The sequence below is a fragment of the Onychostruthus taczanowskii genome, unplaced genomic scaffold (assembly GCF_017590055.1).
Source record: "Onychostruthus taczanowskii isolate IOZ18803 unplaced genomic scaffold, ASM1759005v1 scaffold87, whole genome shotgun sequence".
NCBI classification, from domain to species: Eukaryota; Metazoa; Chordata; class Aves; order Passeriformes; family Passeridae; genus Onychostruthus; species Onychostruthus taczanowskii.
In genome coordinates, this window is record NW_024506662.1 from 3,115,313 (window position 1) to 3,182,704 (window position 67,392).

Genomic DNA, 67,392 nt, shown 5'->3' on the forward strand with positions numbered 1-67,392 from the left:
TAGAGGAAAGAGTGCTGGCATTACTGTGGCATATATTGAATATTATGGGGAGATGAAATGTAGCTTGATAGTTTGGAGTGTTTGAAAGGAAGCAGGGGAAGAAGGGCTGCTGGCTTTTCAGCTCTTCTGGTACTCTTTGTTGTGTTTGAGAAAATTAGTTGCTCTTTCTAAAGTACAGAAATTCAGCTAAGCCAACGTATAATGGAAATGTTTTGAGAAAATCAGTGGAGAGGAGAAGGTTCAGCTATGAAGTACACATGGTTTCTAATTGCCTATTTCTACTTTCTACTCCGTGAAAAATACCAAAGCCATTGAAGGAAATGATGTCTGTACTGTGACATAAATCTTTATGCAAAGAGTAATTAGCTGTCAGTAGCTTTTGCTGCCATTGAGTACCTGATTATAGCTGTGGCTTGACATCTTTGCTGAATGAGAGCTGGAGGGAGACAGGACACACCTTCACGGCTGCCTTTTAAGCTGTTCAGTGCAGAGAGTGCTGGGCTGCTTGGGGTTTCCCCATGGATTTCTGCAGGAGACACCAACCTTTTTGCCCTGCTGTGTTCAGAGACTCCTCTTTCCTTCCCATCCTTTCCAGCTGCATCACTTGATCTCTTTATATCCTTCTGTCTGTGGATTTTCCTCTGCTTACTTCCTCTCCCTCTTTCTTTGCTGTTTGTCCCTTTCTCAGGGACAGACAACACGGATATCCCTCTGCTGAGAAGGAAGAGAAACCAAAAAAGAGCAGCAAAGTTGGGTGTGATTCCCTTCTCCATTTCAGATAAGTAAGCGTGTTGAAGGAGATCCCAGGACTAAGCAAATATTTGTTTAGCCCCTCCTGAATGTTTATCCCCTTCTGAATAATAATTTCTTCCCTTAGTTGAGTGGCAGTCTCTTTGTTTTCTTTAGAGTTTGACAATGTCTGTACCAGACTTTGTGAGTGTTTGGAATCCCTCCTCTCTCCTTGCATCCTGTGTCAGGCAGCAGTGCAAGGGCAACATCTCCGGTATCCATTCCATTATAACTCTGTCCCTTGATAGCCTTTCTGCCTCTTGAGGTCAGTAACAGTAAGAAGCTCCCCAACCAAGCAGGCAACATTCAGCTTTAACAACTTTTGTGACCTTTGCTGTTGTTGTTGGACCCGTGAGAGCCACGTGGGAGAGCTGTGGCCAGGATTCAGGATGCTGCTCCAAAAGAGGCGACCATCAGAGCGTGTTGGAGCAGCCAGGGCAGTGCTAGGCAGGTCCTGACCCCATGGGCTGCCTGCAGAGGGGCATGGGTGGGCGTGGAACTCATGTGGCTGTGCTGATGAAGATATTCCTGCAAGGGAGTAGTAGTTAAGTGTGTTATTTTCCTCAGTCTGGTTGCTAATTTAATCCCAATATGTTAAACAACGTAATTAAACACACACACACACATGCTAAAAACTCTTGTTCTCTGTCAGAAGAGAGGGAACGCGTGTCAGACCCAGCCTTCAAGCTCTGTTAATTTTAATTTGAGCTTTGGAATTAGTAATCAGTTTTGCTGGAACACTGTTTCAAGAAATAGATCTTAGCATGCACGGAGCCTGGGCACAGTTTCAAATGAGTATTTGTTAAGAAGCCATTCCCTTGTCGTGTTATGGTACATTACATAAGATTTATTTCCATTGTATTAAAAAATGCAATCCCCAGGGGAATGCTCTCTCTTCTTGTTGGCCGAGGGTGGTTTTGGATTTTTTTTGTGGGGCTTTTAATTAAAACAATGAGATGCAAAACCACTTATTTGTTTAGGCTGTTGTTACCATGCCAGGAGGCTAAGTGACTTGAAGCACTGAGAAAGGTGATGAGACTAAGTGAAAAGGGTGTAGGGAGGGGAGTGGGGGCTGTATCACACCTTCATTGCAGCTGAGCTGTGTTTTTGACATGTGGGAAGAATTCACAATACAAACCTGAGGCTTTGCTCTTACTGGAGCCATCTGCTCTGTTTGTCCAGCACCAGGGACATCTCAGATCTACAGATAAGTTTGTTTGGCAGAAAAGAACCCTTTCATCTACAAAAAAAAATTGAACAACAGAAAGAAAATCAAACAAGCAAACAAAACCAACCAACCAAAAGAGCTATGGCATCCGGGTGCTGGAAAGTGAGACTAGGTGACTTCAGGCTAGAAATTAGCACAGCAAAGTTAATTAACTGCAGGTGAGGATTGCCCAGGGCATGTGGTGGATTTTCCAGGGCTAATTTATGGAAGCCAGGAGCTGGGAGCAGGAATCCCTGGACCAAGTGTGGTGGAATCCAAAAAACAAGACACCAGAGCAGGATCACAGGGATTCTGCCTTTAAAAGTCTGCTGATAAGGGGCTTATTTTTTCATAGGGAAAGAAGCAAAAGGGGAAATATAGCTCAGGATAGTTAATATTTTGGTTTTGTGAGGGCAAATGGGAATGAAGGATGAAAACTGGGGTGGACCCTGTGTCATGTCTTTATCCAGCAACATGTAATTCTGTGTTACGACAGGAGCTGAAGGAACCAGGAGGCAAGGCAGGCTGCACAACCTTCCTGCTACTTCTCCGAGCCCTGAAACCACAGCAGAACCTTTCAGCTGAAGGGACATCCCCAGGAGCTGGTGCCCAGGTGTGTGTCTCTGTACATCCATGTGGCTCTGGGGAGCACACCTCAAAACTTGTGCTCTGGTTGGACAGAACAAATTGCTTTCTTTAAGCTCCAGTGCCACTGGCCCCTCCAAATGTGCAGTTTTCCCTCTTTCTTGTGTCCTTCTCCCACTGCTGTACTAAAATCTTTCCCATCCCACAGTCCAGTGTCTCCATGGAAGATGAGCTACCTCCCTTTGGAACAAAAGTAGATCTTTGATGGCAGGACTCCTGCTGTGCTCTTTGATGCCTGTAAAGGGACAGAGCCCTCAACAGGAGATTTTGGCTCCTGCATCCATCCCTAGCTGTGCCAGCAGGTGTATTAGCAGGTCTGTTCAGTCCAGGGCTTCACTGTGTGTATGAAATGTTCAGTTTCCTAATTAAAGTGCCCCTTTCTGTTAGACACATTAACAGAGAAGGGTTCCACCCTGCTTCAGACTGGAATACCTGGAGAAGCCACGCAGTGACTGCCCAGTTTAAACAGCAGCTTGCAATCCTGTGCTCTGGGCACAGCTGTGATACCTGACCCGAAGAATTTTGGGAACCTGTGGGCATCGTCCCTGCTCACACTCCCACTCCCCTGCGTGTGCAGCTCCTGCTCCTTCCCCTGTGCTGGCTTACATTGCAGCTGTACCTCAGTGCTCACACAGCAGCTCGCTAACAGCTTTGCTCCCTGTCCTCGGGGAAGACTCCAAATTGAATTTGTAGCACTGACAGCACTGGTTTAAGATAAACCAGTCGGGATTTGACGACTGCTCTTTCCCCATGCATTTCCAGCTAATAAGGATTTTGTCACTGTGGCTGCCCTCAGTTTTGCAAGCTGCAGCTCCACAGCCCTCCTGGTGGGAGGGGGAGGTGTTATCCCACACACCCCTGATGCACACTTTGCATCGGGAAACCAATTTCAGCCCCTGTCCTCCCCCCACAGGAAAAGGGCACGATGCTCGCCCCCAGCTCCGCTCCCACGCCAGAGCGGGGCTGGCAAACCACTGGAGCCACAGGAAGCCTCCAGAACCTGAAGAAATTTAACAGCCAGGACTTCAGGGACCTGCGAGCCTCGTGCCTGAGCCGAGGGCTGCTCTTTGAGGATGCCACCTTCCCAGCCCACATCAGCTCCATCGGTCCCACCCTGCTCCCGGAGGAGAAGCTTCGGCAGATCCAGTGGAAGAGGCCCACGGTGAGTTCCAGCAGCTGGGGAGCTTTGTGGCTCAGTGTGAGTGACTCCTGCTCAATGGGACCACTGATGGCCAGTGGCTAAATGCTGGTGTGAAAAACACCAATCATTTGTTTAAAATTTTCTAAATTTTAATAGTAATAAAATGGTTATAAAAACAGTAACACAAATTAGAGCAACAAGAATTTGGACAATCAGAGTCAGGACAATAAAAAAGCAAAGAATTACAAACGTTAGGATGCTTTCCTCTTGAAAGCATGGGTCGCTAACAAAGAATTAACCTTTAACAGCAATAGCCTGTTGCATGTTCATTTATCTCATACATGATTCAAAAATTCTTTTCAAACAAAGGGTGTTTTCTGGTTATTGTCAACTTCCCCCACCTCATCTTGTAAATCAGTCATCTCAGTCCCCACCAAGTCTGGTCCTTCCCGATAAGGAGGCAATAATAATTCTTCTCTTGGAGATTTTGGTGTCTTGTTGCTGTTATCTCTGTGCGAAGAATTTCTTGAGCTAGTTAGAAAAAGTATCTTACATCTCATAGTTTCTACTTTAATATTATGTTATAGCCTAAAACTATATTTAGCACAATACTGAAAAGGATTAATACATTATAACTTTCTAACATAACACGTATAATATTCATTTTAATATTTGTGAAAAGCCAATCATAAAATATGCATTTTTCACACTGTGTTGAGTAGGAGAGTTGACCTCAAGAGGAACACTGGAAGCACAGTTGTAAGGAGGGATCCTTGCTGTGGGATGTGTGGAGGGATGACAACCTGTGAGAAACAATTGCTTACTTTTAAAAATTTTAAAGATTTATTAAATGTTAACAAAAATTACAACAAATGGGCTAAATGAGGAAAAATTGCAGAGCTGGGAGCCCCCGTGACTATCAGCCAGGTGCTCGTCTACAAAATGGATGCTTTGCCTTTTATATCTTGAGCATCTCTCAGATTTTTCAGTCAATTCTTCCTCTTCTGTCCATTGGTGGAGATTGCTTACTTATATCTTGGTTGGAGGTCAGGTGTTGTTACCCTGAGCCTCTCGGTAATAAACTGGCCCTCTCTAAATGCCCTGACTACTGAGGCTGTTAAAAGGGGGAAGGGACAGAGAACTATGGAGGGACACATCACAGTAACATCACTACGCATCTTAACATCTACATAATGTCTATCTCTTAACTGTGAGAGCCAGCTATTGTATTACTCATCTGTAACACAACCTCTGCAACATTAATGATTCCATTAGGCACGTTTTCGTAGGAAGTTTGCTTCCACCTGTGAACCTGACTGGAACTACTGCTCCCACTTTGATCTGCTTCTAGAGGACTTAGTGCAAACCTGAAAAGTTGTTAAATTCTGTTGAAGATCTCTGATTTCTGTAATCCAGGCGACTGACTCAGCAATACCTATTTTAAAGTAATTGGGACAAGGCAGGAGATGAAGTTTGTGTGCTGATTCCCAGTTACAATTTAATAGGCAGTTATCGTCTGGCATATGGAAGTTTAGAACGGGAGGTGGAATCACATGCTCAGCTCTTTTATCCTAGGACCTAATTTAGGAAATCTTCCCGTGGTCCAACTGCTCTGTAGAGCACTGCTGTGTGCCATTTGCTGCTGGTGCAGCTCCTGGATGAGCCACGTGCTGCCCTTTTTCTGGGTTTTGCTGAGCACATCTCTACTGCCTGGGGCCTTTGGCTTCCCTGGGCTGCCTCAGGGTACAGGGACAGTGACTGTGAGACTGTAAAGAGACATCACGAAACAAGAGGAAAATATTTATTTGGGTGACAGATGGGTTAGGGCAGTGAGGGTGTGCTGGAGCTCGGCAGTGTGGTGGCCTTGGCACAGCAGCAGCAGAGGACGCAGCCAGTGTGCATGTTGAAATTCATGGATCCCAGAAGGGAAGCAGAGTAGCCAGGACAGCCTGCAGAGCTGGTAAATGTGGATGCCCACATGGAAAGGCAGGAAACACAGCACATGGTAGGTGTGGAGGTGCTGGGTGCAGATATTTGGGTGTCTTCTGTGGAGGTGCCATGAAGAGATCATTGTCTTCTGCAGAAGCTGCTCCTACCATAGGCTGAAGGTCTGGGCTTCTCCTTAGGCAGTTTTCCTTCAAAAAGTCTGTCTCTGGTGCTGTGTTTTTTCACTCTGCCTATGGGTTCACAGCAGGTGGGAATAATCTCTCTTGAAAGTTGGTTGTATTAGGAAAGTAACTAAAAATGCAAAGGAGAGGAGTTAGTTGCCTCTGTTTCCAGTCTGAGAGAGAAAAAGTAGGATAACTAAGCATTAGGCTCACAAAAGACAAACACAGATATTAGAAAGGGCTCTCCAGGGGCATTTTAAAGATGAATAAACTGGAAAAAACTGTTATGATACAGTTCTCTTAAGCACTAACACCCTGGTGCTTTTGCAGCAGAGAAGTGTAGGACTATAAAAGCATACAAAGTGACTTAGAAAACCAAATACCACTGATTTTGAGGCACTGCACTGTGGGATGAACATCTATCCCACTCTAATATCCTGAGAGTTATTTCATGTGCAAAGGGACTGACGTACCTTGCCAAAAGCAAAATCTGCTGCTCCTAGTGCTTGAAGTTTGTCAGGTGAGGCAGATATTGGAGAATTCCCTTTATTTTGCTGAATCCATGAATACTAAGGTTGTGAATAAAAGTTTTTGTGCAATTGGTTTCAAAAATTTACATATGTCCTCTCCATCCCGCCACTTCCCTTCTGAAGATTTTTTTGCAGCAGCAGAAGCTAGCAGTTTTACAGAGTGTTTCTTTTCAGGAAGGAAAAGGATCAAAATGGCCAGAGCTCTCCTTCAAAAAATTAAACCATATGCTCATGGGCCAGGGTTCATGATGTGAGCATTGAAAAGCCTTTTGTTCATTTATAGAGGCTAAAGCAGCATCACCAGCTGCCCTTCTATGACAAGGGACAAAAGTTGAGACTGCCGACTCAACTGGGTCACCTGGAACAGAAACTCAGGATTCCAGTGCTGAAGAAGGCCCCATTTTTTTTTTTTTTTCCTCAGTTTGACCAAAATTTTCACCTGCAGATGTCTCCCAGCCATGCAGACTTCACCTTGCCAGACAAGATGCAAGATAAAGGGCTGAGGAGAGCAACCAGAAATTCTCAGACGTCACCACAACAGCCATGCTGTGTCCTGGTGACATCAGAGTGTGGCCTCACTTTCCTGACAGAATGAAGCGGGGGTAGAAGGTGCTGCTGAATTGCAGTGTTTGCTTTTCATTTACAGAGCTGCAGATGTTTTGAATGAGGGGTCAGGAGGCAAATAAAGCTGTGTTTGCTTTTCATAAGCCCTGAAAGGCCAGTGCTGTGTCCAGTTGCCTCTGGGAGTTGGTCCCAGGAGGAAGAGGGAGATATCAGGTGGGGCACCTTTCACCCTTGCAGAAATGTTTGTACAATCTTTGTTCCTAGACCATTGCAGTGCTAACTCTAAGGATATGTGATCCCAGGTGTTTAAGCTACCTAAACAACTCAGCCAAGAGATACCTATAATTTCCCCAAGAGAGACTGTTTCCAGCCTGAATACATCTCCCAGAGACTCAGTGCAGTCGTATCCTGCTGACAAATCATGGCCAATTTAACCCATATCTGTATTTTTCCCAGCCTCCTCCATTAGCTCCTTCTGACATTAAAATAAATTTGTCTGGAATTGTACCTGTGACTGGCATCTTGGTCCTAATAATCTCTTAGCCTCCATTTATTGTCGTGCAGTATCTGGTTATTTAAGTGGTAGATAGCAATTATAACTGCTGTCTTTGTTCCAGATCCAACTGAGCAGTTGAGCTACATGCTGCTTCTATTTTACCTTGTACATTGTCAAGAGAATTGCCAATTACACTCAGATTTGGAGTCTTCATATCTGGGGGTAATGTATAAAGTGGAGAGAAAACAGCTTGATTTCAGACAGTGACAGTCAGCAGCGACTGTCAGAAACAACTTTTTGACTTGTAAACTCATCTTGTTTAATAGGCAAGTGCCTGAAAAGGGAGGGAAGGAGCACCAAGACAACATTTGGAATGTCATTTTCCCAACTCTGCAATAGTTACAGTTTCCCATCACATGGGGACTGCTTCAGGTTGTGTTTGCATCCCCAGGTCCACAATCTATGCCCATTGAAATGTGAAATCTGTAGCAGAGGTTTTGCATGTGGTATTTCAAGCATTACTAGAGGTCAGGTTGAAGGTGCCAAATACAGCAGAACCTCAAAATTAACTATTCCTTTGGCTCACCAACAGTTTTGAGAATTGGAAAAGAAGATCTGTTTTGTACTGAATAAATTATTTTCTATTGCTAGACTTTTCTAAATATCAGTCAAAGGGAAAGTCTCTGTGAAGAATTATGTCAGATTTTTAAAACTGAGATGCTCCTTTTAAAATGTTCAGAACAATTCTTTTTCATTATTTGCTGCTTTTCCTTCACACAAGTTATTGATTGGAACTGAAGAAGCCATGAAATGATTAACTGTTGCAGAATATGCATTTTTATTCAATTATTGTTCAGGCTAAAGATTTCTCTCTGTCCTGATCATAGTGCATAATACTGTGCAGATGCAAAAAGAAATTGAAGGAGGATGGTCCAGATGATGTGAATTGAGGTGATGCTAAACGTGGAATGCTTTACTTCAGCTAACATTGGTCATATTTTCAGATATGATATGTGTGAGGAGAGAGAGATTACCACCTGTGCAGCAGTGCCTTGGCCCTGCACCAGGGCTCAGTGTGGTGCCCATTGTAAATGTGAAGGATAGTCCGTGATCTTCAGTGCTTATGCTTTAGAAGAAGGCTGAAATGGGCACAGGGTGAAGTTGCTGAAGGCTTTTCTGAAGGGTCTTCAAGGTCGCAGACTGCTGCTCGTGCCCTGCTCACCCTTGGTCTCTTGGGAACCCATTATGGAACGAGGAGATGCTGAGCAGGACCTGGCATAAGAAGATCTGTCCTCTGATTAGCATGGACAGTTATGTGTGGGAGCAGCTGGAAGAGAAGCTGCAAGGAGGCCAGTGGAAGTTTGGGGATCAGCATGGGAGGAATCCCTGAGTGCCTCTGATGTGACTTGCAGGGATGTGCCTGGTGAAAGGACTGTCTGAAAGAGCTGACAGGGGCTTTGTTCAGAGCATCAGGGCACGGACTCCTTGGGTGTTTGTCTCAGGTATCTGGGGTCAGGTTGATGCCTCATGTTTTAGCCTTTATATTTTTCAAATTCTGTTTTGCTTTAGTGTGTAGTTCTGAACTTCACATTAGGGGATGGTGAGTTCTCTTCACAGAGTAGGGAGACAAAACAATTCCTTCTCTAGCTGGGGACCAAGGACAACCAATCCAAATTTCAGGCCCAAGAGCACAAACAATGGCAGAATGAAGAGAGAAAAACAAGAAGGCTGGGACTTCATAAGCTAAAGCTGTAACTGGACAATTAACTCCAATATGCTAATGGACCAGAACTTATAAAAGTGAGAGACCTCGTGACTGGTTGTCCATTTTTGTGGCCATTTTGGGTTCATCTTGGGTGTAGCCCTGGCTGGGCTCTTGTGCTGCCCAAGGTAGATTCATCGAGGCCTTTTAATAAATCCCTACTTTATTCTTTAACTCCATCTATCTTCTGTTCTAGGTCAGCCTTCTCAAGGCATCAAGGTGATGAGAAAGGTAGTGTCCAAAAAATTCCTTGGATGGGAGGTGCAGAAAGAGACAGTGTGAAGTCAGGCAAGGGATACAGCTTGTTCTCATAGCAGAGCCCTGTGCTACTGCACTCAGCACCTAAAAAACATTGGAGAAAATTATACTCATTGAGCCAATGCTTGTTAGCTGGGAAAAGTGATCCATCATTTGAATCACTCTGTAAAAGGGCTGGCTCATGTTTTTAATTCCCTTCCTCTGTCCCTTCCCAAAGAAAACATAATCACCTTTCAGCAGCAGAGTATCTATTATAATCCTGCATAGCTTTTGGTGATTATTTGTTCCTTGGCCTGTTATTTATTTCCCAGAAATTTCCAAGAATTAGCATCAGCATTAAGGAATTTTGAATCCAGCAGCTGACTTTAAAAAAATGGACCCTTTAAAAAAATAATTTTGAAGTTAGCATCTTTCTAGACGGATAAGCTGAGCTGGATTTCTTACTGTATCAGCCTTGGCCTGTCTGTAGCTGGAGGGCAGATTTCATTCAGGCAAGAATTTACACAACAATTTGAAGTTAACCCAAAAACTAGTCTCTAATAGAAGAGGAGAAAAACAAAGAAAAACCTACCAAAAACAAAAAGAAGAGGAAAAAGAAATGCAGGTTGTCACACAAGCTGCTTTGATGAGGGAAGTCACGAGAAATGTGTGGCAGTGAGGGATAGTGGTGTCCTGCAGGTCTGTCACTTTGGGGCCAGCAGTCCCTGCCATGAGCTAAAGCTGCTCACCAGCTGTTTGTGGTGGAGTCACAGCTTCAGTCTTTCCCAGGGGCCTGGAGGCTCTTGGATCCTGTTCAGTGTTTCTCCGTGATGAAAATCAAAATCAATCCGCCTTGTTCTTCCTGAGAGTGCGTGTGCAATCAGGGTAATTGAACGGGAGCAGCATCCCCAGGCTGCCACCGTCTCAGCCCTTGCCTACTCAGCTGATTGCACCTGACCTCGACTTGGAGATCATTCCTGAGGGCTGGGGACGCTGCAGTGCATCACCAGCCGTTACATCTGTCCTTCTGGAAGATGGAAAATATTTATTTGCCTCGTATTTCCCGACTCCATTGATCTTTGGGGAGAGTTGATTGTGTGAGGGAATTTGTGCATCCTGGCTGGATTGCAAAGCAGTGCTGCTGTGATGGTCTGCTCACTGCCCTGCTTCCCTGCAGGATCATGTGGCTGTGTTGGCTGGAGGGTAGTTGGTAACACCGTGGCACTTCCAGCTTTTACTGTATGATCCCAGGGGGAGGTTCCAAGACCTCTAAGGAAACTGCCTCTCAAAGGCTCCAGGTACATAGGACTGCTTCTCTTGTTCACCTCCTTTGTCTTTGCCTCCTTTGTTTTAGCAGTGAGCCACACAAAGCAAACAGGTTTCAGGTAAAACCTAAGCTGGTTTCTGGTTTTGTCTGGTTGTTGACACCAGTCCATCCTCCAGCAGACTTAGCTTTCACATCTGTGGGCTCCACGCCTGTGTGGAGTCTGGTGAGCTCATTCTTCCAATGCAAAAGAGAACTGGAGCAGAGCATGGCTTTTATAAGCAACCAATGCATTTGTATTGAAATCAGGCAATTAAGAATTGAGCTATTCTGCTGTAAAGCAGGGAATTGAGTTCTGTCAGTGCAAGCAGACCCCTTGAGAGTAGTCTGATTTTTCCTATTAATTTTGGCTTGCTCGTTTATCCTCTCCCTCTCTGATCTGTTGGAGACGAGCCATTGCATGTCAGATCTTTGGTGTGGCCCAGCACAGTTTATATTGTGTGGGTTGGAAAAGACCTTTAAAATCAGGGAGTTCAACTATTAACCCAGCACTGCCAAGCCACCACGTCCCCCAGTACCACATCTCCATGCCATTTCAATACCTCCAGGGAGGTGACTGTACCACCTCTGTGAGCAGCCTGTTCCAATGCTTGGCCACCCTTTGAGTAAATGAATTTTTCCTGATATCCAACATAAACCTGCCCTGGCACAGCCTGAGGCCATCTCCTCTTGTTCTGTCACTTGTTACCTGGGAGAAGAGACTCTGTAGCTCCTGCATGGCTACCACCTCCTTTCAGGCAGACATGGATCACCCCCCTGAGCCTCCTTTTCTTCAGGCTAAAAAAACCCAGCTCCCTCATCTGCTTCTTGTGCTCCAGCCTCTCCGCTAACTTTGTCCTTTGTTCTGCCCTCCCTGGTATCCCAAATGTCTTATTTCTGTGGAGGTTTCCTGTGGTTATGGGATGTATGGCAGTGGTGTGACTGACCCCTCCTCAGCACGCTGCTGGGCAAGGCCTGCAGCCCAGGGAACTGTGGTGCCATGTTTATTTCTTAATCCACAGCAACACTATTAGAGGCACAGCGGTGCTGCTGAATTAACATTTGTCCAGCTGAGAACAGTTTGGCTTTCAATAAATAGCAGCCTTTTTATTTGTCATAATTTGTGTGTGTAGAACAGGGAGCACCATTACTCACGGTGGCAGGATGTGTAAGGATGGTGGAGCTGCAGCAGCAGCGGGGAGCAACCCAAGGGTAGCTGAAGGGAAGGATGTGGACCTGTGGCAGGAGCAGAAACAGGGCTGGGATTTTATTTTAGGGTTAAGGTGAACTGACCAGGAGGTGGCTCTGCAAACAGTCATCTCCAGCCTCTTACCCCTCAGTGACCTTGTGCCTGCATTCAGGATCATGCTGGGCCAGTGGAGAAATGTGGGGGAAAGTGGCCAGCACCCAACCAGAGCAGCCTTCAGCCAGACTGGCTTGCACTGCCTAGGAAATCCCACCTCAGGCTTCCAGCTTTTCACAGAAGTGTTTGACTGTGTCCTTTGCATGTCTGTATGTGGTCTACATCTACACCACTCACCTCCAGCTCCTTCTGGGGACTTGTTCTTCCCTAAAAATTTCAAGCAATTATAAAATGAGATTTAGAGCTAAATGCATGTACAGGACACTTTCCTTCCACCTCTCAGATTAATTCTCTATCTTGCCCTTTAGATGAACAGTACTTGTGTGCTAAGACCATGCTCTAGAGGATGAACTGGTTTGAACTTGAACTTCTCTTTCTTTTTGAATACATAATGAAGTCTTCAGTGCGAAAGCGAGTGATCAGAGCTTTGTCCTGGGGGGATGAGCTCAGGCAGAGTGCTTGACTTGCAGCCCATATGGTTGCCTTCACTGCTGGGCTCATAGATACTCTGAGAACAGACCACGTGCCTCCCTGAGCTCCCTCTTCTTCCCCTTCCAGCTAAAACTGAAAAGTCTTGGTGAAAATGCCACAAAGCCTCATCATTTCTCAGTGAAACAGGGCACTGCTTCTGGACAGACATATAGTTAAAGCTGTGGTTCCTCTCTTTGTCATGCAATTTGAGCAGTAGGAAATAGTGAGTCTTGCACATTTGGTGTAGTGGTAACTATGTGTTTAGCTGTGTTTTGCAATAATGGACAATATGGTGTTTTATGCCTGCTGTATTCTTGCCTTTGAAGGAAGAGGAGCTAATTGGAGACTTCCTTTCCTCACGGTTGAAAAGGTCCAGATTTCCAGAGCACTTCCATCACAATTATGTCCTCTCTGTGCTCTGTCAGAAGCCCCTCTGTGGGTCCAGACAGCTGCTGAGCAGCCCCTTCCCCTGGCTGGTGGAAACAACACGCTCTGTATTGTGTCTCAGCGATTGCCCCAGTGCCTGTGGGGAGTGCAGACTCCTGGAAGCAGAGCTCCATGTGCTGTGGGGAATACTTGGAGAGTTCCCTCTGCCAGCCACAGAGATGTCTGTGTGCATAGGCACAGGGCTAGGGCTGACTTCAGATTTTATCTTTTCTGGTTTTAGACTAAATTGCCAGTTTCTCTCAGCAAGGAACCTGCTTAATGACTCAGCTCATCCCTGTTTGCTCCCTGGGGAGTCGAACACCTTGGTGGGCAATAGAATATTTGGTGAGCCATCTAATGGGCTGCCTTTTGAGCCAGTCCCCACCACAGCACTGGCAGGATCCACAGAGCACTTCTGAGCTTTAGCACCCTGGCATGGAGCACAGCATCGGCCCTTTCCTCGGGGGTCCCATAAAGACACAGCTGCCTTCCCGTTCCTTTCAGGCTCATGATTCTGGATGGTGCTTACCCCTGTGGCAGCTATGCACTGTAGCCCAGCCACCCTGCTTCTGGCAAGTCAGACTTCAAAGCCCTCAGAAATTATGGGGAAAACAAAATTAGCCATTCCTCTATGCTGTTGGTTTTCTGGGATGACTACTAGCAAGTCAGCCACACACAAAAGCACGGGCAAGTTCAAGGCCTTGCCGTGCAGTTTACTCTTTCCTGCTTGTGGGAAGTTTTGAGTTCACCCAGGTGAGGGGTACAAACTGCTGTGGGAAATGGAGGTAGGGAGAAGATAAGGCTGGGATGGATGTAGAGCAGAAGGTAAAAGAGCTCAATGCTGCTTCTTCCTTATACAATGAGCAACCACTGCTGCTGGTGGCCACACGTCTTAGGCCTGCTCCCATGCCATGGGTAAATCTCTTGCTGCAAATCCCCAAAGTCCTGGGGTAGGTGGGATGGCTGTAGGAAAGCATCTCTCCAGGAATTTGCCTGCTGAGGCTGCTTCCCCCCACATCAGCAGTGCTATGGCAGCATGATCTGCCCACCAGCCTGGAACAGTGATGTTGCATTGCATCTTTTCCTGACAGGGAAACTTTTTAGAGGGATTTGATCACTGTGGAGCCATTTCAGAAAGCTGACAACATTTGCTAATGCTGAGCTCACACAAGCGTGCAAGTCATGAGTCACATTGTGAGCTGGTCTCGTTTTTGTGCAGCATGTCACATCAGCTGGGGAGAAGGAATGGCAGGGCCTGTTCAGGGAAGGGCTGCTGTATTATTATTTTTTTAACCAGGACTTTTTTTCCTTCCTTTTATCCCTTTGTTTTCTTACATGTGTGATGACTTGCCTATTTCAGGCTGATTGCTCTTTCAAAACAGAGCCTTACCACGATGGAGAGTGCCAAGGGTAATTCATGGGGGATGGTGAGGCTGTTCCTTCCTGAGCACTCAGATATCCCAGGCCAATAGCAGACACAGCTGGGAGAATGGTTCACATTTCTGTGTGCAAAGCCAAGCTCTGAAGTGCTTCCCCCTTCACTGCCCAAGCAAGACTCTCAAGGAAAATTCTCCCTGAATCAAAAATGTCAGCCAGGCCTATGGGATTTTGCAGACAGAGATTAAGCTCTCTTTCTATATCTTCCTCACCACAGTGAAGAAAAGCAGCCCAGGCTGACCTGTATCAGACCTGAATAGAAACACAAAAGGCTTAGAGTGTAAAATGCTCCCAGACCCACTGCTGAGCTGAAGTGTAGACCCTGTTCCACTTTGCTTGGAGACCTGTGTGTCTCTGCCCTCAGTGCCCCAGAAAAGTGCATGATTGCACTGCCAAGCTCAGAGTTCTCTCTGAAAGGTGTCAGTAGTATTAGAGAAACCCAAATGAAAACTCAGGGAGCACCCAGCCCCAAGTCCCCATCCCTAGGAATGTCTGAGCAGATTAAAGAAGAGATAACTGAGTATCTCCTCTGGTTTTGTTGGTGGCAGGCAGCAAAACATCAGGGCTCAAGAAAAGCAGTTTTCAGACCTGGAAAAGACAGGCAAGGTCTTCAAAGGGCAGGAACACACTGCTGGCAAAGGCTGGGTACTCACACTGTGCTTTGCATTTTCTTTCCTCCAGGAACTTCAGAGAAATCCTTATTTGATCATGGATGGAGTTAGCAGATTTGACATCATGCAAGGAGAAATAGGTAAGGTGATATTCTTGATTTGGAGGAGATCTGCACAAAGCAGTGACCTGTGACTGCTTTGCCATGTTCCAAGTGGTCGGTGGGAAGATGTGGACCATGGCAGCTGCAGTAAACAATCAGTGCAGGTCAGTCTAGACTGGCACAAGTCCACACACAACTCATATTTGCAGATACTTAACAGGATTCCCAAATGCAGCAGCTCAAATCTTTGTTACTTTTGTCTGGCATCTGCCTTCTGTCTGTGTAAGGCCAAGCTTAGAAACGGAGATCCAGCTGAGATCAGGCAGATGCTTCAGGAAGAAGGGTCAAACACAGTTGAGTAGATAAATAGGCACAACTCTGACTTTCTGTAGGGCTGAATTTTCTGTCCTTCCTAATGCCTTCACTTGACTGCCAGTGTTTTCTTCCTGTGGATATTTCTGTTCAACTCCTGCGATACTTACCCAGTATCAGAGTATGTATCTGCACCCTGTGGCAGTTCCATCTTGTGCTCCGTGACCGTGTTTGTCTTTGGGAGCAGCTCTGCTCCCATGTAGTAAGAAATGCCTTCCCATTTCTCACTCCACTGAGAAGTCTGAAGGTTTCCTAAAGAGTGTTCTGGACTGCAAGTCTCAACATGACTGCAAAAGATAGGAGCAGCCTGAAAGTAAAAAAGCGTGGCTGGTGACAGCAGGGTTCCCAGTGGACATTGTGGTGAATTCTGTGCAGTGCTTCAGCATTTTGGAGGGGGGAAAAGGAGACAGAAGAATGTTGTTGCTTTTAGCAAGGTGGTTCTTAGATGTTGCAGCCCATTCCCTTTCTGAAGAGTCAGCTGTGATCCAGAACAGCAAGTAACTGACTGGATGCTCTGGATTCTTCCCTCCCCTGAGGTGACTGCTGGATGCTGGCTGCCCTGGGCTCCCTGACACTGCGAAAACAATTTCTGGAAAATGTTTTACCCAAGGACCAAGGATTCCAGGAAGATTATGCTGGGATTTTTCATTTCCGGGTATGTATTCCCAGTGGTGTTGGTACCACTTGAGCTTGGCTGGTTGGATTGCAAAGGGGTCCAAGCTGCAGCCCTACATCTCAACTCCCTTGAATGCTTTGGTTCTTCAATGCTGACTCCCAGTTCAGAACTTTGCAGAAAATTCTGAATTTTTTAATGATTCCTTCTGCTCCAGGTGGTGCAATTGCACTTCAGGGAATTTGATGCCCTTTTCTTAAAGTTATGACTGTAAAGGCAGCAGTACCAGCTGTTCAGGTAGATTTGTGTACATATATATTTTAGATGACATTCTGGTGGCTGCTTTGATTTGGGCAGTCTGTTATGGCTGTCATCTCACCTGCACTATCTATTTGGGCTTGTGTTCTCTTTCCCCACTTCACCTTGCCCTTTTAGCTCCTTGAAACTGCTGGAAATTACAAATCCTTGGAGACAGATCAGAGGAACAGGCTTTTGATATTTTGAAAAGAGATTTGTTTCAGAGAGAGGAACAAGTCTTTTTAGTAAATCCCGCTTTCTACCAACTCCTAAAATTGTCTGAATCTCCCAGGAGGGTGACTCGTGTAGCAACTGGCAGGCTCTGCTTGCTTGTGTCTGAGTCAAACAAATATCTGGTGGGATTAGAAGAGCTTGCAGCACCATTAAACTCCAGAAGCTAAACTGGATGTGGAGAAAATCTGGATAAACCCAGCCATTCCTCATCCCCCTAGTTCACAAATCTCTTTTGTTTTATGCAGTTCAGCACAAAAACAAAGTGCTCTGGCAGAGGGACTTCTTTGACCTCCTAGGCTCTTGTGCAGCAGCACCAAGAGGATTATCTTGTGGACAGTCTAAATTTTGCCCTGTTCATTTGCTCCTTAGAATACCAGATGTTTCTATCTTGGCCCATTTCCAGCATACACTGCCACACTGTGTGAGATAAACCAGCTGAAGGGACACCAGTCTGCTTAAAACACATTAAAAGGATGCAAGCTAGATTGTCTTTCATGGGAGCTTTGAAAAGATTAGTTAGGCGCAATCCTTAAATCTTAAGCAGTATAAATACCTTACAGTATTTGAAAATGTTTTCCCTGTCATCTCATCTGCAAATCAATGCAACTGTTTCTGGCCTTCCTTGAGCAATAAACCCCTGAGAAAGCTCCTCTGAATGGAAATGCTTCTCTGCAATGCCTTTCAATTATTCCATCAAAGATATTTTACTGCCATCCACAGGCTAAGCAACCAGTCCTCAGTTCAGTGAGGAATCGCAAACAAGGCATATCATATGCTAATAGAAAAAAATTAGCTTGTAACTTTTTTCCCACCATTTTGGAGCTGGAGCATCTTGCCTCTCGGGAGCACAAGGGGCTGCTCCAGTGTTCCTGTACAGCATGAGCTGTTCAGCTGCAAGAGTCAAGGGTGTTAAGCACTTCATCAGCTGTAGTTAAGATGGGCAATGTTTTTATCTCGGGAATAATTACAGTGATGTTATTTCCCCAGGGATTAGGTTAGTCCCGTGTTTGTATAGGAATCCCTTTCTCTGCCACAGAAGCTGTGGTGCCTGTGAGGCAGAGTGTGTCACTCCTTGTGACAGTGAGGGGCAGCACCTCAACTTGGGAAAAAGCAGAAGTGTTCTCCAGGGGACTGCGGGGGGTTATTGAACAGGGCATCAACTCACAACTGGAGGGATCTGCCCTGGGTGTTAATGTCCCTGCTCTCAGGAAGAAACAGATGAAATCTTTAAAGACCATAAATGGTCAAGACCTCAGTTCCAGGAAACATCCAAAAAGTGATTTTTAACACCATACGAAAGGTTGGTGTTAGTTGGTAGGTGATTTTCTCCTTACTCAATTTCAGAACTGGATTTTTCTAAGATCCCTGTCCAGGAAGGAAAAAACGAGGCAAAACAACCACACAGCATTCCCCCTTTGACCAGCAGGACCCTAGATGTGTTGTTGTCATCTTGGGAATGTCCATTTCTTTTCCTTCTCTTAAGCCCAGGAAAATAAATTCCTGATTTAAAAGGCTTATTCTAAATACAGAAGCAAAGAACTTCCCTCTTTGCATCCTGCCTAAATAGCAATTCTTGGTCTTATTTACTACCACATTCACAGCTGCAGTACTTAAATCCCATAAAGGGATATAAAGAAATTTCATGAAGCCAGACTCAAGCCAAAAAGTGAGCCCCTCTGAAAGCAGGAGAATGGCTTCTCCTGTGCCACTCTTGTACTTGCAGATCACTCTAGGATTTCCCATGAGGTTTCTTTTTCCCACTCTGGCTTTTCCTGTCCTTGTGAGCTCAGGTGAGACCACCATCTGAAGGTCTGTGACAGTCAGGACAAAGCAGCTGTCCTTATCCAGCGGAAGAAAAACACAGTGCTGCATTCAGACAGCCTCCAAGCTTGAGCTCCCTACCAAACAAGGCCAAGGAGCTTGACTTTTGGAAAAACATCACACAGTGGGTTTGGACTGCATTAATTCCCACAGCAAGTCCTGTATGTTCTCCTTATTTACCTGTTGGTATTGCACATGAAGCACTGGGGGAGGCATGGCTGGATGTCACACCTCTTCTCCATTCAGACCTGCTCCGGGGTGTTGGCTGGTGGCAGAAGGGCTCCTTAGGTGACTGAAAGAACACCTCCTTTTGGACAGTCCTTTTGCCTGTCTCTCCTTCAGGCAGAGAACAGCCACTGGAAGGATTTTCCTTGAGCCAAATTCAAGCAGAAGCTGCAAATCTCTCCTGGAGCTCAAGTTAGAGGTTCCAACCCTGCTGCCTCCTGCAACCACTAGTGTAGGAAGGGAGAGGCCTGGGAGAGGCAGAAATGTGAGTAGGATCAGACCTGCTTTCAGCTGAGCAGTCTGTAAGCTGCTTTGCTGCTGGGCAGATCTGGTCTTGTGCTTTTCTAGCAGAACAGCTCATTTTGGGGTTTTTCATTGACCGAAGCTGTTGAAATAAAATCGTGCTAGACTAAATCTATTGCTGGCATACTTCCACTAGAGTCCTTAGCATTACTGCAAATAAGAGCTTGGCCTCTTATGATTTCGAATCATGCTAAGCTACATTAATCTGCTAATGACTCTGGAAATGGCTCCTTTAGTTCATCCCCGCAGATCTCTATTCCTGTCTTTTCCCTTGAAAAGTTTCATCAGCTGGATCAGCTGGAGAAACACCTGCTCTGTCCACATGCTGGAGAGACTGCCTGTGTCCTTCTCATCCATCAAGGAGATGGATAACACCTCAAAACAGTCTTTAGTCACTACACTGTCTCCATCCATGACAGCATGTCAGAGTCTTAATTGAAACACGGAGGAAAGGAAATTTAGAGGCTGGATCTTGACAAAGTCTCTCTGGCCAAGAGCTGCGCTGTGGGGAAAAAATCCAAGTGTGGCTGAGGAGTGAGCCTCATGGAATGCTGATTATTCTTCATCTTCTTGAAATCTTACTATTGCCCAAGAACATTAGCATACTCCCCGTGTTGGACCTCTCCTCCCACTGATTGCAGGACTGGTTATACTCCCCAAGGACTTTCCCTGCCACTGGGAAATCCAGCCAGCTGGTGGCTTGTTTAACAATGGGGACCATTAGCCTGGGGCAGTTCAGGGAGAACTTGCACATATCCATGCTTTAGATTAATTCCTGTGCTAGTTCAGGAGGATTTTTCTTTCCATTGACATTAGTACTTAAAAGAGTCTTGTTATTTTATTTTCTCTCTCTCTTTTTAAAATATATTTTTATTTTATTTATTTCCAGTTCTGGCAATATGGAGAATGGGTGGATGTAGTGATAGATGACCGGCTGCCATTCCTAAATGGAAGATACCTCTCTGTACACCCCCGAACTTCAAATGAATTCTGGCCATCCTTGCTGGAAAAAGCATATGCCAAGTAAATACACCTGGTCTGTTCTTCCACCCAGTGCTGAATGCTTTCTGTGGGTGGTTTCACCCTCTGCCTTGAGAAAAGCACACAGGAAGGAGTCCAGGCTGACAGATGCCTCTGTGGTTCTCTGCTTATGTTGGCTGCAGCACACATGGGGCCAGCATAAACTGGAGATGTTGGCCTTGGGTTAGACCTAACTCTGCCCAGCCCTAAAGGCAGCCTAAATCCACCCAGTTCAGCTCTGGGATGTTAATGCCTGAGAAGCAAAATGATCAGGGCAATGGTGACACAAAGGGGCCTGGAATGTCCTCCTGCTTTCAGGGAAACTTCTTTGTCTCTGTTTTCCTTTCTGTGCTGTCCTCTGTTTAAGACTGCAGAGTCCAAGCACGGATTACCTGTGTTTACAGTCACTAATCAGAGATCATGTGGGTGTTTGGAGCAGGCAATGAGAGGAAGCATGACTGAAGAACGTGCCCAGGCACAACACACACACTCCTAGGACTCTCTCATCAGCTCTCACTTCACAGGGAGCTCTGACTCTCAGCTGAGGTCCCCAGAGTATGCAGGGTAAATAATGCCTAATAAAGAGATAACTTTTTTTTTTTAATCCTCTGGAGAGAGAATGGATCAGATTGTGGTCCCTTAGCATTTGCCCATTTCTCACTATTAAAAATGCTGAAGAAAAAGTCCTGTGTTAGGGGTGGTATGAAGGGCTGGACCTTGGTACCTGAGGCTGGTGTAGCTTTTGCACTGCACTGTGAAGAGGAGATGAAGAAAAGAGATAATAATTTTGGCAGATTTGGTCAGGAATAACCAAATGTTAAAGCAGCATGAGAGCGACTCAGGAAGAGGATGCATTTTGCCCTGAGATATCTCAGAAAAGTTGACTCAGGATTCAGTATCAATTTGCTGCATAAGATTTTAATTACAATGCATACCAAACCTCTATTAAATTAAAGTTGCAAGCAATGCTGTTTATGAGATTCCCATTGGAGAAGTTATTCCCCAATGCCCAAGACAAATTCTTTTCATCAGTGTAGGACAAGGACAACTCTTCAAAATACAATTAGCTGCAGACTTCATTTGATTACATTCATTAAATACAGTGTGTATGGTGGGGTTTAACAGCATGCTCTACCTGCTCTAACTACAGCATGTTCCAGCTTATTTGCTGTCTCAATAAAAACCACACGATAAAAACAACAAGGACTGTGTTGGCAATATTAAATTATTATCCTATTATTGTGCTCTAGCAGAGTGAACTGGGAACAGTGCTGAGAACTCATTTCTGCCTTGCCCTGGAAGCATGGGTAAATACCTTCACCTCTCTTTTCCTTTTTCTCATTTGCAAAAAGAATACTGGCCATTTTTGTGAAGAGTCCTGTACAAGTAGGATGTAGAAACTAACAGTTCAGCTCCATTTGACCTGAAACATCCATTTGAACTAGTCATCCTTGGCTCCCTTCCTGCTCAGAAAAAAAGAAACTGGATGCCTCAAGATGAGATGCAGCTCATCTCCCAAAAATACCTGTGTTGGCATGAGATGCACTTATTATATTCCACTGTCTGTGAATGGCTCTGGACTGCTGCCTCAGATGGGGATGAAGGTGTAGAAAAAGCTCCCCCTTTGTCTCCTTCCTTCCACAGGGCACGTGTTGTGTCTGGCCAAGTATTTCAGTCACGTTTCCTTTCATTACCTGGCCACAATGTCTGCACACCCTGGGCTCCCCTGTGCTCACCACCTCGATGCACACGTTCATTTTTAAAGCAAGCACTGTGTATTGTTTATGAAAACAGTGTAAGGACTAATTAACTTCTCTCTCTTTTTTTCATTTTTTTTAATATATTTTAACATTTTTCCATAGGCTGCAGGGCTCCTACCAGAACTTGAATGGAGGCTACCTTTCAGATGCTTTAGTAGACTTCACAGGTGGAGTCCAGGTGCAGTTTTCATTGAAAGATCCACCTCCTGATCTGGAGGAGATCCTGAAAGCAGCTGACAAATCTCGGTGTCTCATGGGGTGCAGCACCTCAACCCAGGTGAGTCACAGGGCTGGTCACTTGCCTCTCTTGGCTCACTGGGTTTGCACAAAGGCTGCTCTTTGGAGGGGAAAAGGAAACCCATAATCACTCTGTAAAATAGTTACAGTTTATGGATGCCCCAAGGCATCTTGGCAGCAGAAAGTAGATAAGATTATTTGGTAAGGACTGTAAAGGCATTTGGGCAGATGTAGATGGATTGCTCAGTCCCAGAGAGGGCTGTAGCTTCTCTCCTGGCTAATTCCACTGCAGTAGAGTGGTGTCCTCTTCCAGCTGGCCTGATTTTGGCTTCCTAACTTTGTGATCAACTCTGGCAAGGCCAAAACACACCTCTCTTCTGTGAAAGGATTCAATTCTCTGACTGTGGCTTGCAGCCTTACTGGTATTAATGCCGGGCAGTTGCAAAAGGCTTTGTGATATTCAGCAAGCACCTTTGATGAAATGTCTCTGAGGCTTCCCCTACAGCATGTGACATGTGACAGTGAAGTGTGTGACACTGCTCCTGCAGTGCCTGCTTCCTCAGGATAGGAAGCTTGGCTGCTGCAAACAAGGCAAGGACTGTTCTCTCAGCTCAGGTGGCTGACCTGGCTGTGAGGGGCAGGGAAATTCTGAATTCCCCAGTGTGACTGCAAGTCACCCAGTCCAGGTCGTTCCGCAGCTGCAGCAGCTTTCACCGTGGAAGGACTTGCAAAGAAGTGTAGATCTGTACATCTACAGATCTACACTTTGCAATTTTGCTAAATTTCCTGGCTCACTTGTGGCTGCAGTGGGAACAGCCACATTCCTGTGGAGTGTCTCTGAGGAGTTGCTGTGGTCAGACCCGAGGCTTTGTTTAGTGCCGTGGCAATGACAGTCCTGGGAGCTGGTGGCTGTGTCTTTGTGGGGTGGCAGGAGCTAAAAGCTGTGCTTTCTCCCTTCTGCAGTCAAGGAGGAACATAGAGCTGAGGAATGGCATTGTACAGGGCCATGCCTACACCGTCACAGGAGCTGTGAAGGTAAGGTCAGGGACTTGTTCCTGCCTGCACATCTTGTACTGATGATCCACTACAGTGCTCTGTTCCAGTCAGAGAGATGTGAATTCGCTCCACACTCAGGGGGGATTGTTGAAAGTACATGGTTCAAATTCCAAGAGATGGAAAGACTCTGGCGCATCAAAAAGAGGGGGGATATCCCAATCCATGTTGTTTTCTAATGGAAAATGCAACTGAAGTTTACTTTTGTTTTGGGACACTTCAGCAGTGCATCCCAAATACAATACAACACCAGTGTGTCAAATACAACATTTCTGGAGATTTTTGTTCCATGCTGACTTTTTTAAAATGTTATTTTGTGTTTCAAATGCAAGTAGAAGCACTGGCTGAAATTGTGGGATTTGTCATATGATGCAAATCTACATTTGTTCAACTCAATCACAAGCTGCCAAAAATCACTGTGTGAAAAGTAAATCGCTGGTTCAAGAACAGCATTTCTCCATCTTTTAAAGCTGCTGTACTCATGCAGAACTGCTCCTGGCTGAATATTAATATTGGTGATCTGAGAGCCAATTTATCACATGGATCAAAAGAAATTAAGGATTTTTTACAGCCAGGAGTCAGAACATGGCTTAGCCCAGTAAGCTGTAGTGCACACAGGGAGAGTTAACAGTGAAGAAAGAAACCAGACAATAGCTATGCTGTCAAGCAAGACAGCTACAAAACCTTTGAATCTTGGAACCAAAAGTGCCTTGGAAAGGGGATGTTGCTTTCCCTAAGCTACTTTCTCCCTTATCCCCCTCTCTGTGTTGGTTTTCTCATGCCATGGCATGCTTGCTGCCATCGTCACAGCCAGCATGCTATTTTTTGGAGGCAAGGGGCTACAAAATGGAAAGAAGGGGGTTGCCAAGCTCCAGAGAAGGCCCCAGCTCTCTCTTTGCAGGGCAGGGGCAGAAGGGTGCCTGATTCTGCTGGAGGAGAAGCAGGCTGTTCCAGCCTCCTGCTGCTCCTGGTGTGTGAGAGAGGAGAAACAGTCTTTGCCCCACTTAATGAAGCGCCAAGACATCCAAGGGGTTGTCCTGAGGGGGAATGATTACAGGCTGGGCCTTTGCCTGGGAAGAGGCTGCCATGGTATTGTTTCCAACACTGCCTGTGTGCATCAGGAGAGCCAGAAAACAAAGGTTTGCTTCTCCTTTCCACTTCCACCATTTTGGCTTCACTGGCAAAAGTTAATAGCTTCTGACTTAGATCAGTAGCAGCAAAAGGAGGAAAGCACCAGAAACCCCAGGTGCTGCAAACCACAGCGGTGTAGATGCAGCCCCACAGGTTCTGCTCGTCACCCGTGCCCTGTGCTCACCGTTGCCTTTCACTCCAGGCAGTCTGCTGACCTCATTCCTCAAAGTCCCTGCCTTTGCTGACTCACAGCATCAGATGTGCAGAATTAGGCACTGGAGTTTCCCAAGGCTGTTGGATTCATGCAGTGTGACAGGAATGCTGCTGCCTCTCTCTGTGTCAGCTATTCAGCATCCTCAGGAAAGCAAAATGGGCGCGGTTTTCTCTCACACATCATTCCTTTGCAGTGTAGCAGAAGGCACTGATTTTTCACTGCTGGGAAAATGAGATCAGAGGTTAAATCTGGTCTCTAAGGTGTAGAGGAAGTTCCATTTTATTACACTTCACTGAATATCACAATTGTGAAAAACTATGACTAAGTTTGTTTTTCTTTCCTCTTTACAGATCCCCTACAAGAATGGCTGGAAACATATCATCAGGATCTGGAATCCATGGGGCCATGGGGAGTGGAAGGGGCCCTGGAGTGATAAGTAGGGTCTTAAAGCTTTAATGTCATAGTGAATCAATCTTTTATAAGAACCTCTGTCCTGCACCCATTTTAACAAAATAGATATTTCCAAATCAGTTAATTATGAGCATTATTTCCATCTGCATAGCAACTGCCTGCAGAAAGACAATCCAGGGGAAACTAATGCAGCCTTGCTATGCTCAGGTGTCCCTTCTTGTCTGTGTCTATGCATTTTACCCAGTGCATAATTGTACAGAAGTCATGGATGAAAGAGCTCTTATTTCCTGGAGTAAGCTCTGACCACGTCCTCAGATGCTGGCTGGCTGCTTCTATTGAATTCTCCTGCAGAAATCACACATCCACCTTCCTCTTCTTTCTTCTGCTCCCATGAGTCTGACTCTGGGAAGAGGATGGTTAGACGAGTCCATGGAGCAGGGCAGCATTGAACACAGAGGGACAGAAAGGGTCCTTGGTTATTCCAGAGGCAAAGTGCCAGGGAACGGCTTGAACTAATCTTTTGGATCCTTCATGCAGCTTTGGACCACTTGGCTGCCTGTGTGGATAATCTAACATCTCTTTCCTAAAGAAAGGAATGATATAGGCTGCAACAGTGTTTTGTAAATAAATAGATCTTAGTTTTCCTTTTGGAATTGCATCAGTGTTTCCATGATTAGAGAGATGTTCTTGTGTCGCTCTTGGGTTGTTTAATAGCGTCCCACCCCTCCCTGTTGCTAGGACCACACACAGGCACTCTGCTGAGAAAAGTCAGGCTGGAGTGTTGCATCTGGAAGGGTTGTGGGTTGTGTGGACATGTCTAGGGCTGGGATAACAGCTCTCTGCTCAGGCAGCATCCTCCCATCATTTTGGAAGGGTGGACTACAACCCTAAGTGTAATTGAAATGTCAGCAGCACATTCGCAGGTAAGCTGCACAGATCAATAAATTATTGATTCACGTGCTGTTTATTTGTCTTAAACTCTGCAGAAAGTACAATTATCACTTAATTATAAACATGCTGCTTGGAAACAACACATTTGACTGGGTAATGTGCTCTCCACATGTCAGTGGAATATCACTGCTTCAGAGTGCTGTGGCTTGGTGCCTCACTCACCTCTCCAGCACGGGGACAGGTGACCAGGATAGTGGGAAGGATTCCCCACCCCAGGCTGGGCAGCTCAGGCACAGCAAAGCACAGAGTTTCATTTGTTGGCCTTGGCTATGAAGGTATCACCCACAGTCCTGTTTCCAATGTGCAGTTTGTTCACCCCTCCTGATCCCTCGTGGCCTGACAGGCTGCTTAGAGGAATAAGCCAAAGATGAAAAAATGTGCCACACATCTTTTTGATTTGTTCTTTTTTGCAGCTCTCCTCAGTGGGACCGTGTTGAGCCTAAATACAGAGAAGCCCTCCTCAGAAATAAGGATGATGGAGAATTCTGGTATTTCCCTATTGATCCTTTGTCTACTGGGTTTTCTATTTGCCTTCATTATGGGAAAAGCAATTTTGGCAGTTCTCTGTTCTTGGTGGTGGCTCAAGGCACCCTGTGTTAGCTGTGTGCAAACAGCGAATTGGAGATTGTCCTGACTCTGTGGTGTCAGTGGAAACAAGACCTGAAAAAATAGAATTGGCCAAGATTAAGCAACAGGCTGATGAAAAAAAGAAAAGAAAAAAAAAAAAAAAAGAAACAAGACCTGGAAAAATAGAATTGGCCAAGATTAAGCGACAGGCTGATGAAAAAAAGAAAAAAAAAAAAAAAAAGAAAAGTGAGAGAAGTAAAAACCCAGCCCTCTGAGACCTGGTCATTTTGTCACACCACCTCTCCTCATAAAGTGTGTAGTTTGAACCTTGGACTGACATATGCCTGAAGAGGACAGCTGGCTAAGCAGGTCACTGAGCTTGTGCACTTGACTGCTCTGCAGGTGCTTGTGGTTTTTCACTGCCTCTGATTGCCCCCAGATACAGCTTAGCCATGCGTGGTCTGTCCCCCAGAAAAACTGATTATTCAGAAAGTGCACAGCTGCCCTGTGGGCTCTGAGGAAAGCAGGGCAGCAGCGGGTGGGTCTGACACACACACGTGAGGCTTGAGTGAAGCACGAGCGTGGGAGAGGACACTGGAGGTGCAAGGGCAAGGGACAGTGGCAGAGGTGTGCTGGAGATGGCAGGGCTCCAGCAAGATACCCCTGAACGTGCCCTGTGGTTTACCCTGGGCCATTAGGGGCTGTTAGGGCAGCCCAAAATGCATTGAGAGCTGAGCTCTTCTACAAGGCAGCAGCCAGCAGAGCTCTCAGCAATCTTTTTTGAAGACATGGGGTGAATGTGGATACCTAACTGGTGTCTCCATAGAATCACAGAGTGGGTCAGGCACCACAGCAGGTCACCTGGTCCAGCCTCCTGCCCAAGCAGGGTCATCCCAGAGCACGTGGCACAGGATTGTGATAAGATGGTTGTGGAATACTCCGGTGAGGGAGACTCCACGCCCTCCCTGGGCAACGTGTTCCAGTGTGTGGTCAGTTGCACAGTAAAGAAATTCTTCCTCATAATCAGGTGGAACTTCCTGTGGTTCAGTTTCTGCCCATTCCCTCTTGTCCTACTGCTTGGTCCAGCCTCTGACACCCTTCCTTCAGGTACCGACACTGATGAGGTTCCCTCTCAAGGCTGAACAGGCCCAGCTCCCTCAGAAGGGAGAAGCTCCAGGCCCTTGATCATCTTTGCAGCCCTCCACTGGACCTGCTCCAGCAGCTCCACACCTCTCTTGTACTGAGGAGCCCAGAACAGGACACAGCACTCCAGATGAGCCTCACCAGGGCTGGGCAGAGGGCCAGGATTCCCTCCCTGACCTGCTGGCAATGTCCTTCTGTCTTAAACTGAACGATGAGGTCTCCCTCCTTCTCTGCAGGATGTCCTGTAAGAACTTCCAGGAGCAGTTTTCATGGCTGTACATATGTAACAACACCCCAACATTCCTGGACTTTGGAGATGAGCACCGCACAACAACGTGGTCCCTGAACAGCTACACCAACCTGTGGAGCCCGGGCCTTCCCACCAGGAGGAGCCGCTATTCCCAGGGTAATGGATGCTCACTGCGCTCTCCTGGCTGTCTCTTCCCCTCCACTGGTGTGAAACATTCACTCTGAGCTCCGAATTGCACAAGTATTGATTGCCAGGTGTTAATGCCTGCCTTTTCCCAGTGCAGCACTCGTCAGCTAAAGAGGCAGAAACAAAGCAACAGCGCTGGCTGCTGAGTTAAATGGGAGACTCGTGATTTAGGAACCCTGGACTCCTTAAGTCAAAATGAGCTTGTATATCTTCTTTCAGCCACTTGCAGTAGGTGTTACTGGGCACCTCATCAGAAAGTCTGGTCTGGCAAATAGGCTGTTGATTTTAAAGAGCAAAAAGTACTCTGAAAGGGAATGGATATGGAATGAAAAAATTGTGCTACAAAGCTCTACTTTTTAAGGTAAAAAGGTCTTCCTCATCTGATAAGACCAGTGGTTTTACTGCCTGTGCAAGAACTCTTCTGGCATTGTAAGCTCCAATCAGTAGTAGTATATTTTTACATTTTTATCTTATCTCATCTCACTTTTTTTTTTAAAGCTGCATCAGTGTTTGGGCTTTGTGTTTTTAATCTAGGATGGTAGTATCTGATCAGTGAAGAGGCTTCTTTTTTTTCCTCAAAGGGCACTCCTTGACTTAGCAGCAACCAGGTTTTGGCTGACAGTTTTCAGGCTCCTGCTCCTGACCTGATCGCCAGGTCTCAAGGTGTGATAACAAAGCAGTGCCTGTGCTGCTGCACATCACAGTCACTGGGACTGAGCAGGGAGGTGCAGGGGCAAGGGTCTTGTAGGCAAGGGGCTAGAAAATGGAAAAATGGGGGTTGCCAAGCTCCAGAGAAAGCCCTGAACTGAAAGTGTGCAGGCAAAGCCATTTTCCTTGGAGCTGTATTTCCCAACAGCCCTCTAGTAAAGGCCTTGTCCAAGTACAATGATTCAAATTTGCAACTTTCAAGGTCACCCAAAACAGGGATCTGGCTCTAAATCTACTCTGCTGCCATCTCAGTCCTTCTTTCCCCACTTAGGGTAGTTCATTGCTTTTTTTTTTTTTTTTTTAACCAGGAATGCTATCTTGTAGGCAAGGGGCTAGAAAATGAAAAAATGGGGGTTGCCAAACTGGTGCTCGACATTCTGTCTGTCCATCTGCCATCTCAGTCCTTCTTTCCCCACTTAGGGTAGTTCATTGCTTTTTTTTTTTTTTTTTTAACCAGGAATGCTTCCTGTTAACCAAAGCCAAGAAGCAGCTATTTCCCTCTGGTGCTCGACATTCTGTCTGTCCATCACAAGCATTAGCAGCAGGGAAGAAGAGGATAGCTTTGCTCCATTTTGTCCTTTTCTATGTGTTTATCACCTCAAAGCCACAGTCCTTTTCAGCTCAGCCTCTGGGTCAGGTGCCTGATTAAGAGCCACTGCTTTTCTGCTGCTGGGAAAGTGTGCCACATTGCCGTGTAGGTGAAGCAGGTGTAGGGGGGTTGAGAAATCCACACGACTTCTGTGACTCTGCCAGAGATTTCTAAAATGATAAATGTGCAATTAGTTTACCTCCAGATGCCTCAGTTCCTAGTGCTAGTGTGGAGACCACGGTGCTCTGTTGTAATGAAAGGATCTTGGAGCAATGACTGCCTGCTCCTCTGGGTCAACACAAGCAAGATCTCACACAACAGGCTACTGCTGGACACCTCTGAGCCTACTGTTAACCTATTAACACTTTCTCAGCAGGTGCAGCTTCAACAAACCCTCAGTATTTTTTCAAAGTGCTTGATCACAACCCGAAAGCCTGTAATGTAGCAATTTCACTCATGCAAAAACACGCTGAGCATGTGCAGGATGAAAAAAACCTGAGGATTGGCTTTTTCATCACCACGGTAAGCATAGTCGGACATCATGTGGGCACTGTTGTTTTCTGGGTGGTTTATTTTACCTGTATGGGGGAATGCAAGACTGCATTGCTTTTTGGCCTGTTAAAAAGGCCAAAAAGGCCAAAGGTCAGTATGTGGTGTGAATTTCTGGGTGCCTTCTATTGTAGAAACTCAGAGTAAAAATAGAGTTAAGCAGACTTTCTTTTATTCATGTCTTAAGAAAAAGGTGGCACTTTTAGTTCTGTAGCATCCCAGAATAGCCCTGGGAGACTGAGGGAGTCCCTGTGTTAGGAGATGTGCCAGGGCAATGTCCTTTGTGCCAGCAGTGCTGGTGACATGCCATGCTGGCTGGGCACAAGGCATCACAGCCAGCACTAGCCACAGCCCTCGAGCAGCACTCCAGGTATAGCAGGGAAGCAGATTGTCTCTTGTTCCCCAAAGTGGACCTGTCTCACTCATCCTCCTGTTTTCTATCTGAAAAGTTGTGTAGAAACATTTACAAAACACATGAAAGCCTTAGCTCGAGACCGAGCCAGGGGAAATCCACTCAGACACCCGCGACCTCCACTACAATTTCTCCGGGTTTTTTTCTTGGTGACTGTCCAGAGAGGTGCCTTCTCAAGCTGTTCTCAGAGCACTACCAGGCCTACTGAAAGCACAGTATGGATGGATGCTAGCCTTTCCCAAAGTATTTTTGTTGTTGGCTGATGACTGTGGGAGGCTATTGTTCCAAACCCAAAGGCTAAAAAGGAAGCAGGGGTTGCTATAACCCTAATTTCTCCTCATTCTCCTCATTACTGGAGAGGTTTGCCCCCGTCCCAGACTTTAAATAATTGATGCCATAAGTTTAACAGCTCCTCATAAAGGAAGAGCATGGCTTTGTAGCTCGTAAAAAAAAAATGTGTCTGAGAAATAAAAGATGTCATTAAAAAGGCATCCCTCCAGCAAGTGGAGCTCACAATCCCTGTGGGAGGATATCCTCTGTCCTGTGCAGGTATCAAGCCTGCAGCACTCCATTGGGCCAGCTGTGCCACTCAGAAAGAGCTGCTGCTCCTGGTGAAAGGGGAATTGCTCCTTCCAGCATCCCCAAAAGTCACCAGCCATGGAGGTCTCTGTGTGCTCTTGCATGATACACATCCACCGTGATCAGTTACCCATTTGAACAGGCGTGGCCTTCACTGAGAGGTGATGATATAGGTCTTGGTTCCCTCCAAAAAGGGGTTATTTAATCAGGAAGCAGACTAGGAAATGGATTTTCTCTATTCTTGCTTTATATTTAAAATTTTTCTTCCCCTCCAGTTGATGCTCAGGTGTATTTTCTCTCTCCTGTATGAGATGGATCAAGGATGGATGAACCTCAATGAATTTGTCAAGTCTAGATGGCATGGCCTCTGTGGACTGCGAGCCTCAGGCTCCCTTTGGGCTCAGGTCACTTGGGTTTCTGGCCTTATGAGTGACCTCCTACACAGGAGCTGGAGGGCAGGGCCAGAACAGAGCATTGCTGCAGGCACCAGGATCACTCTGGAGCACCTGGGCAGCAGGGAGGGCAAGGGAGCAGTGAGGCTGCTCTGTCACACCAGAGCTTTTATCAATATAATGATATTGGTGCACATTCATACAGAGGGTTATACAGAAAACATTCCCTCATGGACACACATGAAGTATTTTAATGTGAGAGCTGCCCTACCAGCTCCTCACAGCCAGCCTGGTGTTCCTGTCCTGGTAGAGCAAAAGCCAAGCCCAGGAGCCAAAACCAGACTGGGTGTGAGCGCCATTCCCTCGGTTTATTTCCCAGTGTTCAGCCTCAGTGCCTTAGAGCAGTCAGAAGACCTTTAGGTAAAAGTTTTCAAGGGGTTTCTTTGCACAAGGAGGGTGCAGTTGGCAAGATTCATGTGGCTTCACTCTTCCTCCCAGGTCTGCTTTCTCTGCTGTGATTCATGAGCAGCACCATCCGTTGTTCAGTACCTTTTGAGATGCATCAAATTGTTGCTGTGAAGTAAAAGGAGCATTATCCCTTGGCAGGATGAGGGGAGAATGCAGTGCAGGCAGGGATGCAAAGCAGAATGGACGTATCTGATAGCTCTAGGAAGCCTTTGATTAAATATAGACGTGGAACACTAATACATGGCTGTGAGGGAAGTTTAATGTTGTGTGATAGCGCTGAGAAATGTATAGAGGCTGATTCTTATCTCACACCAGTTTTGATTCCATTGAGATATTAATCTGCTTCTGCTTTTTTTACCAGAAGGAATGTGGAATAAGGCTCAGAAGTGGGGGGAAAAAAGTATTACACCATTTATTTCTTTGCAGCACTGCCCATTTCTATCTGCTCAAGATCTGACCCATAATACTTGGCAGTCTGTGTACCTCCCAGCCCTCTGTAACAGTAGTCATCCTCTTTTTTTTTTCCCCCCTTCCAAAATAGCAGTTTTATGTTATTGTCTCCCAAAGGCATGGCTCATAAATAACTCTGCCACGCTGCATAACCATTCTAAATGGAATTTATACACGCTGATATATTTTGGGGAATATGTTAAGGAAGGGTTTTTTATTATGCTATCTTTACATGTCATCATAGTAAATAGCTGTTGCATTATATTTGTTTCATCTCAGCAAAAAAAATACTGGAATAACAGATGAAAGATCAGAATACTGAGTTTTCTTGTGACACTTGCTAGTTTGGATTGGGATTCTTGAAGCATTGTCATCTGGGTGACATACTTAGAGGGCTCTCCGACCTCTTTGAGTCTCAGAAGATCTCAGGCAAATTTTTAGTAATAGCATTCATCCTTGATTCCTCCGTGAACTCTGCTTAATGTTAATTGAAGCTCTCCTCAAATCTCCTTAAGTTCATTTTGGCTTCTGTTTCTTTCAGTTTCTCCACCTTTGACCAGCTTTGATATGTCCTTGGGAAAAGCCTGTCCCCTGGCTGGGCTCTTCAGGCCACAGGGGAGGTGGAGACCTGACAGATGCAGTGTGTGTTCAGAGAGGTGTGGGGATGGCAGGCTGCTGGGACTGTGCTGTCTGATTTACTTTGGCTCCTAACAGGAAGACAGCCATCTGTATTTTTCTTTCAGGAGAACTCCAGAGTTCTGAAGCAAACCTTTCTCCAGACTCGAGATGTGACCAGCTACTTGATCCTGAGCCCAGGAACCTACGCCGTTGTTCCTGCTGCAGCAGAGGACCAGGAATTTGAATTTCTCTTACGAATTTTCATAAAGAATCAAGACTACCATGAGTAAGATGATACACACTCTTAAAGGCCCCAGACTCAGTGTGCCAGGAATTAACTATTTGCTGTCAAGATAACTGATGGGGAAGTTTGCTTTTAGTGGAGGGTGGGGAAGGCACAGAGGAGTGTGAAGCACCTGTTGGGTGGGATCAGGTGCACAAGGGTGGCCACTGCAGAGCAGGGCAGGAGCTCATCTGCAGCCACCCTGCAAAGGGTCTCAGCTTTGCTACAATGAGAGCAATAATTGTGAGATATGTCCTCTAGCCCTGATTGTGAGGACATTTCTCTTTGCTGAGAGGAGGACTGGGAGCTTGTTTTCCCTAATTCTTAGCAGCTGTTCAGTAGTTTCTTACGTTCGGCTGGCTGGATGCCAGATGGATCAGATCCCATTCTGCTCAGAGTGGGACCTGGAGAGGCCAAGAGCAGTGAAAGGCCTTGATCCTTCCACTCAGCCACCTCACAGACAGGCAGAGCTCCCTGTGGGCATGAGAGCGGCCTTGAAGATAAGTTTAGTGGAAAAATGGGTCTGAGTTCACACACACTCACATTGCCAGTGAATGTGGTATTGTATTGTATTTGGGTGTGGTTTACTCCAAGTAAGCAACCTCTGAGTCCCAGCCTCACCAAATGACCTGCCAGCATCACTGTGCAGTGCCTTCCTCTCAGCTTTAGTGATTGCAGCTCTTACCTCACTGCCCCATATCTTAATAATGAGATTGCTTTCCAGGCTTTGGCCCCTGGCAAAAACAGCCCAGAACCAACTGAGGCAGCTCCTGAGTTATGGAAGCAAACACAAGGAATCTGTGCTGTGGGCTGGAGTGCCTTCAGCAGAGTGAGTCATGTGTGAGACAGCTCAGCCCTGGAAGTGAACTTTTCAGGAGAGCCTCTGACCCTCACAGACCTTCTTGAGTTCAGCCAGGTGTGGAGATGACCTTCCAGAGAGTCTCTGCAGCACTTACCTATACAGATGCTATAAAAATAGAACCTGGCTTGTCTGATTCCTCTACTGAAAGCAAAACTCAAGTACTAAATGTGGCTGCTAAGTGTGTCTTAGCAATGGTGACCCTGGCCCAGTTTCAGGCAGTCTGCAGACATTTAGATGTTGCCTTTTAATAGCCCAGATGCTGTTTTTATTCCTGACTGTTAAGGTGAGCAAAGAGAAAGGAGGTGAAAATTTTCTGTGGCTCAAGGCAGGGCTCTGTGCTCTGTGTGGTGGGGTCAGTCCTGGCATGTTCAGGGTGAGACAGGCTACTTTTCTTTGCTGCTGGTGCCAACAGAGATGGCTTGGGTAGGGCAGTGGCCCCAGAGCAGATGGAGACCCAGACCTGTCTGCACAGAGAGACCCAGGACTGGTGCAGCAGCCTGGTCTGAGTTGGGCCAGGCTGGGCCATGGGTGCTGAGCATCCTGTGGGGCTGTGGGCAGGCTGAGTGCTGCTGCTGGTGCCTGCCTTCCTCCACAGCTGCAAATCAGTGCTCTGGAAAGGGCTCTTTCCTCCCAGTTTGACTCTTGTAAATCTTTTCCAGGAACTCAAGCTCCCTGACCAGCCCAGGGCTGCCGATGGTAAGAGTCTGAAAACTGGTGAAGGCTCTGGTGGCGAGCATTTGGCCACCTCTACTGACTCCTCTTCTTCTGCTCTTTTCTCCCTTTACCACCCACTGCTGTCCCATTGTTTGACTCTGGCACCCTGAAACCTTGCTGGGAGGGCAGGACACCTCTCTGGAGAGATGGGAGTGACAACAAAGCCCTTCCTCTTCTCATATGTCTATTTCAGAGCCTGCTTTTTGAGGAAACAGGTGTTATGCAGTCCCTTTGTCAGTCTGTCTATCTGTCCTTTTCACCTCACCGTCTTTAACACTTTGACAAACCAAATATAGCAGGGGAGAGAATGCTTAAAAGATTCTAATTTCTTTCAATGTCTGTAAAATGGGTATATATCTATGGGGGAGAGAGAGGGAAACTTAATTCTTATGAGTGGGATTGGACATGCCTTCCCCATGGGAATGATTCAGTTTAAGTGCTCGTACCCTATAAAGCACAGGAGTCCATAGGGATGAGACTCAAATCAGATTTCTGCTGCTTTTCATCAGGATATCTTCAGAGAAAGAGACATAAAGCAAACCACACTTTGAAACTGGCTGCATCTCTAGTTCAAACCTCATTTTGTGCTCTCCAGCCCAGCTTCCGTGGGTTTTTTGAGTTCTTGCTGTGAGCTGTGCACATTGCCAGGGCTGGTCCAGCCCCTGCTGGTCCAACCAGCAAAGCCCTGCCACTGAGAAGCTGCTATTTACAACCTTCAAAGACACAGATCTTTGAAGCCAGAGGTGTGAAGGAGAACAGAAAATGGAGTCCTTTCCTTGTGATTCATTTTCCAGCCACAATTAAGCCCCATTAGAGGGGTAGTGTAAATGGTGACTTTTTATCTCTTTCCACTGACAAGCTGTCAGTTTAGCTGGCTGTTGTTCTTAGCCAGTGTTTTGACTTTGATGAATTGTGGTACCCAGAGTTTCTGCTCCTGTTCAGGTATTTGGGCTTCTTTGGTATGAAGTGTCTCACACAGAGATGAAGGTGTTGGATCTTGGGCTTAGATTTTTTCTGAAGACTTTATAATGTTAAGAATCATTCCCCTTAGTGCCTGGTGGATCTTTTCACTGGAAGGTTGAAAAAAATCACTTAACTATTGATGTGCAATTGCTCGGGTATGGTCCAAGCTTGTCTTGGGATTGTGAAGGTGCAAGAGAAAGGAAAAGTCAGCTTGTGCTCTGTTTACTTGGTTCACATGAACCTCCCCATGCCCTGAGCAGTGGTCCCAACCAAGGTCCACCAAAAAGGATCAGCCTTGTATCTCCATACTCAAGTATTGACTCACTGAATTCCACCCTGGATGTGTTCTGTCATCTTCCTTAAGCCCTGAACTGCTCCTTCCTGCTCTACTAGCTGCTAACACCTGAAATATGCTTCTTCCTTCATTCAGTAGCAGTTGCTCACTCCTAGTCTGCTTTATTTTGTGGGTGTGAAAACTGCAGCCTGTGCTGTACATTCCCTGCCCCTCTAAAGTGCTGTTTGCATCAGCAGACTTTTGCCTCCAGTTGTTTTGTAGCTGAATTATTTATGTCTGCTCTTTGTTTTCCATGCAGGATGTACCAAGGCAGAGCCAGGGCAGCTCCTATAAGGCTCTTTTCCTAAAGTACGCTAAGCAGGTACCCTCTCTAAAACATATTGTTGGAAAAAAATTAATTAAAAAAACACATGTGGACTTGTGGAAAAACTGATCTATGATGTTGATACAAATCCATTTAGAATTTTTTTTTTTGGAAGTGTAGGTCCATCCTCAAGTGGATACCCTGAAAATGGTATTGATTGACCTGCCAAAATCCCCAGAAAAATGGGACATTCAGCTGGGATAGATTGTCTAGTGCCATATATCAGTGGAATATTGGGGATTTATAGTTGAGCTGGTGATGGGCTTGCATGTGTACTTTCTTTTTTTTTTTTTTTTGCTTTGGTTTGTTTATTTGCTGAAAGCAATTAGAAAGCCTTGGGTAGCCCCCCCCTCTCATCAGCATCATTTTCCATTTGCCTTCTCAGCACTTGGAAACCAGACATCAGTCAGCGTTTGAGTAATTGATTCCTGCTCTTTCAGAGCCAAGCTCTGTGTTCACAGGAGATGCTTTTAATGGTTTAATAAACTGTTATAAAGAACTCCTTGACTTAGTCAAGAGGAAAAAAATCGCTGTCAAAAGCCTCTGCACAATGAACCTCTCGCAGTTAATGGTTACATCAATGCGTGAAGGTGAAAAGGAGCAGGGCTGCCACACACCAGGGGCCCTGGGGGTGTCTGGGATGGCTGATGGGCAGCACTGCCTGTGCTCCCAGCCCACTGACACAGAGCCTGCTGTGCTGCCCGTGCACAGCTCCCCATCCCTGCAGAACAAACCCGTGGTGGTGGCAGTGCAGCTGTAGGGAAGGACCTGGAGTGGCCCGGCAGCGTGGAGGGCCTTGTCATGCTCCAGAGGGGATGCTGCTGCTCCTTTGATGTACATAAACAGGGGCTCTTGGTTGCCACAGTGCCTGAGGAAAAAAGTTTTGGGCAAGAGTAACACAGGAGAAAACTTTGTGCTCACAGACGTCTCTTTGTGTTTTATTTTGCACCAGGGCTCAACTATTGATGCCTCGCAGCTGCAACAACTCCTTAATGAAGTGATCTTGCAAGGTAAAGCAGCCCAGCTAATGTTTTTGGTGCTTCCCTAGCCTTAGGGATTAGAGTCAATTAGACATAGGATTTAATGGTGTCCTGATGGTCCTTAAACAATCCTCACTGTGGCTTACTGCACTGTGGGATGAGAGCCTGAGAGGGGCACAGCTGTGGGGCTGGAGCCAGCTCAGCCATGCACAAGGCTCAAAGTGCTCTTAGGAGTTGCTAAATCAGCATAAGTGGCCTTTCTTGTCACTGTCATTTCCCTTATGTGAAGAGGGGAGTGTTTCTGTCCCTGGGCAGGGACTGTGCAGAGCCCAAGCAGGGCACCTATCCTTGAGGAAGGTGTCTGAGATGTGCAGATTCCCTCAGCTTGGCACAGAGCCCTTTGAGAACCTGAACCAGCTGTGTGAGCTTCAGCCTGGTGTCCTCCTTCCCTCAGAACGGTGTCCTGATGCCTGTCACAGCCCTTGCTCTTGCTAATTCCTTCTGTTTTGTCAATCCTTGCAGATGAAATGACCAGCCTGGGAGGGACATTCAGCTTTGATTCATGCAGAGGCATTTTAGCTCTGATGGATGTATCCTTTCAGCAGAAGCAATAAACTTCCCTGGTGCTGCCCATCCTTGCCTTGAGTTATGGCTGAGCTGAGCATCCCAGCGTGAGAACCTGCAAGTAAATATTAGCTCAAATCCCCAATAAATAACTGTCCCATAGTCCATGCAGGACTTTGCTGTGCCTGCCCTGGCTCTGGTGTGTCTGCTGCCAGGTGAGGATCAACCTTCTGCTACCAGCTGACTTTTTGTTCTCATTTTGCCCTCTCTGGGGCTTGACGCTAACCTTCACCTTTGGGTGGGGGTCTCAGGCAGAGCTGAGGCAAGGAGGCAGGACAGAGTTTAGGCACAGCTCAGCTGTTCTGTGGTGGTGCCAGCCTTGGGTGGCACTTTAGCAGGCTGCCAGCAATGCTGGTGTCAGGGGCAGAAACACTGTCACTGCTGAATCCCAGGCACTGGCCTCGCAGGCCATCCCAGAGTCTATTTCCAGTGTATCTCCTATTTAGCTGAATGAGTCAGTCTTTTTACTGTTAACAAGACAACACAAGAAATACATTTCTGGCCATTGTAGAACAAGAGGGCTCCTTGATGGAAACATACATCTCCCTCGTGTGTTTCTTCCCCTTTGCTTGCTTATTGTCTCTTTTCCTCCATGCCTTGAAAAAGCTTTGAGACATTTTCAGACCTTTAAAAACTGCCACAGAATGAATAAAAATGACCAGAAGTCCCTCTCTCTTTCCAGCTTTCAGCATCTAGCCAGTGAAAGAGACTTTTCCTCCTCTGCAAAGCCTGTCCTGGGATAAGTGGGCACTGTGAATGCATGGCACGTGCAAAGAGCTGAGAAAGCCTGTGCTCTGCTATAATTCAGGATGGATTTTTAATTCTCTGGCCTGCAGATAACCCATGTACAGTGTGACCTATCCTGGCCTGCAAAGCCAGGATCAGCTTTTTTTACTCAGGTTCCACGACAGCTGCATTTGTCTGCTCGTATTTCACTGGTGATGGGTTTTGCTTTCGGGGAGGTTTCACCATCCTGCACTGGAGTGGGTGCAGTATGGAGGGGAGCAGGTTTGGGATCATCTCCTCGTGCTCTTGGCTCCTCAGTGCCTGTTCTCCTGGAGGAACCAGGCAGAGCAGGTCCTGTGCAGAGGCAAGGCCATGGGGCCATGTTCATCCACAGGGGTGTCCATGCTCCGGGGCTAAATGTCACCACAGCTTCCCCTGTGGTTAAAGGTGCCTTATAAATAGAAACCTTTTGTAGTTTGTGAGGACAGGCATGAGCAGCTGTGCAGTGTGACAAAGAAGGTGGATTTAAACAGGATTGAGAGCAGGAAAACTCTTGGTTTTCTCAGCACAAAGTGACCCACAGAAGAGGCTGCATCTTATGTGGTCAGGTCTGTGCAGGCAGCATCCTCAGCAGCAAAGACAGCCAGGTTCAGCTCTCATTAAATGCTCGATTCTTAACTAAATGCACAGCTCAACTCGAATGGAAGACTCACCCTGCAGGAGTTCGGGAGCCTCTGGCGAAGCCTCACTAAGTACATGGTACGGGGGGAGGGAGGGGGTGGCTCTCTCTGGGCTGCGGATGCTGTGGATGCTTTGGGTTATGTGGATTCTGTGGATTCTGTACCCCGGGGCTTTCCAGCAGCAGGGAGCAGCTGCTCCGTGCTCTCAGCCTTGCAGAGGTTGCTTGCTTAGCGGGTCAGAGTTCCCTCCTCACGCAAGGGAGGCAGTGGGGTGTGTAAAGTGCTCCAAATGAGCAGTCCAGGCTTTTCCAGCACAGAGAGCATGGAGGGAAAAGGTAGGAAGGCCAATTAGGCTCAGAATCTGATGGAAATCTCCATGTCTGTGCCACCACTGGCAATTTTTATTTTTTTTTAAGAAAAGCTTTCTAAGCTGAAATGACTTCTTGAACAGAGTCATCTGAAAAAATGTCTTTTCTCGTTTCTGCAGTTTCTAGTGGAAATGTATAGGATCTGATAAAGGCTTGTCTGGGAGAAATGTTTCTGCTCCAGGATAAGCACTGGAAGCAGTGACATGGTATTAGGGTCCCACTTAAATTCTTCAGGGCATGCATGGCAGCTTCTCTGTGTCAGGTCCTTCTCCCTCAGCCTTGGTGCAGGACAGTAGGATTTCCTCAAAACTCAGGTTTGGGTGGGCTCCAATTTGTTCCATTCCTCTTGAGATGCTCTGAGCCCACCTAGTTCCCCATCTAGACAGGGGTGCTCTTCCCACTGACAGCACCTCAAATGTGGTGTGGTGTGTTTTAGGAAAGCAAAAAGGCTTCTTCCCACCCCAAACTGTGGGTTTCTTACACAGTAGCATTCTGTCAGAGCCTTCTGAAAATGGGTCTCCCTTGTCACAGCCACTCCATCTCACCTGTTGAACTACTTTGCAGCATATTTATTAAGAGAGGAGAATCAGTTGTAGTACTAAATGTGGGGAATGGTGGTAAGAGCTTGAAATCTGCCTTTGCACTGTATTTTAGGATATCTTCTTCAAGGAAGACAGGAACCGTTCTGGATTTCTTGATATTGCTGAACTGGAGAACGCCATACAGGCAGCAGGTACGCCCAGAGGGGCTGAGCAGCTCCCTTTGTTTCCCCTGTGGCACTGAGGGAAAGGATGAAAAAGAAAGAGGAGAGAAAAAAAATACTTTTAGGGAGAAAGTGGCTTGGATTTCCCAGAGATGCCAGTTAGATCACAGCTCTGCTGAGAGGTCTGTGCTGGAGCCAGCAGAAAGATGCAGAGAAATGCAGCCCTGGCCAGACCTGCTTCTCGGTCATGGATGGAACATCCAGCGGGGAGGAAAGGAGAAAGGAAGAGTGGATTCTTGCACTTGCCTCACTCAGTTCCTGCAGTTTCTCTCCAGGGCAGTGACTAAATTTAGAAGGGAAAGCCCCACTGACAGGCATTTATTTAGTTTGCACTGACCTCTGTTGGCTGCCGAGTGCTGAAACTTTCAGCGAGTGCGCACGAGTGAAGCGTTTCAGCTGGGTTTTCTCAAAGGAGATTTTGTGCATGAAGTACATCTCTGACACAGCCATCCCCTTTTAATTGTGCACTAGAGAAGCTCCCATTTGGCTGCCTGGAGCTCAGAGGGGTGCTGTCCCAGGAGGAAACTGGTGCAGGATTGCTATCCCTGGAAGCCATCAGCTGAGGGGATGCATATATAATTTTTTTTTGCTGCTGAGAGCTGGGCAAAGCATCAGCACCTGTCTGAGAAGAGCAGCACTGATGTGCCAGATGTCAAAGGAGAAGCTGCCAGGGCCATTCTGTGAGAAAGATGCCAAAGTGTAAAACTGGGAGGAAAATTGTACACTGAAAAGTCTTGTCAGCCAAAACAATGCAGCTGTTTGGAGGGATAAAAAGGCACTGTTAAGTGGCAAATTCAATACATGTTTGACTACAAGCAGTTCTGAGTGGGGAGGAAAATTACAAGCTCATTCTTGCTGCCCTCTGAGCCAGACATCTGGATTTGAATCTGGCTTGGCAATGGGATGATCCCTGTCCTGGCTTTTGAGCAGGAACCCCAGGAGTTTGGGAGCTTGGTGCTACCTCTGGGAATGGTATTAATGTATTTAAATCCAGCTCCTAGGCAGCTGTTCCCTGAAGTGTTCAGTGCTTTCCCCAACAAAACACTGCACTGTGTGCTTAATTTTCACTATTTTCCTAATGCTTCCAATAATAATAATGGATCAGAGTAAAGCAGGCCAGCTGCATTAACAGCAGTGCTGCCCTGAAATGCAGCAGCGTTGGCCTGATGTATTTACAAACTCCTCTTTGGCAACAGCAAATGATTCAAAATAATTTTTATAAATAGGGAAACATCAAGTCAGTAATTAGCATCTTGGCCAAAACCAGAGGGAGGAATCCAGCAGACAAAAGGTTTGGGAAGTAGTCTTACAAATCAGCTGAAAATTCTTGGGAACAGAGAGGACTGACCCTTCAGTTTTGTTGATGAGGTTAATTGAGAGATGTTGCCAAGTGAGCAGATTTCAGAGCAAGTGTATCCTAGACTGACCTGGCCAAATTCTTGGTGTTTTACTAGGGTAAGACTTGATTGTAGCATCCCATAAGTAATATTTACTGGAATCTGCTCTCTGGAGAGAGCTTGATTGAATTCCTACTGTCTTCAAAAGGTTAAAAATAGAATTCATTGCTCATTGCTACAGTGCTTTAAAACCAGACTCAAAGAGGACAATTAATTAGATTAATTTTTAATTTTTATCTTTATCTCATTTGAAAAGAATATAAAATCATGTTTACCTTAACTTGAAATGTATCTTAAGCCCAAATGTATTTCCATTCTTTAATTATTCAGCATAATGTACCTGCTTCCTGCTGGAGACCTCCAACTAGGCTCATGCAACCAGAGTTTGTCAATGGTGGTACAAAACCACTTCCATCAGCTCTCTCTCCCTACACAGGTGTAGAGAAGCCATTTCTTTTATTTCTGCTTTTTCAACTAATTTAGCTCCATGATGAGTTCATTTGAAACGGAAAAGTTTAGAGCTGGTTGAAAAAGCAGGAAAGTTACTTCACATCCAGCTGAGCTACTAAAACCTGGAGCGAGCAAATGAGACTTTTCTGAAGTCTCAGAGAAGGCATTAAACCAAAGCTATCAGTCCAGCTCTCTGCGGAAAATTTCCCTTTTGTTTTGCAAATCAGCTTTTAGTGCAAAATATATTTAAATCATTCCTCTTATATAGCCAGCACATTTAGGGTAGTTTTATTTAACTAATAAAAGAATCATTCTAAAAAGCAATTTTTGTTCATTCAATTGAATACCGATTTCCATCCAAACAGACTGCGACACAAATACTGAATAATCAACTAATAAAAAAGAAATGCACCCTTCACCATTTTCTAATAGAAGAGAAAATGTAAAAATTAAGAATCCCAGGCATGCTATGCAGCGTAATAGCCTGAGCATGCAGCAATGCAGCATCTGCCTCTTTAGCAGAAGGAGCCGGTGGTATCGGAAATGCTACGCTCAGACTTTTACAGTTATGACCCAAAGAAAAACACCCTTTCTTATAGAAAATAAAAGCTAGAAAGGCAAAGCAAGACAACACTAGATGAGTTAGCTCAGTGTTTGCAGCTTGCTGACTTAAGCCGCAGTGGGAGTCAGTGAGTGAGGCGACTTTGGTTTTCCATTACCCCGCCCCAACTCTTAGGCACGAAGTGGGGGAAAGGCTGCCCAGGGGAAGAGAGGGAAGGGGGCTGAGGGTGTCCCCAGCTTGCTGGCAGGCTGCAGGAGGCCAGCAGAGCTGCTGCATGCCCTCCCAGCGTGTCTTCCCTCGGCAGGTCTGGCCTCCGACGCGCAGCTGCTGCGCCTGATGACGCTGCGCTACGGCGATGGCAGCGGCAGGGTTGGCTGCTGCGACTTCGTGTGCTGCATGCTGCGCCTCGACACCATGAGCCGTGAGTGCCAGCACGCCAGGGCACGTGGCAGCAGGGAGCCTGCAAAGCCAGGCTGGGAGCAGGGGCGAGGGACGAGGGACGCGACACAAGGCGTGATAACACCGGTCCAGCGGCGTAGTTCGGAAGGGACACAGCTGGCCCGGGCCAGGCAGCTCTTTGGGCAGGCTGTTTGCCAGCAGCTGGATTCGTCTCCTGTGCACTGGCATAGAAAACTAGGTGACCCCAACTCTGGGGATGATTGGCATCTGACTCCATCGATTCAGAATGCTGAACAATTGCTTTATTAAAACTATACTATATTACAACTATATTGAAGAGACACTATACTATACTACAAAGAATACTAAAGAAAAGTCATGACTGTCTCCAGACAGCCAGGACACAGCTTTGAGCCAATTGGCCAAGGAAACAAAATCCTCAGCAGAAGCCAATTGACAAATCGCTTCAGGTAAACAATCTTCCTAACACATTCCACGTGTGCACAACAACAGGAGCAGCAAGTAGAGATAAGAATTGTTTTTATCTTCTTCTCTCTGTGCTTCTGCAGGAAAAAAAACCTGAGAGAGAGAATAATGTCTCTGTCTGTTCAGAGAATGCGAATGCCACACACTGGAGCAACTGGCTGCAAGAGAGTAGTTCAGTGTTCAGTAAAGTTCTCTCAGTTCTTTAGTTAGGAGAAAGTCCAGTATCCTCTGTGGATGAACAAACCCATTCCCTGTGTTGCATCCAACTATTGCCTGGCACTTGCAAGGAGGGAGGGTTTGTAAATGAGCTTTTGCCTGAATGGAAATGAAATTCTGTTTTACAGAATCGTAATTTTTGCTACTCTAATAATAAGCATTTCGACTGGAGATATTGGTAGTTAAACAAAGTCAGCAACTGTGACCCCTGTGCTAGAACATTGCTACAGCAATTTATTTCATCTCTGGAATGAGCTGGGTTTCAACAGTGCATGGAAACGAGCATTCATTTTCTCCCATGTGTTTTTAGCACTGATGTTTAATGGGCCAACAGTGGTCAGCAGATCTGCTTGGATGACACTGCTGAAAATCCCATTTCAAGGGAGTACAGCAGAAGCAGCTCTGAAAGCCTTGTAAAATCAGAGCGTGTCCTGATTTTAATGCTTTCATTAAAAAAAAAATCTTGCAAACACCCATTTTTTGTGATTATACATGTCACTTGCTGTAGATGAAAGTTTTTATGCCTAAATTACTGCCACAGTATTTTTTTTTGTTGTTTAAAAAAGATCCTTTTACATTTTAAGAGTCAATGTAAAGACAAATCCTTTGCATCCATGTGGAAAGGAGTATCTAAAAGTTTCATTGCTGTCTGTAATGAGAATTTTAAAATGCTCTCCACTCTTTCAGTTATCACTTTACAGAGGGTTTAATGTGAAATACATTTCTCAAACTTTTTTAGATCATTGTGAGGAAGTTTGCTACAGGAGAGGATAAGGGTGCCAAGTGGGAATAAAAGGCAGTCAACCTTTATGATGATGTGAATGCAGCAGGGAAGATAAAATCAGTCCCATTAAATCATTATTCATCCTTTCAAGATAGCCAGAGATGAGACCCAAACCAAAAGCAGCCTCTTCTTTGCAAATTCTATTTAACTGGAGTTAATGAAGCAGTAAAGAGCCACTTACCTCTGCCCAGAGGAGGTAATTTCAGCGCTGCCACTTTTTCCTAAAAAGACTGCTGGGTGCAAGCCCAGCCCTGCAAATACAGCCTTGTCAAGGGATTGGGCACAACACGAGGATTTCCTTGTTCTGTGCCTTTCTTCAGAGCAGTGTAGGCTGGATGTGGCACCTTTCCTCCCTGCTTAGGCCCTACAGGTAGCTCTGGTGGCCTCTTAAGGGGCAGATGAGCAATGAGCCCTTGTGCCCTGTTCCTACCCTCTCCCAGCAGCCTTTTTGCTAAGGCTGGGCACGTTTCAAAACACCTGTAATCTTACAAAGTCTTTTCCATCAAGGGTGGGAAACTCCAGGCTCCCAGAGAAATGTGTCATTCAGGGATAGACAGACTTAAATTTGTTTCAACTTTTTATTACTGTTATAAGAGCACATTTCTAGGAGAAAAGTAATTTCAAAATAAATAAAAACCCTCAAAACACTGTGTTTTGAGTTTATCCAAATACTTGGGTTTGAAGACTTCTCCTAGACATACTGCAATATAAATATGCACATAGAATAACAATATTTGAATGGATTTAAATTTCCTGGTGGCAAAGTGTTCTGTCAAAAAAAACTTTCAGCAATGTTAATTTCAAACTCTAGCTGAATAACAGCAGCATCTGCATTTATATTCCCTGCAAAAAGCTTGCAAGGCATACTAATGACTTCAAGAGAATCACTTTCTTTAGGGCACACTGTGATCACTCACTGCCAGGGAGGATGGAAAAGGACCAACAGAAAGTTTCCCTGTGGGAAGATGTGTTTCATTAGTTCACCGTCCTCCTGTCACTCTTCAGGCAGGAAAACAATTGAAGCAAATTAGGAGAGGAGATGAAGGCAGGCCACATTGAGCACTGCCTGTCCCTACACTTCTGCCAGATTCTGGCCCCAAAATTGGGATGCCTTTCCAGGCTGTGATCCGAGGGCCAAGGCAGAAGGGGCCAGCACAGAAATGAGACATGGCCAGGCAGGACACTGAGCCAGGCAGAGCATCCCAGCACAGGGACTGCAGCTCTGCTCCTCAGCTGCCACAGCCTTGTGTCTGCACTGCATTCTTGCTTCTTCTTCATGAAATAAGGGGTTTTTTTGTTCTGCTCCTAGATGCATTCCAAAACTTAGCAGAGGGCAGATCACAAATTTTGATGACAGCAATGGAGGTAAGAATGCTCCTTCCTTCTCTTCTCTTCTCTCCAGCTCCCAGGTGGGAGCACACGTCAGCAGAAGGGTGAAGTTGAAGATGATGTGTGATGTGTGTTGCTAGGCTTTTGTCCTAGCAAACAGTGCTGGAGGTTTTCCCTGGCTGGAAGTGCACCCTGTGTGGGAGGTGTTTCCCGGGGTTCCCTGGCCCCACTGGAGCACAGCTCAGAGGTGCCCATCCCTGGCCAAGGCATGGGGTCTTCCCTTACTGACACCAGCCTGTCATTGCTGGAAACATTGCTCAAAGTGACTTTGAGAAAGTGACAAACAAAACCAAAAAAAAAATCCATGCCCTCATTTCTTACTGCCCCATCTGTTAATCCTGAATTGCAAAACATCTTGGCTTTAAGAAAGAAACAGCAGACAAATGCTTGCTGCTGCTGTTTGTCTTAAAAGCACAGCCTGAAGGATAGCTCACTGAATGGGGATACATCAGGCTTTTTATCAGCTAGTCTGAAGCAAAAATCCTGCTGTGCTCCATAGTGATATGCCTGAGTACTGCATTTTATCAGTCTGGGGACTGTTATTTGACAACCCAGTGTTTAAAAAGATTTTTTAAAAGAGCCTTTTACAATCTCACCAGCTCCCGTTTACACTCTGTGGTTAGTGCAGAGCCTCATTGTTCATTAAATCTGTTTTGCACCAAGGGCAGAGCACAGTTTGCAAGCAGAGGACCTGGACCTATTTTATAGGGTAGTCTGTAGGACAGCCAGGTTCCCAGAAGTTGCTATCTCTTCCACTTGCAATCAGGCAGGTGCCACACTTTCCCAGCAATTGCTCCTGCAGCAGCTGCTGCAATAATTTATCATGGAAAACAACATATGGAAAGAGTTTCTGGGTCTGAATTGTAATAAGGGAAAGAGGCAGTTCCAAAATCCCTTAACTATCCCGTGCAGTACAAAAGGACTACAGTCACTGGGTCACCCCTGAAGGTCCTGAGACAAGTCTGAGCCCTTGGTGTACCATCACTGTCTAAATGCACCTTTTCCTCTCCTTTTTTTCCAGTGGCTGACCCTTGTCATGTACACCTAGAGAGATGCCAGAGGTCATGGTAAGAAATCTCCTCAGTGTTAAAAAGAGAGGGTGGGGCCCTTGCAGGAAGCTCAGCCTGGAGTTATGGGGGATTCTGAGAGAAGCTGTGAGAGGAAGAGGGAAAGAGGAGAGGCCTGCAGCATGAGAAGGGATGTAAAGGGAATTGGACTTTGGGCTATTTTTTTTTTTTCTGGGGAATTGCTGATGACCTCACCAGTCAAGCAGACCACCAATGGCTCAGCTAGAAACTTGCCCCCACCTAAGGTAACAGATGAGAGAGCATAATTTATATTTTTGAGTTCTGAGGGTTGCAATTACCTCTGCATATTTTACACAGCAGCAAATGTATAGTCAAATAGAGGGTGGGTATACCAAGTAACTTAGATTTCTGACTTCACATTTTTAACAGAATTATGTGGTTTGGTTTACATTTGAACTACAGTCCTTACCTTGTGCTTCTTTTGATGTTTGGACTTTTTTCCTCTGGACTTCCCAATTTTGCTGCTTGGTTCTCATGAAAGACTCTGCCTTTTCCTGCAAGACTTGTGCTGTTTATGCACCCGAGAGCCATCTCGTCCATGCTGCTTCTGCCAACCCTCTGTGATGCACCTGCTCCAGCTGCAGTGTCAAGGTGTTAGTGCTGCTCCCAGTGTTTGTCACTGAGGAGAAAGCAGGGAGGAAACCCTTAGTAAAATGTGCAGTGGAAGAGCAGTTGACCCCAGGAATTTGTGGAGCATCCTTGAGCAAATCAGACACTTTCCTTATCAGCCTGGTCCAAAAATGGAGTAAAAACCTCAAGCCCATGACATTCTTTGAAATCCATTAACTGCATCCAGCTAACCCTTCCTACAGGCAGGAATTACAACAATAAATAATACAGGAACAGCATCTCTGGTGTCTCACACCCTGTTTCTGCAGGCAGTTTGCATTGGGTGCCAGCTTTGCTGAGAAGTTGGAAGGGGAAATGCATAACTGGAGTGTAAATTACACTCCCCAGAGAGAAAACATGGAAGGTTCAGAGCCAAGGCAGGGATGGCTCCTTGCCTTTTGCCTTGACTCCAGGATAAGATTTGTGCCCTGCTGCTCCCCCCTCTTGGCTCCTGGTCACATCCAGTGTGTCCAGCTGTGGTGGGAGCTGGCCTTCAGCACTGTGATGCCTTCACCCCCCTGAGCTCTGCCTGCAAGCAACTAATTAAGCCTGCCCTTTGCATTCAGAGCTGTGGACAGTGCAAACCTGCATTTTGATGTGCTGGTGTGTGGAAACAGAGTATTCACAACACTGCACCCAGCACTTGCACTGCAGACTGTCATTAGGTAAATATGAGAAGGACCTCGCCTTTGGAGATGAAGTTGCTTAAATTATTACTTGCAAATTATATTCATAGTCTATTAAGTCTTTTTTTTTTTAATGAATCATTCATAAACTGATCATAACTTCTGGGAATATATAATTAATCATAATTTTCACTTACTGGTTTGGAATGAAATCCTGCCTGCAGGGTGTTTGTAAGCAGCTCACTTGAGCAGTTTAGCAGACACTTGCAGCTGGAGCCTGGGCAGTCGTGGCACAGGACCCTCAGAGGATCAGAACTGGTAAAACTGGAGCCTAACAAACTGTGACTGATGTGGGAAAAAGCACTTGGCATTCGCTGAAAAAAGCTCTCTTGGCAAAAATATTCCCGTTAGTGATTCCTAAAGGCTGACCTGAAGCTGGCTGTGGTCTGAGTGAGTCTCTTCGTCTATGTTTCAGGTGACTTTTCTTCCTCCTCACAGAGCAGTGTCCAAGGCCACCCCATACAAAAGCCATCTTGAAAAACCCCTGAAGGTGGTGAAGGAGTGAAGCCAGGTGTCCTCATGCTTGGTGGCACTCCAAGCTGCTGGGATGAAGAGTCCTTTCCAGGCAAACTGGAGGTGCCTTGGAGAGGAAGAATTGCTAATGAAAGTACTCCATGGGCAAGCTGGTAGTACTCAGTGGTCTGGGTAAGCTGGCAGTGTTGACTGTGATCTTCTCTCATCTTCCTGTAGATAGTTCAGAAGTTAGGACCAGCTCCATTAACACCACTATGAAAAAGAACAGACCTGTGCCTTTCATGTGAAAGGAGTGTATAAGATGTAGGTTACAAGAACAATTAAGACACAGTTTGACTTTAATCATTTCTTCATTTTCTTCTGCCATTTATAAGTGCCAGAAAATTATTGAAGAAATTAGTCCTAATTCATAAATAACACCAGAATCTTTTTTTGTTTTCTTTATACCTTTTATTAATAAATTAAAAAAAAAAAAGTCTCAGGCATTTTTGAGTTCTTCAACTATAGGGATTCCATTTTATTTGCTACAGAAATTGGGTAGCATATTAGAGATATAGAACAAATTGTTCATTGCTTTTTTCTGACTTCCAGAATCTATACTGGGACTGTTTGGGAGTAGAAAAGTCTATCTGAACTGCATTCTCTTCCTTCGTCCTAATGTCTTTAAAAATGTAGGGCTTCTTCAGACATAATTCCTGCTCAAAAATTTAACTTAAACCTGCAAAACAACTGTAATCATTCTGTACCCACACATGAACTTCACTTTCATACTTTTTCATCATGTCATTAACAGCAAATTTAGTGATCTATTCCACTCAGATATATCAAAAAATAAAAAAAAAAAAGACTCTATTTGTGAAAATGCCAAAAAAGAAGGATGCAAATGTCAATGGATGAAAGAAATCCCAGGTTGCCATGGCAATATAATTCACACCATGCCTCACCCAGACCCTCTGCCCAGGTTTCCACTGAGGCATCCACACGTTAGCAACAGATTTACCCATTTGCCAGGGAGATGCTGCACACTGGAGCAACAACTACATCACCAGGTAAAGATGCAACCATGAGGTTGCATCATGGAAACATCATCATGGACAGATCTCTGTTTCCATGAGGACAGTCTGTGTTGTGCCACTGCCTCGCTCACCAGCTTGGAGAGCATTGCTCAGCTAGGTACATCCTGGGCAAGAGGGGCCACTGAACCCACTCTTCCACTGGAAATTAGAGATCAGTAAAATTAGACTATTTTAATTTTTTTTTTCAGTAATTTTTGAACAGACTGATTCTTTCTGCCAAGCAGGACTTACACATCCCACCTGAAATCGTTAATCACTAATTAAGCCCTCTGCAAATGGTGGCAAAGAGAGAAGATAAAAAGGGGGCCATGGAAAAATAAATAAGCTTTGCTAAAAAGGTTTATTAGTAGGATCATTTCAGAGGAAGGTTTATGTAGCTTAGCCTGGGATAATTAAAAAACTTCAAGTACTTCTGGATGACTTCCACCACACAGTTCAGTGGTGCTCAAGATGGCTCAGACCTGCTGGGAACAAGCTCTTTGTAGCTACAGAGAAGTCATCTCTGTTCAAGTTGCAAAATTCAGTTCAAGTCAACTGGTTTAAATACTTAAATTCTTGCTGTGTGAAAGTCTCATCTCTAAAAATACTAAGCCATTAAGATTAATCTCAAAAATCTTAATTTGCAGCCCGTGTATTACTTCTCCTTTTGTTGAGATGCGTAATTGCCTTTCTGTGGAAGGCAACTCTGCCTGTCAGGAGACAAAGATCCTTGTCTCGTATCTCAGCCTGGCCACAAACTGAAATGTCTCCTCTTCACTGAAAAGCAGGCACAGCCACCAGGCACCCCTGGTGAGAAACATCACCTCTCCATGGGTTGTCTCCCTGTGGGCAGCTGCTGGGGCTGGTGCTCTGGGCAGTGTCCCCAGGCACAGAGGCCACCTTCAGCTCCATCCCACCAGCCCTTCACCCAGCTGTGTGTGGCCCTGCGCTCTCAGGGACCAACCCACGGCCCCTCTGGCTTTGCAGGCTGGTGCCTGCAGGCTGATCCTGCACTGGGGCAGAGTAATAACTCACTGCTGTCAAGCTGAGCATGGCTGCCTGTCTGTGGCATTGGAAGAATTGGTATTCCACTTGATTTATACTTCCAACCAAGCTAATTAAGCAACAATTCAGGAGGAATCCATCATTGTGACAGACTTGTTGATTAACCATCCCACAAACAAAGTCAAGGGTGTTTGGTAGCCTGAAGAAAAAAAAAAAAAAGGTCAATAAGGGAGAAAAGCAATGATTTGGCCATAATACAGTGGTGACTCTTATTTCCAAAAGCAACAAGAAGCTTAATACATTTCACAAATCCTGAGGCCAGCACGGAAAACAAAGGCAGCTCAGATCAGTGGGGTGCTAGATAAAGAGAGAAAACTTCTACATTTCATCTTTGTGTGATTAAGCTGTGAAGGCCAACTTTATGGGGATGGTGCCCCTATTAAAATCTTCAGGCCCCTTCATCTGTGTTTGCCAGCTCTGAAATGTGAGTGCAGTCCCCATGAGGTTTCTGGCACTTGTGAAGGCTCAGAGATTCATCCAATTATGATAATATCCTCTCTAATTTTTTTGATTAAAATCAGTTCCTAGTCCTCAGGGACACAAGTCTGAAAAACCCTAAGAGAATCTGCTGTTAGAAATGGAAGAGAAGGACCTCAAACAAATGCTCTATTTTTAAACCTTCATGAGGCTAAAGCCCTCAAGAGGGTAAGAAGCAGGCTGAGGCAGATGAGATTAGTGATGCTCAACTCCCTAGCACAGGAGATGGGATATAGAGCTGATGAAATTAGGTAGGATCTAAGCCAAGCCTCAGCTTTAGAAGGACTTTGGTGCAGAGTGCTGACAGCTGACCCAGCAAGAATAATCTCTGCATCTCTGGATCTTGGAGCCCTCCTGTTTACTGGCCTTCTCCTGAGACCCATGTCTTACATCTGCCTGCCAAAGGCTGTGCCCAAATCATGCCAAGATGGACAGAGGAGGAAGTTCTCACATGATCTCACTACTACAGGGCCTGTTTCCTGAGCAAGCAGCCTGGGTCAAGGCTTCCCAGGCACCTTGGAGGCTGTGGTTTGATGCCCACACCTCAGTGAACACATCTTGCTGTTGTGGCATGGGAGACTGGGGCTGTCCATGGCCAGGTCTGGAGCAACTGAACCTCCCTCTCACCTTGGGCTGTGCCTCGGGTCTCTCACAGAGAAACTGCTGCTGCAATTTATAGAGGAAAAACGATAAAAATTTCCAAGGAAAAAAAAGAAAAAGGATCATTATTCCATAACATGGCTGGAGAGGGGAAAGCTGGGTGAGACCCTGTCTCTGAGCAGCCTTGTGCACTTCACGGTGTGCACTCATGATTTTTGGTTTTGTTTCTCAGCAGGGAACACCATGCCACAGCAAATGTCCTGGCTGTGGGCTGCAGACTCACAGGCCTGACTCAAGCAGGGCTGCAGCAGTGAGGGACTGGTATTCCAGTGGAGGAACACCAGCCTGGAGCGGTGCCTGGGAACGCTCAGGTCTGGCTGCTGCCCACAGTGGGATGGTGACCCCTGCAGGAATACAGAGTGACAAAATTATCCTTTGTCTCTTTATAAAGGAAAAAAGCCCTGAAGTTTCTCTCCTCAATTAGGTAAAAAGACACCTCATAGGATCTTGGGGACTTCACCTCAAACTTAAAGATAGCCAACTGGACAGGAGCCAAAAGTCCCACCAGGGCAATTTACTAGAAAAAGAAGAGAACAAAGGAACTAATTGTTTTTTGTGAGGTGTTTTACCAGGAGCAAGAGCCTCTTGCACCTGGCGCAGATTTTCTCTGTAAAGAGCTTTGTTATTTTGCCTTTTATTAAAACTTTTCTGTTTCCAACACTACCACAGAAGCCATCCCGCTAATTTTATGCCATCTGAGGTAGCTGAGCCATCTTGGGTGTGATACAGATCTCCAAGAGCTTATAAAACCTAGCTTGAAGTGATCATTACATCAGACCCTTTCTCAAAAGAGGTGCTTGTCCTTCTCTGAGTAGGAAGCAGACGAAGTTCTCTCAAGAGAGACCCCTCCCCATGTCCAGGTGGCTCAGCAGGGGCACAGACAAATATTGGGATCATTCCCCATTGGGTGGGGGGTGCCAGCTCTGTCTGGCACTATGGAGCTCAGCCTTAGCACCTGTCCTTAGCATTTCTTTGCTGCAGGGCTGCAACTGAAACATTTCAGTCTTACCTGGCAATTCCTCACATGAAACACCTGAAGCTGCAATTTCTGGCTGCATTCCCCGCACCTGGTCCCACCCTGCAATAGAGCTGCACATTTTCAGCCCTGGGGAAGGCAGCCCCAAAGCACAGCAGCCTCTTCACAGCAGGTTTCCCAATGCCCCCCACCAGGCTGCCCACTGCCACCCTGTGTCCCTGCTGCCAGCTGTGCCACCGCAATGTCCCCAGCCCGCTGTGGCTCTGGGTCCCTTTCTGCTGTCTGGCAGTGACATCTAGAGGCTCCCTGCCCTCAGCTCCTGTCTCACTGCCATCAGCTCTTGGCACACAGAAACCTGTTCCTCACAAAGCCCCCGGGAAGGTTGGAGTACTCAAAGGATCCTTTAAATCCAAGCCTTTCCCGTGCCCCTCCTTCCCTAAGCCACCATGGGAAGGATCTTTGTTGTAGCACCCCAAGAAAATCTGACATTGTTTCTGGGATACCAAAGGTCTGGGAGAGCCAGCCTGTGTCCTTTCCCTGAGGGAAGAAGTGGTCCACACAAGGCTGGTGCTGGTTAAATAATACATACAGCTTTCCACTTGAGGAAATATTATTTCCTTGCCTTACAATGCCATCCATTAGATTTGATGCCATCCAGCATCAAAGGCAAAGCTGCCACAGAAATACCTCTGTATCATGGCTGGCTGTGCAAGATGAAAGATTATTGTGCAAACAGTATTATGCATTTTAAAGCAATGCGTTCGAGGAAAGGGGAGGAAATATATCATCTCCATAGGCTGAATTATTCAGCCAGATGATGAATGCATCTCCTGAAGCATTCCCAGGAACTGAGCTGAAATACCTACCATGGAGAGAGAGGGGAAATACTATTGCCTATATGAAAGGTACTTGGTATTCAGTAGAATGTGTATTCTCTAGGGTGATATTCCACAGGCATTTTGAGTCAGCAGAGCAGATTGCAAATGATCTTCTAGCCTAAAATCAGGGAAAAGGCAGCTTAGTGGAGTAGAGCTTTCTCACAATAAAAAAATCTGCAGGAATATTGCAGTGAAAAGTGGGAGGAATGGTTCTTGCCCATCCTGTGTCTCAGACCCACCCTCCTCTCCTCTTTCTCCACTGTGTCTGCCTGATGCTGAGGAGCTGCCCTGTTTGAAGAGGAGTGAATTCCTCCGGGAATTTTAACCCCGGAAGCTTCACCTGAGGAGGTTATTGCAAGGAGGGGTGGTTTGCCCACCAAACATCTCCTCCAAGCAGGAGATGGTGCCGCAGTTCCAGCCGGGAGCTGCAGATGTCAGGATTGAACTGCAGACTGCTCTCCCAACCAGCAAACGCCTGCTGGCACCAAGGCACACGCAGCACCGTGTAGGTGAGACTGGGAATGCTCAAGGCTTGCTTTGGAGGTGTAAAACCCCTCTTGAAAAAAGATTATTTTCCTCCACAAACGCAGAGCCAATGTTGGTACAACAGGGGTTGCCCTGAAGGCGCTGCACCCAACTCCTTCCACACACAGAAGAGTAAAAAAAATGCATAGAGAAAGTTAATCAAAGTCTTCTGAGCAGCTTCTGGTTGAGGAATCATTACATACATAAGGTTGTCTCAGTCTGGAGAAGAGCTGCTTACAATGATGGCAGAGAGAGGTGGATAAAAAAAGACCATTTTGTCCTGTACTAGAAGAACCAGGAGCAGCAGATAAATCTCTTCAGATAGGCCTCCTCTTTTTTCCCACCATAGTTACTCTTGGGCTGACCTTCTACTTTTAAGTATCTTTATTTTATCATGCTCCTATGCCCACGGTATTCTAATTCTAATTGCTTCAGCCTTCGTAATATTAGAAAAATGAAAAATCCTACATACAATCCAAATAAGGCCCAAACATTGTAGACCCCTTTGGGTTACTCCAGGCAGTAGGAAATGGAATCAGTACTGGGCTGTTCAGTACTGAGCCTCTTTGGAAGGTGAATCCAAGCTGGAATAGAGCAGGCACCAGCACACCAATCAGCTGTGCAGCCCTGTCTCATTCCTCAAGGATATGTGCCTGAACATAAAGAATCACTGTGGCAAAATGAACAGGGAGCTGTAACGTGCAAAGTGAATCTCCTCCTCAAGCTTAATTCTAGGAGCAATCATTACAATTTTGAGCAACCACTGAATCACGCCTTGAACAAGAATAGGAATTAACACCCTCACTATCATTCCACTCATCTCCAAATCTGCAAATCCCACCACCCACGAGCCACTGAAGCCATAATCAAACACTTCCCCAGTACAAGCAGCTGCCTCAGCATTCGTTGTCTTTTGAAGAAGAACCACTGTGACATTAACAAATTAAACCACGCAACGTCCTGCCCCTACTGACAACAGCAACTGCAGTCTAACTAGTCCCAGTCCCTTTCCATTCCTGATTCACAGAAGAACTTAATCCCTAATCACTGCTATCAACAAAAATTAAATTCACTGCCACCCATTCTTGTCCTAAATCACTCTACTCAAAATTATTAAACACCATAATCCTTGCCTCAGCAGCTCTAGGAGACTGAACTGGACTAAATCAAACACAGATTTGAAAAGTCTTAAGCATTCTCACTTGGGTTGAATAGCCTAATAATTATTAAGACAGTAATAGCCAAACCCCCCTACTAACTTTCTACTTATCCTTCTTTATAACTGCCACAGCAGTCCTCGCTCTCAACACAAACAAAGCTCAAAAAATACCAATGATAATGGCCTAAAGAACAAAAATATGGGTGAGGGCACAGGAGACAGAGACTACTCACCCCAAACTTCAGGTGGTAACAGAAAACTTCACTTTCCCAATCCCTCCCTTAGTAGAGCATTTGAAAGACCCAGTCTGGATGCTCTCATTGGTGTGAACCCCACTCCCCTTCAGGTCCTGGCCAGCGAGATGGCTGCAGCCTTGGGAGATATTTGGTTGGCCAACACCCTTGTCAATTTCTGTAACATCCACATACACACTATAATCTCAATATTACTCTTAGGCTTCCTAGCAGGACTTCCCCTGCTACCAGGATTCCTGTTTAAATGACTTATTATTGAAAATCTTACTAAGTACATAATGACCAAAACAGATACAGTCATTGTCATACTCTCACTACTAGGGTTGCTCCTGTGCCTTCCCCTCACATAATATTCACCAGACACACTGCCACCACTCCAAAGAAAAGCCCTAACTATAATTCTAACCAAAATCCATAAACCTAGATTACCGTATCGCTAAAAACTAACAAAAATAAACCCTAAGAATGGAAACTGCTACAGTTAAGTTTAAATATAACTCTAGCATTAACCCTAACGACTATATCTCTATCCCTAAAAATATTTCAACTAACCCCTCACATTAAATTTAAGCCCAACACTTGTCCTAACCCTAAATGTAACCAAAATGACTGTAAATCTAACATTAACTCCACTACCTAATGCTATCCCTATAAACAGTAACCCTAACCCTGAACTCAAAGCTAACTCTAACTTTATCCCTCATGACTGTAACCCTAACCTTAAACTCAAGCCTAACCATAATACAAACCCTTCACCTAAAACCCTAACGCTGACCATAACACTAACCCTCTCTTTAGCACTATTTGCTTTACCTAAACCTAATGACTCAAACAAAACCCCACACAAAGGGGCTACAAAGGGAAGGTGAGGACTCACAGAAAGTGCCTCACCAGTACCCTTGGGACCATGCTCCCTCAAGTTTGCAGAATCCTGGGACTAAGGACCACAGAGCCTACTGGGCAGGCAGCCCTGAGTCCCACCAGCACGGGGTTGGGCGTGATGCTGGGTGCTTTGGTGCCTGGGATTATGTAACCACCAAGTCCTCTGAGCAGGGATCCCTGGAGGATGATTTTGATGATCTCTTCGGAGTGACTGGGTAGAATTTTTCCAATCCTTCTTTTGTTGGCAGCAGAACAAAGTGCTGATTATGTCTTTTGATCCTGGGTTCCTGATCTGCAGAGCAATGCCCACTAAAAGGTGAGCAACAGACTCTCAGCTAGGAATTACGTTGTGGGGTATATTGCTCATTCTAAATGGTAAGGCACTAATAATTTTCTTGTTGGGAATGCCTCCAGTGGATGGAGGGAAATGTTAATGCATTCCAGTTGCTTTTCAAAGCTGGCAATGTGGGAAGATGGGTAAGTTTGGTGTGTGCCTCAGGGGGATTTGATTTTCAGTGATAATGGGCAGTGAATTAAATTGTGTTATGTTGATTGTTATATAACACTGTACATTACTGCTTCTTTCACTTATGTTCCTGACATGGCAGTCTAGTACAGTGCAAAAATTCATCCTTCCTCCAGTCACTACATCTCCAAAGGATGGTATTTGGAGACAAAGCCTTCCATTTAGAGACTAGGGTCTCACCACAGACTGCCTCTGGAATGCTACTTTTTTTGTTCCAGACTGATGAAATTTGGTTTTCCCCTCCTCCTGGAGAAATCCACAACTTGCTGAATTAATTCTCTATGCCTTCTCAATGAACTATCAATTTTATAGTTTTAGCAGAGGAGTTGGCAGTTTGGTGCAGTTAATTTGCATTTCCATCTCTTTCCCAAGGGCTGAGGTGAGGCTGACTGGCCTGATTTCCTGTGTTGTCCTTCTTGACAATGGATATATATCTGCCTTCTCCCAGTCACTGGGAGCATCCTCTTCAGTGATGTGACCTTTTAAGGATGATGAAACGTGGCCTTGTGGCATCTGCCAGCACTTTCAGTGCTCTCAGGTTCACCCCATGTGGTACAGAATCACAGGAGTTGTTGTGGGTCACCGGGTCCAACCTCCATTCTCAAGGAGGGTGGTCCCAGAGTGCTGGAATCCTGGATGCTGAGAATTTTAAACTTGCTGTGCTTAAAGGCACAGACCCACAAGAGAACACTGTATTTGACCTGAGGCTGTGAAGAAGGCTTCCAAAATTGATTGATAGCACTGGGATTACAGGTGTGTAGTTGGTTAGAAGTGTGTTATATCACAGGGATAGAGTTTGGGATTTTAGAATATAGAAATAAATATGAAGCAAGATGGAGGTTTTAGGGTGGAGGCAGGTTGTTCTTCTTTACCTTCTTCTTCCTTCTTCATGGGTTTGGGTGGCGTTTTGTAATTGGGCAGAAAAGTCTGCATTGTGGGCTTCAGGGATCAATTATTGGGTTAAAAGGGAAAATAATCTAGCTGTCCTTTCTTAATTGGATGGTTTAGCCTTAAAAGACCTTGTACCAAGAGATAGTTAGCCATTTTGTGCCTTGCTAATGAAAAGCTGCTGAACTCCCGGCTGTGAGACTGTTTTACTGATCAGAAATAATAAACACCTGAGTCCAAACATGAGCTACCGTATCCAGTGCCTTCAACCCAGACCCAGAGAAACTGATACCAGAGCATGTGGTACAGGAATGACAACTGAAGAAGCTCTTCTTGTTGTCCTTGACTCCTTGGCCAGTGTCAGGCAGGTAGTTTGGCTGGGGGAATGACAACTGAAGAAGCCCTTCTTGTTGTCCTTGACTCCTTGGCCAGTGTCAGGCAGGTAGTTTGGCTGGCACAGTACAAACTGTCCTGTTTGTCCTAACACAGATGTCCTGCGGGCTCAGGGAGGACAGAAACCTCCCACAGAGAGGAGAGCAAGGTTTGATCATGATGTTCAGTGCAAACACTCCATGAGAGCAGAGATTCACAATCCTGACTCTGGGTTTTAAGCAGACATCCAGGAGACATTGAAGGAGGAACTGCAGGCATGAGTCTCCACCACATAAGCACCTCAGGCATCTAGGATGTTCTGATCCATTCCCAACACCCTGGGGAATTCAGGTTGCTCCTGCAAGGACTGGTCACACTGGGGAAGACAAGGCTGTCTGAGCACCCCCACCACATCTCTCCCCCAAGTGCCCCCGAGGAAAGGGCCCAGAGAGGTGTCACAGGGAACCCATTGCCACATATGGGGAGCAGGGTTGGGATTTCCACCGTGACAGACTCTGCAGGACTAGGAGCTACCAGCTGCAGGGAAGTGGAAGAACCAGTCTTCCCTCATGGTCTGTCTGGCAGTTTCTCCCTGTCCAGCAACCCCACATCCCTTCCAGATGATATCCAAGGCCTAAGAGCCCTGTATCTCCAAAACAATCCCCAAATCACCCCTCAAGCCCTGATAGCAGTCCCACATATGCCTTTTGCTAGGCACCACCTCCATCAAGATGCAGGCATCCTGTCTTACAGCTGGGTCCCAAAAACACCAGCCATACTCTGTCTGGTCTGGTCCCCTGCCCTCTTTCCCACTGCTCCCCACACCCTCTCACTGTTCCCTGAACTGCCCAGGAAGGAAAAGCCACTTTGCAGGGCAGACCGCGTGGTCTGGGTGAGGATTCCAAACCCAGATTTGTGATTTCTAGCTAATTTCACAAATAACTTCTGGGATAAGCACATCCAGGTCACGTTCTCACTTGAGGATATCCTGCTCTCCCTCCACTCCCCTGTTCCCCACAAACAAGAAGGCTCGTGCTAGAAGAAAACTATTTTTTTAACAGAACTTTTTTTCAACCCTCGTTCCTCATGTTTTTTTTGTTTCGTTTTTTTTTTTTTTCAAAGATACAGTGCTCTCCCTCCACTCCCCTGTTCCCCACAAACAAGAAGGCTCGTGCTAGAAGAAAACTATTTTTTTAACAGAACTTTTTTTCAACCCTCGTTCCTCATGTTTTTTTTGTTTCGTTTTTTTTTTTTTGCAAAGATACAGTATTATCTGAACAACCTCTGCATATATATATATATATGTATATAAAATATATGTGTGCGCATATATTTATAAACTTAAACAATCCTGCAAACTTCTGTCAATCATAGTAGCCCTTCCTGCTTCATAACAGAGAAGAAAACTCCAACAAAGGGCAAAAATGCAGCTCCTCTCAACCAGAGGAACCGAACCACATCCATCTGTGGCTGGAGAGAATCCCACCAGCTCCAGCTGGGAAGCTTTGAGTGTAAATGCATCTTTTTACAGCATTTCTAGACACTGGCCATTGCTAGACAGTGCTGTGATGGGACATGTGTCACCTGCCCTGTGCCCAGCCCTTGGGGACAGCACACCAAGGACAAGGAGCAGCCCTTTAACAGGTGGCAAGTGGTCCTTACTCTGCAGGTGGGCTTTCTAACTCAATTAAATACCTACAGGCAGAACTAGAGACAAGGGAAAAAGGCAAAGAGATGTCTTTCTGAGAGAGGTGGCCACAGTAACACAGACCAGCTGTCCAGGTCACGTTCCTGCACATTCAAGAGTCACTGAGCAAGAAACCTCCCAGAGGAAATATTTTGTTCCATCTGAGAGCTCCTCCCTGCCTTTGAGGAAAAACAGTAACACAAACTGGTTGACAAAAAATAGAGGCAGAGGTCCAAGGTGGCAAGGCTAGGTGACAGAACGCTTCTAGTGTTAGCTACGATAGCTATCATTATCATCAAAGTAAGAATCACAATCTGAATTATTATCAATCATGAAGTTGTCTTCATCAAGGTCGTCATCATCATCATCATCATAGTCTTCCTAGCACTGTGGATCATATTCCTCATCTTCAACCTCCTTGCCACCTTCATCTGTGTTGGGGGAGTCACACAGGAGGATGCGTTTTTGCCTGTTGAGAAGAGCATAAAAGCAGAGTCTCTCCTGTGAGCATCAGCTGGGACCCAGCCCCAAAACACCCTACTGTCATTGTCTCAGCATCCCCAGCCAAAGAAACTCAAGAGAGTCCAGGGAGAGCAACTTCCATAACTGAGTGTGCCAGTGATGGAGTTTTCTTGATCATAGCTGCCTACAAACAGAGGTTTTGCTCGTTTCCCTACACCACTACATCACTTAAATTGCTACCTCAGGGGGAAACCACAAAACCACAAAACAGGATGCAAGTAATCAGTGTTTGTCATTCACTCTTTTGTATGTCAGTGAGCACAGAAGAGAACTCTGCTCACCTGCTTTTTGTCTGCACTCACTCACCTTTCCCTGTTACCCCACAAGAAAACTCACCCTGTACATGCAAGGGCTGAAGCAGGCACATTTGCAAGTTTCAGCTTTCTCTGAACAGCATCTCCTGCAGTCTGGAGCCCAACATGGAAATCCTGTTAGCAGCAAAGAACAGCCAAAAGAGACAGAAACACTATGTAATTCGGGGTGCATTTTGCACCGCAAACCCCTACCCTGCACACACACAACCCTGAGTCTATCCCCTCAGCTGACCAAGCCCTTTAGTTTGCCCACAGTCAAATCAGACCAGAGCAAGACAAGCCACAAACAACCACATGGCCTTCACCTGTGTGGAGTGCCAGAGAATTGCAAAGAGACGCTCCTTGATCTGCCGCACCAACTCCAAACCCGTGTGGAAGTGCTCTGCTTTCAGGAGCTGAAGAGAAGTGGCCAGGTCCTGGTACTGCAGCAGGGTTTCCTCTGCAATTCAAGGCCAACAAAGTCATGCTGCATCCCACACTCCTGAGTAGAGACCAAGTCCTTGGCTCTGGTTATTAAGCCAGCCATAGCTGCTTAGACCTCCTGTGCAAATTCCTCTTTCAGAACAGAATGTGTTGCTCATTACTGCATCAATCTCCACTGGCAGCCAAACTGCTCCAGTGGACTTCCTCAGAAATGACATCAAGCAGGCAAGGGCTGGACTGGGAGAAGTGAGGCCAGCTGGGTGTTGGTATATATGCCCCACTGCTGAGCTGCTGCTCTTTGACTACAGCTAGACATGCTAGTCACAACTTCAAGGAGGCTGCAGGACTTACCCAGAAGGATCTGCAGAGCATTAGTGAGCAGCTCCAGGCTATCAGTCTGCTGTTCCACAATATCCATGTTCTCAGTGTCCTGGTTATAGTAGCTGTACACACAGGAGTAGGCCAGCACCTGGAAAAGTACACATCCTCTTGTTAAGCACCCTCTTTCAGCTTCAGAGTGGGCAAGAAGGGAGCAGCATCAATCCCCTCCAGACCTCAATACTATCAGTGGCCATAGCCCAGTGACCCATTATGACAAGTGACAGCAGTGCTCAAGCAACTGGTAGGATTGGAAATGAATGTGTAATTATTTTATATTAAAGTCTGAAATAACTGATTTTTCCCACCTGCAAACCATCACAAGAACACAGACTGTAAATGCCTAACAAGTGTGACTGACCAGTGGGCAAAGAGTCAAACCCATCAGCACACAGGACTAGGCAATGCGGGGCAGCCCAGGCTGAACAAAAGTGGCAGTGAACAAAGAGAATGGAGCCCAAAGGGAAGCAGGCATGGTGCTGTACAGCACCAAGAGCCCACAACAAAGGCATTTCAACAAGTGGTAAACTCCAGTTATGAATTAATGACCCCTAAAGCCATATAGGCACCCAGCAGGGAATGAGATCACTGTTTCCATTTAAATAAATGAGCTAGAAAACTCAGCAGCAGCAGCAACAAGCAACAGTGATATGTACCCCAGAAATATCAGGGGCTACTACACTGAGAACACAAAATAGGGTCAGGCACCCTTGTCCCACATGCCTCTCTCAAAATCAAGCCTGCCTGCAAAACCAAGGTGTATATGCAAAGTCAGCACTGCAAAGAAAATTGCCACCTGCCGATGTTTCAGGACAGAGCAGGCATTGCAGACCTAAGATGTCACAGGCTTACTGCACACACACAGTGGCTGCACCACAAATCCTTTTTAGTGTGGCTATGAGGACATAAAGTGGGTAACTCACTGCTTCCAAAATATCCATATTTCATGAAATGAAGTTAAGAGAAGAAAATCCTAACACGAACATCAAGAGGAACTTCTTGACTGCAACACAGCATCAGGAAAATTTTCAAAGTAACTTCACTGGGCATTTCTAATAGGAATGGACCAAACCCAGTGGATGAAAACCATAAATATTGACTTTGTGTTGATTCCACGGTGTCAGCTTGAGCTGAGCTCCAAATCCTATGACCTTACTGTCAGGAACACTGGAAACAGAGCTCAACTCAGACTCAAAGCAGGGAAGGGCAGACATGAGCTCTTCCCCTGTCCTGATGCTACTCCTCCCCTCAAGCTTTCTCTGTCTCCTCTTTTTTGGAGAAGAACAAGGTTGGTGTCTCCTCACACCAGCAGAATTAAGTCTAAACCTCAGCAAGACTGTATTATCCAGCCTTACCTTCCGTGCCTGTTCTAGCACTTTGCAGGCATCAAGAACAAAGGTCAAGTTCCTAATTTTTGGCATCTCTCTGATGGAAGAAATGCTGTTCCTCAGATTTACAGCAAATTCCTGCAAAAACCAAAGGAGGGGGAGAAAAAAGTCAGTGTCACTGTCAAGCTCCACAAGATTGAAAAAACAGCACCTTCCACACAAATAATTGCTAAGCATTCTGAAGTGCCATCCCAGAAGATGCAGGCAGCAGAAGAGCACTTAATGCATCCAACTATGACACTTCTACTGTGCCATCACTTCAACCCTTTACAGCACCTCAGCTCTGAGCAGAGCTCAGCCTTCAGTCATCATTGCTTCCAACTCCAGCACCACTCTGAGCCCCTCAACACCACAAATCAGGTGCTGTTTCCACAACAGACTGAAAGAGAGAAAGCAGCCAAGGACTGCTCCTTAATGTCAGAGCCAGGGCAAAATGATGACCCAGTGATCCCAGCTGGGATGTGAAGCCTGCTTCTAAGCAGAGAAGACACTGACACAACAGAAGGTGCCCTGCTCACCAGGGCTGAGCAGCAGTCAGCATCTGCAAAGGAAGGAGGAGGCCTTACCCTTGCATGGTGATGAAAGGTGCATCTCTCGTTGTAATCCTGGAAACGCTTCTCCTGCCAAGCTGCTTTACTCACCTGAAAGGAAAGGTACAGGAACTTGTAGCAATTTCCCTCGAGTACCAGGGCTACCTGGAAATGCCAGTATTACTGGCAAATTCACAAAGTCTAGAGTAAAGGGCCCAAGTGGAGATCCTTACCATCTCTGAGAGGCTACAGGGGTCTCTGAACACAAGCATGAACCAAGGAGATACAGCAAACCACTCACCATAGCAGAGCAGTTGTAATAATCCTTGTGATTCGGCCTCCAGGGCTTGAGGCAGCGCCAGCAGAAGCCATGATTACACTTTGCACATGTCATACTGCAGAAGGACAATGGGAATTGCTCAGTCCTGACAGCAACTTGCACACAGTTCCTGACAGTGCTTCCCTACACCACAGCCAGGAACTGTGCCACTCAGTCACAAACACAGTAACAAACAAAACTGTATACTCACTGCAGGCACCCCTCATTTTTCTCTATCTGAGCCTGGCAGTTTGGGCAGTGCTTCGAAATGAGCTTAGCCAGGTGTTTGCTTTGGGCTTCACTTGTCATTCCCTCATAGTATCCATCATCATCTACCCACCGAGACATGTGGCTGCAGCTGGCAGGATAATGGGCCTGAGAGATAGAGAAAGACAATCAGTCAACCACACAAAAGCACAAGGGTGTGTGCCAAACCTAAGACAGTACAGCCAGTGATCCAGCTCAGCCTCACCTCTGGGAAGTTGCAGTTGAAGCAGGATATCCAGGAGCACTTGGAACAGGCTGCTCCATAACCAAGTCCATCTTTAAGGAGGATCTGATCACAGCCCTGAGGGTTGGTGCACCATGTCAGGTTGGAGCAACACTCAACATAGCGTCTGAGGAGGGCTTTTTCATACTGTAATGGGAAGCCAGGAGAGAGATTTAAGCCTGAGAAGCTGCATGGTCAGGCCTTAAAAGCAGTGTCTGGTGCTCTGGGCTCTGCATCTCACCAAACTGCTCACAATAAAACAGCACTCAGTCAGTTTACCCTTTTGTGTTCATTTTTCTATCCCCACGATGCCATACCTGGAAGCTGTTGCATTTCATAGAATTGCTGTGGTTGGAAAGCATTTCTGGAAATAAAACCTAGTTCAACCTCTCTTAAATCAGGATTGCTCAGGATTGTGTCCAGTTGGATTTTGAATATACCAAAACACAGAGACTAGAAACCTCTCTGCCCAAACTGGTACCATGCAGTGGGTGACACCATGTGTCACTGCCCTTACTATTGGGAAAAAAACCCCAACCCCAACAAACAGTTTTCTTATATTTAAATATAATTCCAGCATTAGATCTTCATACAATAATCTAGTTATTTTGAGCTCAGGATTGGACCAGAAACCTCCACAGATTACTGCAACCCAAAATATTCTGTGACTGTATGTGTGACTCTGCATCAGACATTAACACTCCAGCCACACCACTTACTGCTCAAAAGGAAAACATAACATTTCAGTGAGAGCATCAGAGCAACTTGTTAAAATTACCTGCTATTTATGTCAACCTGCAATAATTATTTCTTTTTATAAAACAGTCACAGCAACAGGCTACTAAATCCTGCTTTCAGACAGGTGTGACTATGGGATTTGCAAAAGCAGTAAGGACTGACTGTCCAGAAATACGCATTAATTCTCCAAACACTTTCTATAAAAAACAAGCCAAAAGATACAACTGTCAAACAACAGAGCAGGGGAAAAGAGACTGTTCTACCCAGCAGTTAACAAAAAGAGTCTGTCATGTGACAGCTACAGCTCTGCCATTCGGTGGGGAAGGCATTCAGCCCTAAAAACTGAAAAAACAGAAAAAGTAGCTTCTGCTTTAGAACAAGCATCTATTGCTGTAGCCTGATGACCAAGGAGTAAGGTAAGCAGAGCTCAGAAAGCCTGGTTCAGATAACTCTGTAGACTCACACAGACTCAGAGTGAAAATTAAGTCTTATGTGGTAATTCCTGCCATCTTCACAAAAACCTGAACTGCTCAAAGTCAGAGACCGATGGAAGAGAAAGGACAGAGGGGTCGCTGATGCAGCAGTAAAATGAAATTGCTCATGTTTTCATTTGGCCTTATTATTATTATTATCATTATTATTATTATTATTATTATTATTATTAAATTGCTTCCAGCACACCAGTAGAGGATACTTGTCATGAGCTGCTACCAAGGCTCTCATCTAGTCCTGAACTAATGATGTCCCTAAAATGTTGCTTGCTAGAGATATATTTAGAGGAAACACCACTGTGTTCTTTTGTTGATGTTATGCTTTCCTGAACAGCTGGTATTGACCATAATCAGAGAAAACAGACAAAATCTGGCTGGCCACCATTATCACACTGCCAGTCTTGGTAACAGGAAGGGGAAAAGCAGCAACAAAATTATCTGATAGTGCTGACCAAAATGTAAGAGAGCTTGGACAGCCAGCAGCCACCCCTCCTGCTTCACCTTGGCTATGATCTCCTCGGAGGACACGATGGAGTAGATGAAGGCTGTGGTGGGCTGAGCACGGCACTCGGATATGGGACAGGTGCAGTTGACAACCATGTTCTGCTCAATGCGAGTTGTGAGATACTCCCTCCAACAGGGCTGGCAGGGCACAAGAGCAGAGATCAGGCCTAAGCAGGGCTGTGTGACCCTGGAAGCCCTCCCCAGCCAGCAGAGGGTGCACAAAAACCCACAGATCAGTACCCCAAACACAAAAGTGGGAATACACAAACCAGGGAGTCAAGCATCACAACAAAGAAGTGAGCTAAGAGAATGCACAAGCTCTGAAAAATCCCCTAATAACAACTTCAGACAAAGAACAGCTGCTCCAAGTAGACAGCAGCAATTCCCTGTCAAGTAGCAGGAACCAAAGGCCCCAGGACCTTCACCTTGCAACAGTAGTGCATGCAGCAAAGGGTTGGTGGCTTCTCAGTGGGACACAGCTGGTTCACACAGACTGGGCAGTGGGTTCCAGGGCTTGGGGGAGGCTGGACATCCTGCACTTGCAGCCCTGAGGAGATGAGCAGGGCCTCACGGTTCTCCACATAGCACTGGATCAGGAAATCCACATTCCACCTACAGTGCATGAGGAGGTGCCGAGCAACATCATCTGGTATGCTCAGAGTATCCTGGACCTGCTGTACTGTCTGGTTCATGAGCAGCTTTGCCTCCTCTGGACTGAGCGTGTGCCCCATTGGCACCTGCAGCATTGCCATGAGATATTCTTCCACCCTGTCTGTGCCAGGATTCCGCCTGACATGGAGAAATGTGCCATGTTCACACAGGGTGGAGACGCACACCTCTCCACACCCGGTGACATGCACACTTACCGGTGCAGGCTGTCTCTGCTGTCCTCCTCCAGAGATGCCTGGGCTGGCCTGCACTGGAAAGTCATCTGTGCTTGGCCACCAAGAGGTGCTGAGGATTCAGCAGAGATGTATTCCAAGAC

At 46.0% G+C, this 67,392-nt stretch overlaps 2 protein-coding genes across 2 annotated transcripts; one reads left to right on the top strand and one right to left on the bottom strand.

The window, feature by feature from the left end:
- The first annotated feature begins 2,517 nt into the window (after positions 1-2,517).
- LOC121346947 (calpain-13-like) lies at positions 2,518-49,125 on the top strand. Its single transcript, XM_041425142.1, has 23 exons — positions 2,518-2,609; positions 3,555-3,803; positions 15,161-15,230; positions 16,100-16,218; positions 19,946-20,079; positions 21,939-22,113; positions 22,302-22,303; positions 23,042-23,108; positions 24,822-24,907; positions 26,247-26,321; positions 27,780-27,949; positions 29,653-29,798; positions 32,870-33,030; positions 34,549-34,585; positions 36,160-36,222; positions 37,178-37,235; positions 37,728-37,795; positions 39,246-39,314; positions 40,258-40,336; positions 43,080-43,196; positions 45,970-46,025; positions 47,071-47,116; positions 48,848-49,125. Exons 2-22 carry the CDS (start codon positions 3,567-3,569, stop codon positions 47,095-47,097), a joined length of 2,016 nt encoding a protein of 671 aa, XP_041281076.1. The 5' UTR covers positions 2,518-2,609; positions 3,555-3,566; the 3' UTR covers positions 47,098-47,116; positions 48,848-49,125.
- Positions 49,126-59,908: 10,783 nt separating this feature from the next.
- On the bottom strand, positions 59,909-67,386 carry LOC121346958 (cullin-9-like). The gene is made up of 12 exons (XM_041425162.1): positions 67,274-67,386; positions 66,833-67,196; positions 66,405-66,545; positions 64,657-64,821; positions 64,396-64,559; positions 64,167-64,260; positions 63,902-63,976; positions 63,303-63,413; positions 61,921-62,038; positions 61,452-61,585; positions 61,169-61,260; positions 59,909-60,779 (listed from the first exon to the last, which is right to left on the bottom strand). Exons 1-12 carry the CDS (start codon positions 67,336-67,338, stop codon positions 60,692-60,694), a joined length of 1,611 nt encoding a protein of 536 aa, XP_041281096.1. The 5' UTR covers positions 67,339-67,386; the 3' UTR covers positions 59,909-60,691.
- Positions 67,387-67,392: the final 6 nt, after the last annotated feature.

Excerpts from the sequence above, each read along its gene's own strand:
- LOC121346947 (XM_041425142.1), top strand. The coding sequence starts at position 3,567 with ATGCTCGCCCCCAGCTCCGCTCCCACGCCAGAGCGGGGCTGGCAAACC. Across the intron at positions 20,080-21,938 it reads CTGGAAAAAGCATATGCCAA|GCTGCAGGGCTCCTACCAGA; the intron begins GTAAATACACCT and ends ATTTTTCCATAG. Across the intron at positions 29,799-32,869 it reads TTGGCTTTTTCATCACCACG|GAGAACTCCAGAGTTCTGAA; the intron begins GTAAGCATAGTC and ends TTTTTCTTTCAG.
- LOC121346958 (XM_041425162.1), bottom strand. The coding sequence starts at position 67,338 with ATGACTTTCCAGTGCAGGCCAGCCCAGGCATCTCTGGAGGAGGACAGC. Across the intron at positions 66,546-66,832 it reads GCATGCACTACTGTTGCAAG|CCCTGTTGGAGGGAGTATCT; the intron begins GTGAAGGTCCTG and ends GTGCCCTGCCAG. Across the intron at positions 63,414-63,901 it reads CCTTTCATCACCATGCAAGG|GAATTTGCTGTAAATCTGAG; the intron begins GTAAGGCCTCCT and ends TGGTTTTTGCAG.